At 35.0% G+C, this 72,089-nt stretch overlaps 1 long non-coding RNA gene across 1 annotated transcript; it reads right to left on the reverse strand.

The window, feature by feature from the left end:
- Window positions 1–39,016: 39,016 nt before the first annotated feature.
- Window positions 39,017–57,694, reverse strand: LOC124895844. Its single transcript, XR_007051904.1, has 4 exons — window positions 57,345–57,694; window positions 56,686–56,781; window positions 42,264–42,351; window positions 39,017–42,169 (listed from the first exon to the last, which is right to left on the reverse strand). It is a non-coding gene; the product is annotated as an uncharacterized LOC124895844 (long non-coding RNA).
- Window positions 57,695–72,089: the final 14,395 nt, after the last annotated feature.

A 72,089-nucleotide genomic window follows, 5' to 3' on the forward strand; every position in this document is an offset into this window, starting at 1 on the left:
CACAAATGTGCACAGAAAGGATCTTGAGTTTGAGATTGGTGATTATGTATATCTGAAAATCTCTCTCATTAAGGGAGTAAAGAGGTTCAGCAAGAAGGGAAAGCTCAGTCCCTGATATGTCGGTCCCTTCAAAATTCTCAGTCGCTTCTGAAAGTAGCTTATGAGATAGAGTTGCCTTTAGATCTAGCTTCAGTTCATCCAGTCTTTCATGTCTCCTTGCTTAAGAAGTGCATAGGTAACCCTGTAGATGTATTCCCTATTGAGGGCGTAGATATTCAGAACAGTCTCTCTTACGAAGAAATTCCAATCTAAATCTTTGACTATCAGACCCGCAGATTAAGGAACAAAGAAGTCTCTCTAGCCGAATTTCTTTGGCAGAATCAGTCCATTGAGGGAGCTACTTAGGAAGTAGAAGTAGACGTGCAGACAAAGTATCTTTACCTCTTCTCCGCAAACTCAAACTCAACCCAAGGTAATAGCTTTCGTTAATGTTTATTCAGTTTCATTTTCATTTTTGGGTCACAAACTTGATATTCAGTTCGACGCTCAAATTCCCATTATAAACTTGGTATCAAATACCATTGCATATTCAGTCATGTATTCATGCATCAAATATGCATGTATAAAATAATCAGCTTATTAGTAATCTCATTCATGTATTTCAGAATCAGTTACTCATACAGCAGATATGCATGTTTACTATGATACATTCAGCTTATTAGTCATGTCAGCCATGTAATCTGTTTCATTTATTCATGTTCAGTATGTACTTCAGCTTATCTTTTCTTTCATCTTAGTCAGTCTCATTTGAGGATGAATGTTCCTAAGGGGGAGATATTGTAAGACCCCAAAAAATTTCTAGCTTCATTCAGTCCTTTAAGCTTTTGATATGGTCTCAGGCTTAGAAAATTCTAGCTAAGTTTTAAGACTTAGTTTATTTTTCTCCTTTGAAAGTTGGAAATCTCATCTTACGACCTTAATGTCCTTTAATGGTCTATACTTTTTTAAATCATGATCAGGAAGGTCAATAGGTATTCCTGGCAAGTTGTAAATTTTTTAGACCGCGTTTAGACCAAGTTTGGAATCCAAAAACAGTGGACCAACGCAATCTTGGTGCACCGCATCACTTATCACATTGGTTAATATTGTTGCAGTTTGCCAGAGTGAAATTCCTGAGACACGGTGCGATAATGGTGCGATGCATCGAGTATCGCATCATACCAGCAATGCGCCGTATCGACAATCGCGCCGGTGCCTACTTTTCAGTCATTAAATAACCGTGTCCTTAAGGGTAATTAGGTCTTTTTCCCCCGACCTTCAGCCCTCAATACAAAAAATTTAGCCCCTTTTGGGCCAAATACATTCACTATTTGACAATTTCTCAAGAACAGGAAAACCCTAGGTGATTAACTTCAAATCAAGAACTCAGTCTTACCTCCATTAAGCTTCAAGAAATTTCCATCCAAGGTATGTAAAGTGTTCATCCAAGGGTCCCTTTCACCCTTAGAGTTCAAGAATCCTCCTTTAAGAAGTTGAATCATGATTTTTATGTTATGGGTTAGAATGTACCCATGTTAATGTTGTTGTGTGATTACAAGTTGAGACCTTTAATGATTGTCATGAATTTATGTGAACATGTGGGTTGAATTTCATCAAATTAAGTTGATTAATGTAGCCATGATGTAATTGTTTAATGCTAATGCCTAAGCCCAAGTATATGCATCCCATGTGTTTGATAAAATGCCCAAGTGATTAGAATTATGTTTTATAATCCTTTATTGATCTAAATGATAAACTTAAGCTATAATTATATGTTCAAAATGACTCCTATGCCTTAGATATGTCTTATAATGATTTGGTGGAATGCTCATGAGTATGGATTTGTGAAATTATGTTATGTTAGTATGTATTCCTATTCATGTGTAAGCTTATGACTTGTTAATGCTTCATGAGATCCCTCAATGATTGTATTATGAATTGTGGACTATGGTCATGTGTTCAAAGAAGTGTCATGTCTTCTCAGTTTCATGCTATCGAGTCCTGGGGGTATTTAATACCCGACAATTTAGCTATGTGCCTAGAGCCAGTATCAGTATTCAAGATACTCTCAGTCAAGACATGATTAGTAGAAATCAGTGAACTCAGTCTAGTTTAGTTCGGTTTAATCAGTTCAGTTTCTATTTAGTTGGGATTAGGATTCAGCACCGAGTGAATCCAAGGATGAGGGGACACACTGACAGCAGAGGGTGTGACCCTTAGAAGCAATCCTTGTGTTCTATAACTATGTAGCCAGCATCAGCTGAGACATCAACACTGATAGTTGAGGGTTAATGAGGTGGGTTAACATTGTCAGATAAGGGTATCACCATTCTCCTTAGGGGACACTATCAGATGAGGGTCACTCACAGCTTTTCTATACTAGTGTCGCGGTATTGACAACCTTCCAATTGGGGTAACAGATTGGACCCCAACTTAGTTATATTATCTTATTTAGGGCATGTAGATTAGACGACTACCTCCCACAGTCTCAGTCTCAGTCTTCAGAATAGAACTCAAATAGTTCTATAGATTTCAAGGCTGTCAGATACAGTTACCCTGCTCAGTACGAAACTCAGCTAGTGACATTAGAATTAGGACTGTCAGACACAGTCAACTCAGTTTTCAGTTATATCAGTAATTCATGTTATCAAAAAACTCACTATTCAGAATCCTTATGATTTTAGTTGTAGTTAAGTATTCATGCATGTATTCTCACGCAGTCATGTTCATATTACTCAGTCAGTTTTTAGTTCATTAATATGAACCCTTGCATTTAGCCTTACCTCATTTTACGTACCAGTACAGTCACACGTACTGACACATATTTTTATTTTGCTCTATGGTTTTTTATACCATAGGTTAAGATGTACAAGCTCCAGAGCATCTTAAGGAGGTCAGACGTTCAGCAGGCCAACTAACAGTAAGTCCTCATCATCCGAAGATGTTATCTTATTTCATTTATTCATCATATTCAGTATTTATTAGATGGAGTTAGTTGGGGGATTGTCCCATCAAATCCTTATTCAGACAGTTTAGAGGATTTTAGACTTGATATTGAGACTTCAGTATTTTTAGTATTTATGTTCAGTTTTGGTATTGTCATACCATATTTTTAGTAGTGAACGTTATGGCCTTTCAGTCTATGTTTTTGCTTTTATGTTAATATAATTATTCAGTGCTCAGTTCCATATATCAGTCATGGGTTAGCCTGTTGTCCTTTGGGATTTCGAGCACCGTGTAGCGTCCGAGATACTAGACTCGGGGCATTACACTTTCATTCATAACCTATAAATGATTTCACTACAATAACTATCAATCATCCGCTCCTTGGATATTTCAGACAGATTCCAAATTATCATAACGAATCACTCATTTTTACAATCTTAGACTATCATCGTAAAAGGGATACGACCTTCACTCAAAGGTTACACAACTCTAACTACTTTCTTTACTCAAAAGTTGCATTCACTCTAACTTCTAAACTTCTGACTCCATATCACTAACTTTAGGTGGAAATTTTAGATACATAAATTTTCCCTTAAGAGTGATATTTGCAACAAAGCTGTTGAAGGGACTAAATACACTTTTTCCCTCGAGCTCAAATGCATGATTTATATAGATAGGGGTATACGCTTGAACCAAAACACTTTTATGAACTAATGGACTCCTCTCAAGTGCTTATACTATTTCATAACCATTTAATGAGTCAACTGAAAGGGACCATGTCATTAGGAATCTAGGCGTTTTGCACTTATATTGCCAAGATAATAAGTCATACCCCACAATATTAGAGCAAGGAAGAAATTTGAAAACTTTCATATGGACAACACTATTAAACGATCTAGAGTGTGAAAGAATGGGAAATAACTCCTAAAATCTCGGTATCCTCCTGATTATAAGTGTGGTGCATAAATTACTGATAATCAAAACTCTACTAGACATGGCTTTGTAATCACCCTAGGACCCTAAATCGTTATGTGATACCAAGGTTGTCTCGACCCGAGCCAAGACCTTAGGAGCAACGGGCCTCTCAAACCCCGAAGGTCCGAGAAACCCCTTAGCATACTATCATAAGCATAATTTATATGAAATAAAAGTGCAAAAGATATAATGAAATATAAGGAAAACATATAATCAGACTATGTCAACAAAGTCATGACAAAACAATAACCAATTGTCTAGGCAGGGCCGAGGCCCCTGTCTAGACCGCAAATTAAAATAAATAAACATATGAATAAAATGCCTTCCAAAAGATGGATGGCTTACCAACTCTGACATATACAAATGTTCTACTGATGTGATGGACCATGAGACCAAGACTCAGAACCTACATTATGAGACAATGTAGCCGTCCGACGAATATCAATACTTGAAATGTATTATATGCAGAACAATAAAAAATAACATATATTTCATAAATAATAATCAAGGTCTTGTGAAAAAAACTTAAAATAATGGAGATCTAAACACATGGGCACAGTTAAAAAGCTTCAATCAATCTAGCAAAAACATAGACAAAACTCTTTCTTTTACTTCTGAGTTAGATGGTATCCCTACACACATTATTCCCACGGGCTATATGGGTTCTCCATTAACTCGTCGGTCAGGATCTATGACACGACCTGTCCGGGGACCTTGTCGAAATGGGCGTCCCAAATTTGACCAAGATCAGAGATCACCCCATTACTCGACCCAAGCTCCATCATCCTGCCCTAAGTTAGCTGAATTTCAAGCATATAACAAGATAGTATAACAACTCACATGAAAACTCTGGGATAGGATCACAACCGTGACCGACCAAACCAAGTCCAACCACTAAACCATCCAACTATCCAACCGTTCCAAACCAAAGGCCATAAACCAGTCCATAACCAAAGAAATATCAAGACATAGTATAATCAATCCAAAAATATAATACGATGGAATAGTGAGAAATAACGTGATGCAGTGTCATACCACCAGCTTATTCTAATTCCAAGGACAACACCAATGCCGACCCCGCCCATACCAATCCTTAGTAGTACCAAAAAGCCTCTAACCAAAAAAGTTAAAATATTTGATTGGGACATGTCCCCAATCATGGCCAAAACCAATATCCAAAGGAAAATCAAAGTATGTAGGAATATCCATATCATGAAATGGAACATTTTGGAAAGATGGAAACTCACCTCGTCAATTTAAATGTTGAGTCAACCACTAAGTAGAAGGAGTAGAATGGTTGGTTCCTATATAATGTGAGTATACAACAACCAGTAGATGGGTTACCGAGTGATTGCTATCATGAACTCATGATAAGGATAAAATAATGTCATTTATAAAACCAATGAAAACTATCCTTAATAGATAAAACCATACATACATACATACATATATATATATATATATAAAGGGAACTATGTTTAGCATGCACTTAAAACCTTTCCCTGGGTTGTGTAGTAATTTCAATCCTAAACCACCCACAAGCTATATGGGTTCAGCTCCTCCTACTGAAAGGGCCAATGCATGAAGCCTCATGACCGGAGAAAATAACCTGGGATGACTAGTACATACCCCAATATAAAGTGAGGCATTATGCATACGGTCACCAAGACCAACCTCATATCGACAAATATGAGTTTTCAGTTTTGGTCCCCCCCAGACCTCCACCTTCCACGGCTTCACAACACCTTCCTCTTTAATGCCCAATTGAAACCATTTCAAACCAACCAAACCATTATCAATTTATTAACCAAGGCCATTAATAGTGGTATCGTCATACCAATCAATAACTTGCAAGTATTGTACATAGCCAAGCATTTATGGATTAAGGGACTTTCAAGTGCCTTTCCATTTACCATATCAAACCACTTAGGGATTACCATGTACCCTACAAACATTACCATTTAGTCTTTTTCCTTTTCAAAGCATTTAAGCCATTTGAGTTCATTTACCAAGTTTAAAACAAGCAAGAGTTCCATTAAAAATACCTTAATTCAATGAAAAAAATCCTAATAAGCATTTTGTCAAACGCTTTGGGGGTATAATGTAACCAAAACCAATTCCAATTACCATTTAACTAGTCCCATGCAATCCAAGCATTCAAAACCATCATTAATGCATATAAAACGTAATTAAAAATATGAGAAACCATGACTAATCATTTATAATCAAAACCCCCAAATCATATTTGAAAACCAAAAACATACAGTAATGAAATCATGAAAACCAATAGTAAAAACCATAACATTAGTTGTAACTAACAATGAGGGAAGAGAACATGCATTAATCGACAAAGTAGGTGGAGAGTCCAAAAAGATCCCCAAATTGTTTCTCAAGATGAAACCCTCGCTTCCCTTTCCCAAAAGCTCTTGAGAGGATTATAGAGTGTTTAGGAAGAGTTTCTAAGTGTTAATGAATAGAAAATAGGGAAAATACTCTCCCAATTAGGTTAGAAGTTGTGGGATCCTATTAGGTTAAGTGGGAAATGTCTAGAACACTCCCACTTAAGTTACACAAAAATCCCATCACAGGGATACGATTGACCCATACGAGTCATACCTTTCATTACGAGTGGTACCCATCACTCATATCTAAGCCTCAGTCCTTGGACCCAACACTGTCCAATATACGAATAATACAACCCAAATCGTATCAATAGAATACGATTCTTTCCTTCAAACCATACGCCTGGCTATATAGGAAATACTAAGAGAATTAAACACTACCCACCTTACGAGTGTATGATACGACTCGTATCCTGTCTTACGGCTCCAAATGAGCCACTCGTATTCAGACCCAACTTAAGTTACCAAGTCCAAGGTTAAGTGAAGGAAAACACAAACCATACGATTTGTATTCCAACCTTACAACTTGTACAACCTAAATCATACCTATTCCAGAGACCAAATCCATCCCACCAATCAACATTGGTCAGCATATGACTGGTCCTATCATAGGTAACACCTTTAGGAATACCTTATCCCTAACCTCAAACTCCAAGTATCTATGCCTAATATCCGCATAAGACTTTTGGCGGATTTGGGCAACCTTAAGTCTATCCTCAATCACCTTTACTTTCTCCATAGCTTGGTAAACCAAATTCAGATAAAACATATTCTCCTTACCAAACTCAAACCAACCGATAGGAGATCTACACCTCCTACCATATAATGCCTTAAAAGGGGCCATACCAATACTAGAATAATAGCTGTTGTTATAAGCAAACTCGACCAAAGGTAGATTATTAACCCAATTTCCACCATAATCAGCCATGTATGCCCGAAGCATATTATCCAATGTCTGAATAGTTCTATCTACTTACCCATCCAACTACGAATGAAAAGCAGTACTCAAACTAACCTTAGTCCCCAACCCTTTCTGGAAAGAATGCCAAAAGAGAGATGTAAACTACGTACCAAGATAAAAAATAATCAAAATATGCACCACATTCAACTTTAAAATCTCCTAAAGATATAGCTTTGCACAATCCTCCATCGAAAAGGAAGTTCTCACTGGCAGAAAGTGAGCAGACTTTTTTATCCTATCCACGATGACCCAAATCAAATCAAAATGATTCTACTACCAAGGAACATAGGTAACAAAATCCATATTGGTCATCTCTTATTTCCATTCGGGCAAGTCAATTTATTAATACAACCCACCAGGACTCATCTGCTCAACTTAATCTTGCTAACACACTATATTTGGCCACGAAATCAACTGCATCCCTCTTTTTATCATTCCATCAATAGTTCTCATTGACATCATGATACATCTTAGCCGAGCTAGGATGAACAAAATAGCGTGACTCATACGCTTTAATTAAAATCATTTACTGCAAATTATCGATATCAGGAATGCATAACCTCCCTTAGTTGTAACGTACCATCACTACTAATCGCACCACCACCTTTTTACCACTAATATCACTCTTGATTTTCATCAAGATGGAATCTAGCACTTATTTCTCCTTAGTCTCAGCACCAAGAGATGACCAAACCACTTTTGCACCACCACACCACCATTTTTAGAGTTCAAGAGATGAACTCCAAGATTTTCCAAGCGATAAATATCCTACAACAACTCTTGCTTTCCTTCCTCTACATAGGCCAAACTCTCTATGGAAAACCTGCTAAGAGCATCAGTAACCATGTTAGCCTTACGTGGGTGGTAGTGAAAGACTCATATCATAGTTCTCGAGAAGCTCAAGCCATCTCCTGTGCCAGAGATTTAGCTTCTTCTTAGTGAACACATACTATAAACTCTTATGATTAGAAAAGATATCCACGTGAACACCATAAAGATAATGCCATTAAATTTTCAAAGCAAACACAACCACCAACAGCTCCAAGTCATGAATAGGATAATTCCTCTTATGCACCTTTAACTTCTTGGAAGCATAGGCAATCACCTTCCCATACTGCATCATAATAAACTACGAACTCATCATTGCCTTCTGGCAGGGTTAGAATTGTAGCTGAAGTTAACATATCCTTTAACTTCTCAAAACTCCCCTTACAAGTATCTGACTAGGAAAACTTGACCTTCTTCTGAGTCTACTTAGTCAAAGGAGCATCTATTGCCAAAAAGCTTTCCATGAACCACCTATAATACCCAGCTAAACCCAAGAAGCTCTAGATATCATATGGAGTCATGGGTCTAGGCCACCTTTTAACCACAGTAACCTTTTGAGGATCCACCATTATCTCTTTGCCAGAAATAATATGACCCAAGAAAGTTACAGCATTCAACCAAAACTCACACTTAGAGAACTTGGCATACAACTGTTGTTCCTTCAAGGTCTAGAACAACACATGGAGGTGATTAGCATGATCCACCTCGCTCTTTAAATAAACCAAAATGTCATTAATAAATATAATTACAAAGAGATCCAAATATTGCCTAAAAACTCTATTCATTAGATCCATAAATGTCATCGGGACATTAGTTAATCAAAATGACATCACCAATAATTTATAATGCCCATGCCAAGTACAAAAGTTGTATAAGGGATATCGACCTCCCTAATCTTAAGATGATGGTACCCCGACCAAAGTTCTATCTTAGAAAAGAACCTAGCACCTTAGAACTGATCAAATATATCATCTATCCGTAGAAGAGGATACTTGGTCTTGATCGTTGCCTTATTCAATTGCCTGTAGTTAATGTATATTCGAAGGGAACCATCTTTCTTGTGCACAAACAACACTGGTACACCCTATGGAGAAATACTAGGACAAATAAACCCCTTGTCCAGAAGATCCTTAAGTTGCTCCTTGAGTTTCATAAACTCAGCTGGAGCCATTCTATAAGGAGGAATAGATATTGGATGAGTGTACAGAAGCAAATCAATACCAAACTCAATTTCTATATCTAGAGAAACACCAGAAATATCATCCGAAAAGACCTCTAGAAATTTGTTAACCACTAAAATTAACTTTAAAGAAGGACGTTCTGAGCTAGAATCTTTAACTCAGACTAAGTGATAAAGACACCCTTTAGAAATTAACCTCTAAGGTCTAAGATAAGAAATAAACTTTCCCCTAGGAGCCAGAGAACCACCCTTCCATTCTATAGCCGGCTCACTAGGAAGCCTAAAGATAACCTTCTGGGCTCGACAGTCTAAGGATACATGATAGGAGTGTAACCAATTAATACCTAAAATACTATCAAAATCCACCATTCCTGATTCAAACAGATCCACCAGGGTCTATTTGTCACCAATAGATACCACACCCCCCCATAGACTCTTTTAGTACTAACTGAGTCACCTACTGGGGTATAAATAGAAAAAAGATCTGAAATAACTTCTAGATTGAAACCAAAATATAAATCCACATAAGGAGTCACATAATAGAGAGTGGACCCCAAATCAAACAAATAATATATATCATGATAAAAGAGTTGTAACGTACCAATAACGATATCAGGTAATGCCTCAAATTCCTATTGGGATGGCAAAGTATACAATCTGTTCTGACCAACACTAGAACAAGGAGCAATAACAAAAGAAGATGTAATACCACCAGGTGTAGGAGCAAAACATAAATCCATAGAACCTTGTTCATCCACATAGCGGCCTTATTAACTGAATAATCCCTGAGATAATGACCTGGTTGGCCACACTTTAAACATTTGTCCCTTCCTTTATCGCAATAACCCCGATAAGGTCAACTATAGAACTGACAAGGAGGGCATGAAGAATTTAATGACCTCTACTCGCCTGAGATTTGGAACTATGTGCCTTAAAATTATCACCACCTGAATGACGCCAGTCATCCGACTGCTTTGGGTAAGGGACACCAGCAGTAGAGAAGAAAACAAAACTCCCCCACTTTTTTTTTTCCATTTACCACCATCTCGACCACACTAATACTGAGAACCTCCCTAGTAAGAAAACCTGCTCCTCTTACCCTATCTATCTCCAAACTCCTCCTGCCTTTTCTTCCCATCCTTCACTTATTGCATATGAATAGTCAGCCTAGAAATGTCCATATCCTTAATGAGCAAAGTAGTCTTGTTCTCTAAGATCAAATCTTGATTTAACACAGAAGAAAACTTCCTCATTCTCTCTCTCATGTTATCCACCAAATTAAGAGCACACTTTGACAACTGATGGAACTTTAAGGCATATTCCTTGATAGTCACTCTCCCCTTCTTGAGATTCACAAAATCCTCTATCTTTGCCTCCCTCAACTCCTGAGGAAAGAAATGATCCAAAAAGGAATTAGAAAAGGCCTCCCACAACATTGATTCCTCCAAATTACCCCTATCCCTGTCCCACTCTTCAAACCACTGGTATGTAACATCTTTAAGTTAATAACCTGTAAAGTTTAACCCTTCTATATTAGTTGTCTGCATTACTCAAAATATCTTTTCCATTTCATCCAAGAAGCCTATGGATCCCCCTCTACCTTTACTCTAATAAAAGTAAGAGGACCGATCTTCATAATCAGCCAACCCTTACAGCCTCAACAGATAACCCACTAGATATATCCCACTTAACCTGAGTAGTAAATAACTGAGCAATAACATGAATAAATTGATAATATTCCATATTCATCATATTACCCTAAGGGGCCTGAGAAAAACTGGTAGGATTAGGAGGAACCCCAACACCATCAGGAATAGACCCCTGAGATCGAAGATGAATTTAAGATAAAGGATGTACCGCTTCAGCATTGTCCCCAAATGGGATAGAAGAATTTTCTTGTGTTCCAGATCTATAAGGCATGATCTTGAAAATGTACAAACAAGGATTAGAGAAGATTTCAGGACTTTATTCTCCAATCTTGATAATAGAATACCAAGCAAGTGAAACATTCCTAAATATGTTGTAGCCTCTCCCTTATGAGTGTCGCATGTTACACACCCCTAAAAGACACTCTACTTGACACGGCTTTGTGGACTCAAAATTAACCATAAACCTAAAAATCTGATACCAAGTTGATGCAACCCGACTGGATGCCTTGTTGTATTGGGCATCCTAAATCTGACTGGGACCAAAGAATACCCCCATTACCTGACCCAACCTCCATCCGCCTACCCTAAGCTGGCTGAATTTTAAGTATATAACAAAATAGTTTAACAGATCATATGAAGAATTTGGGATAGGATTATGACCGTGATCGACCCAACTGAGTACAACCAACCAACCATCCAATCATACCAAACTTTCTACAAACCAAGCCATAACCAAACAAATATCAAGACATAGTATATCAATCCCAAAATATAATACTATAGAACAATGAGAAATTATGTGACATGGTGTTAGCCCACTAGCTTATTCCAATTCCAAGACCCAACACCAGTACATATCCTACCCATACAAACCCATAGTAGTGCCATCAAGTATCACAACCCAAACTAGGTCCTGGCCGTAATGGACATCCCGAACCTTAAAGGCCCGAACGTCCTACTTTATCTAATATGGTAATCATACACAACATTCATATGGTAAAATAAAATGTGGAATTATGATCTAATATGGAAACATGGTCATACTATAGATTCTAATTTAACAATGTAGAATGAAAATCGAAACAACTAAACAACTTTTGGAACAGTCTGCAAAATCTCTACTATATGATCTAAAGATAAATGTCAAAAAAGCTTGGACAAGGCCCCCAATAGACCAAAACCATAACTGATAATAAATGTCTAAAAATAACTATTTTTCTGAAATATAGAAGGCTTACCGACTAGACTCTACACTTCTGTCTGAAGCAATTTATTGCTTATTAGGACCCCTAGACTGTGCCTTAGAACCTGGTAGGTAGGGGGGCAATACAGATGTACTAGTATGCAGAGTAATCCAAAATAAAGTTTTTAATATAAATAAAATAGTTGAGAGCTAGTCATAAAATATCACATACGATATAAATTCCAAAACACATGGGCACCTTTGATAATCATAAAACTTTTTTGTTAATGCAGCCTCTGATCTTTGTATTACTTCTGAGTTAGGTGGCACTTCCCTACAAGTTTGATATTCTATGTGATATATGGAATCCATCATTGACTCATCAGGGAATCCCCCAACTCAAGTGTGTCGCAAGGGTTAGAGTGTCTGAGTCTGATATGCCACAGGGCACTAGGCCAACATATATAATATACCTGGATCGGCAAATCACGATTTTGGGTAATGAGTTATCTAAACTCGTTCCTTCTTTGAGGAACCACCTAAGCTCTCTTTATGCCCAATTGTAGTTTGTTCAGAAACATACACCATTCTAGTTTAAAAATATGAAAAATCTGATTTCAAATATGCATTTTATTCTATTCTAAATTAACATGGCATTATCTGAGTAAGTGTCGTCACACCAAGACTTGCAAGTCCTATTTCTGAGCCACAATGAATCATGTATGATTTTTTCATGAAAATTCAATTCAGAATACCCAAACATGCAAATAGTATAAGAGATTTTATGTTTTGGAAGCATAAGTCAAAATAATACGAAGATTATCATTCTTTCAATAACAATGTGGTAGTTCTGAAAACTTTGTCAAACCATGCAACTCTTTTCCTTATATATACATATTCAATATTTATAAGTACAAACAACCCTCTCTTTATAATTCAAAAATTATATTCAAGTTAAATTAATAATCAAGACATTTCATACCATGCTTTTCAAGATGCATTTCAAAATAATTCATATCATATGAAAGATGAGAAAATCATAACAAGATAGAGATTCATTATAATTCATGCTCTCAATTAAATATCTATCCTTAAACACATTCATACATATATATAGAATTTTAAATCAATTTGAGGAAAGGCGTAAAGACCAAAACAATGTCATTGAGACTTCTAAAAAATAATTATGAATCATAAATCTAAAACCCGTTTTCTTACAATCATGATTTCTATGCCCATGAGATTTTTAGGAAAACCCCATGTACCTTAATTTAGGAGTTTGATGAATGATTCTTGAAGCCTAGGTTTGGGGATTCCAAATCTTCAATTTATTTTGAAAACCCATGGTTTAATCTATAGTTATTTGGGTTTTTTGTTTAAAACCCTAGAGAGTGTTCTTCAGTAATTTGGATGATTGTGAATATATTCTGGTGTCTTTGGGATTAAATTTCATGTTTAAGCTGATAAGGGGGTGGAAAATACTTAATGTACCCTTAATAAGAAGGAATAAAAATATAACTGGGAGCTCTATTTTATAGGCCACTGTGATGCACCACAATCGCGGTGGCTCACTAGATATTGACTAATGGTATTCTTAGGGTCACCACAACGTGGAGCCATCGCGTTGTCCCACTGGTTGGGACCTGGAGCTTCAGCGTGATGTGCCATAATCGTGCTAGGCAACTGGAGTTTGACAATTGTCGAATAGACCCCATCCACAATGTGCCAAGCACAAAAATGATGGTGTTTTATGATTAGGACTTAAATTAGCCATAACTTTTTGCCCGGGTATTAGATTTGGGCAAATTTTATATTGATCATGTGTGAGCAAATGTTAACACATTTGAAGCTTTTAACTCTAAATAATTGTGAGATCTTAAGCATCTTTTGTTATTTTTGATTGCTTTTAATGTGTTAATACAGATACAAGTGATCGGGGAGGATTGGTCATTATCTAGGAGACATTAACTATGAGAACAGAGGGACGTACATGGCTCTCTTTCATTAATTATTCTTCTTGTTTCTTATCAACTATTTTTGGTCTTCCACCTTGTGATTAAATTGAAGGAACTACTTGCTGTTTTTCATCCATTCGTAAGTTGATCCATATCATCATGAATTCAAATTGTTATTTTGTTCATCAAATCATGAGAGGCTGATTTCATTAGCTGGATTTATGGGATCCATGGATTAGGGTTTGATAAGATGCTAGGTGTTTAATGAATTAGAGAAGTAGAACATCTTGAAATTCTGTTGTTTTAACTGAAATCTAGTGGTTGCAAACATTAGATTATGCCTTAGGTTTTATTTTCTTCTAATCGAGGAATAGACTAGAGGTCGTGAATTATCAACAGGGACTCGGAAGCTACCAACCTTCTGTTTAATAATTGATGCTGTAACTGGATTAATTTACCTGAGATAAATCCTATTGGAAATAGATAAGTTATCTAAGTTTGAGAGAATTAGATAATAAATTGTCTGGTGAGGTCGAGAGATAAGTCAGAAAGTATCATAGTCAAGGATAGTCGGATGTTCTATGTACTTTAAGAATCCCAATTATTACCTAGTACCTATCAACTCCCAAAAGCCATGGTGAACATAACTCTGGTTTCCTCTTGATATTGATTACAACACTAAAATATTGAAAGTGATAATTGACTATCTGTGAACCTAAAACCCCCATTTTATCTTTTTATATTGATTGTTTGAATTTAACTTATAACTTTAGTTTCAAACTAGTTTCATTGCCACTCACATTGTTCCTTATGGGATTTGACCCTAACCAAGTTGGGTTTTATATTGACAACGATCGCTTATACCCATTCAAGAGTGTAATTTGAGCGTTATCAATCGATGGAAAGCTCATTCAATTTCCCACTTGATAAAAATATGAAATTTGGGAAATTATATATGGTTTAAACTTTACTCACTTTAGAAGTAAAAAATAAGACTAAGTCTCTTTGATACCATTCTAGTCATTTAACTCTAAGAGCATATTACCACGAGCTAAGGCATTCATGATGTGGGGCATTACATTATCCCTCCTTTGGATCATTTGTCCCGGAATGATGATGTGGAACACACATAAACATGATTTAAGGTATACTAAGACCGTAAAAGAATAAGGAAAGGATTGTACCTTCCATTTCGTCATTCACCAGATTAAACAGGTTTGGGTATCTTGCTCTCATATCATTTTATGATTCCCAACTTGCTTCTTCAACTTTCTATTTTTTCCACAATACCTTAACCAACACTATCTCTTTGCTCCTCAACTGCCGAACTTGGCGATCTAAGATTGCAATAGGATCCTCTTTATATGCTAATGAGTCTGTCACCTTGATCTCCAAAACTGAGAAGAGAATTGCGTACCTCGGTCAGATATGATGGATATAGGCTCTCCATGCAAGTGGAATATTTCTTCAATGTAAAGCATAGTATAATCATCTCCCGAGTAGTTGGTCCTCACAGGCAGAAAATGTACTGACTTGGTCAGCCTGTCAACAATCACCTAAATAGAATCATACTAGTTTCGGGACCTCCGAAGTCCCGTAATAAAGGCCATATTGATCATCTCCCACTTGCACAATGGAAAAGCTATCTCTTAGGACGTACCATCTGGCCTCATATGTTCTACTTTAACTTATTGGTAGTTCAAACACTTGGAAACATAATTAGCCACATCGCGCTTCATATTTTTCCACCAATATAAGGTCTTTAGATCAGGTACATCTTAGTAGAGCTCGGGTGAACAACATACCTCGATATGTGAGCTTTGTCAAGGATTCTTTTTCGTTACCCATCTACATCTGGCACACATAGTCGACCCTGATATCTTAAAATACCATCACCACCTATTTTAAAAGACATCACCTTCTACTGACCCATATCTTTCTTGATCTACATTAAGATAGGATCTTCAACCTACTTCTCTTTAACTTCTGCATAAAGGAAAGATTTAGCTACCTCATTAACAACAACTCCCCCATCTTTGGAATCCAAGAGTCATACTCCTAGATTTTCAAGTCAGTGAATATCCTTCATCATCTCCCTCTTTCCTTTTTCAATATAAGAAAGACTACCCATAGACAACTTATTGAGGGCATCGGCTACCAAATTTTCCTTGCCCAAATGGTAGTGCAGGATTATGTCATAATCCTTTAAAAGCTCCAACCAATGCCTTTTCCTAAGCTTAAAATCTTACTATGAGAAAACATATTGTAAACTCTTGTGGTTAGTACATATATCAATATGTACCCCATAGAGATAATACCGCCACATTTTAAGCGCAAACACCACACCTGCTAACTCCAAGTCATGGGTGGGGTAATTTCTCTCATGCACCTTTTATTGCTTAGATTCATAGTCCACCACCTTACCATTCTTCATAATTACACACTCGAGTCCCACACGGGACGTATCACATTACACAACAAACCCCTCCGTACTTTTAGGAAAATTCAAAATAGAATCAGTCGTCAACTTATCTTTTAACTTCTCAAAGCTATTCTCACAGGAATCAGACCACACGAACTTCACCTTTATCTAAGTCAACTTAGTAAGTGGTGCAACTATGGAAGAAAAAATCTCTACAAATCTTCTATAATACCCTACCAAACCCAAGAAGCTTCGAATATCGGTTGGAGTCGTGGGTCTGGGCCATTTTTCATTGCCTCAATCTTTTGGGAATCAACCTTAATCCTGTCAGTAGACACGATATTCCCCAAAAAATCAATAGCATTAAGACAGAAGTCGCACTTGGAAAATATTGCATACAACTTATGATCTTTGATAATATATAGGATGATTTGGAGGTGATTGGCATGGTCCTCCTCACTCTTATAATAAATCAGAATATCATCAATGAAAACTATAACAAACAGATCTAGAAACGGATGGAACACCCTGTTCATAATATCCATGAAAGCTGCAGGGGCATTAGTCAACCTAAAAGACATGATTAGGAATTTGTAATGGTTGTATCTGGTTCGGAAAGCTATTTTTGGAATGTCTAACTCTCTAACTTTTAACTGATGGTATCCCGAATGAAGGTCTATCTTTGAAAAATATTTAACACCCTAAAGTTGGTCAAAGAGATATCAATCCTAGGAAGAAGATATTTATTTTTAATAATGACCTTATTTAGCTGGTGGTAATCTACGCACATATGCAGGGAACCTTCTTTTTTTCGCATGAAAAGTATAGGTGCACCCCAGGGATAAACACTGGGACTTATAAAAACATTGTATAGAAGGTCTGCTAGCTGTTCTTTCAACTCTTTCAGTTCTACAGAAGCCATTCTATATAGCGGAATAGAAATAGGATGGGTGTCTGGCAACAAACCAATACCAAAATCTATCTCTATACCGGGTGGTATTCCAAGGAGATCATCTGGAAAGACTTCTGGAAACTCATTTACCACAGGGAATGACTAGAGAGGAAGACTTTTGGTATTAGAATCTTTAACCCAAATAAGATTAAACAAACAACTATTGGACATAAGTTTACAGGCTGTGAGATAAGATATAAAGTTCCCTCTAGGCGCTAAAAACTTCCCCTCCCATTCTATCACTGGTTTATTTGAAAAAGAAAAGGTGACCCTACGGGTTCTACAATTTAATGTGGCATAGCACAAATGAAGCCATCCCATCCCTAGGATAGCATCAAAATCAATTATATCATGGTAAAGGGTTTGTAACATACTGGTGACTACGTCTTGCAAGGCTTCCACCTCCTGGTGGTTGGATAACATATACATCCGATTACAACCACTCCCAGCAACTGAGGTAGTGCCCTTTTGAGGCGGTGGTGGTGCGGAAGAATTTGCTTGAGATTTAGCCCCACCAATAATCCTTCTAGATGAAGGACCATTTCTCTGAAAATGACCTGACTAACCACATGAATAGCATACCAGCTAACCCAGCTGACACCATCCTGGATGATGCCTACCGCAGGTCTCACACCATAGAAACATATGATGTTGCTGAGCTATTCTTCCTTGTGACTAGGTATCCTGAGCTCTGGATCCATGATTAGTTTGGAAACTCTGAGTTCATTGGTCTAATAGAGGTCTGGGCCCTGGGGCGCTGGCTGCATACTGAGCGTTACCCCAATTCTTCTTCTTCTGCCATTTATTTTCCCAATTACCACTTTGTGGCTGTCTGTGGTTCTAATTCATTATTCTGGCTCTCTTTGCTTTTCTGTCATTCTCCCTATATTCAACAATTCTCTTCTTCTGCTCCTCCACCCACTACATATACATTGACAGCCTAGAGAAGTCCATGTCCCTATTCAGCATAGTCCCCTTACATTAAGAACTAAGTCATTTGAAAGGTCCAACGTAAATTTTCTCATTCGGGCTCTCATATTAGCACCTATCTCTAGAGAATAATGAGCCATTTATTTGAACGTTAGATTTTACTCCTTGACACTCATCTTTCCTTGCTTAAGGATCATAAACTCCTCAGCTTTGGCCTCTCTCAACTCAAGGGGAAAGAATCGATCAAGGAAGGCTTCCACGAACTCGCCCCACACCGTGGGCTCAGCATTCTCATCATTAGAATCCTCCTACTCATTATACCACTAGTTCACATTTTCTTTAAGATGGTAATCTACAAATTACACCCCCTCCACCTCATCTATATGCATCACCTTGAAGATCTTCTCCATCTCATCCACAAACTCCTGTGGATCCTTTCCTACCTTGTGCCTGAATACTTGGGCAGGCTCATTATCATGAACTGACCCACCCTAGTAGCCACAAATATGACCGATGTAGACCCAAAATCTTCCAACCATTGAGTCTGTGTGGCTACCAACTGTGAAAACATGTGAATTAACTGTCTGAATTCTGCATTAGATACCTCTCTCGCGCGAGGCTGAGTGCGGCTAGTCCCCATTTGGGGAGCTCTGGGGGCCCTAGTTGGGATGGTCTAAGTAATTGGTATTCCCATAGTAGCATCAATCTTTGGTGTCGGGGCTTTATTTCGAGTCTTTATCCCATTAGGGGATGGACCTCATCTGTCTGTGCATTCTGATCGATAGTACGATAGGGAGGCATGATTGTTTTTCTAAAATGTAAGAGATCATTGATTAGGGGATAATTTAGACTCTAAAGTACGAACTAAACCACAAAGAAAAGAAATATTCCTAAACGCCTTGTAGCCTCCTGTTCATAAGTATGGTGCGGTACAAGCCCACAAATAAGATTCTGCCCGACGTGATTTCACAGATACCTTGGGACCATAAACCATGCTCTGATACTAATTTTGTCATGACCTGAACTAAGGCCGGGCCGTAACGGACATCCCAAAACCTAAAGGCCCGAACGTTCTATTCTCTCTGATCTGGTAATCATGTACAACATTCATATAGTAAAAAAAATGTAGAATTATGATCTAATACGGAAACATGGTCTTACTCTGGATTCCAGTTTAATAATATGGAATGAAATCTAAAAACAACTAAACAACTTCTAGAACAGTTTGCGAAATCTCTACTATATGATATAAAGATAATTGTCTAAAAATCTGGGACAAGGCCCCAGTAAACCAAAAACATAACTGATAATAAATGTATGAAAATTACAAGGCCTTCTAAAATATAGAAGGCTCACCGACCAGACCCTGCACTTCTATCTGAAAAAATTTACTGCTTATCAGAACCCCTAGACTGGCCTCAGAACCTAGAAGGTAAGGGGGTCAATACAGATGTACTGGTACGTAGAGAAATCCAAAATAAAGCTTTTAATATAAATAAAATAGTTGAGAGCTAGTAATAAAACATCACATACGATATAAATTCCAAAAACAGGGGCATCTTTGATAATCATAAAACTTTTCTGTCAATGTAGCCTTTGATCTTTGTATTACTTCTGAGTTAGGTGACATTCCCCTACAAGTCTGATATTCCATGGGCTATATGGAATCCGCCATTGACTAGGCAAGGAATCCCCCAACCCAAGTGTTTCGCAAGGGTTGGAGTGTCTGAGTCTGATACACCACAGGGCACTAGGCCAGCGTATATAATATACCGGGATCGACAAATCACGGTTTTAGGCAATGAGTTGTCTGAACTCGTGCCTTCTTCGGGGAACCACCTAAGCTCTCTTTATGCCCAATTTTAGTTTGTGATGAAACATCCACCATTCTAGTTTCAAAATCTGAAAAATCTGATTTCAAACATGCATTCTATTCTGTTCTGAATTAACATGGAATTATCTGAGTTGGTGTCATCACACCAAGACTTGTAAGTCCTATTTTTGAGTCATAATGCATCATGCATGATTCTTTCATCAAAACTCAATTCAGACCACCCAAAAATGTAAATAGTATAAGAGATTTTATGTTCCGAAAGAACAAGTAAAAACTATAGGAAGATTATCATTCTTTCATTAACAATGTGGTGGTTCTGAAATCTTTGTCAAACCATGCAACTCTTTCCCTTAGATATTCATATTCAATATTTATCAATACAAACAACCCTCTCTTTTGAATTCACAAATCATATTCAAGTCGTAGTAATAATGAAGACATTTCATACTATGCTTTTCAAGTGTATTTCATAACAATTCATATCATATGAAAGAATGGAAAATCATAACAGGAGAGGAATTCATTATAATTCATGCCCTCAATTGAATATTCATCCTAAAACACATGCATACATATATATAGAATTTCAAATCAATTTGGGGAAAGTCCTAAAGATAAAAACAATGTCATTGAAACATCTAAAACATGATTATAAATCATAAATCTAAAACCATTTTTCTTAAAATCATGATTTCTATGCCTATGAGATTTTTAGGAAAACCCCACATACATCAATTTAGGAGTTTGATGAATGATTCTTGAAGCCTACGGTTTGGGGATTCCAAATCTTCAATTTGTTTCGAAAACCCACGGTTGAATCTTGAGTTATTTGGGTTTTTAGTTTGAAACCCTAGATAGTGTTCTTGAGTAATTTGGATAATTCTGAATGTATTCCAGTGTCTTTAGGATTAAATCTCATGTTTAAGCTGATAAGGGGGTGGAAAATACCTAATATACCCTTAATGAGATGGAATAAAAATATAACTGGGATCCCGAATTTATGGGCCAGCATGACGCGCCACAATCGTGGTGACTAACTGGAAATTGATGAATAGGATTCTTAGGATCACCGCAACGTGGAGCCATCGCGTTTTCCCATTGGTTGGGACCTGAAGCTTCAGTGAAACATACCACAATCGTGCTAGGCTACTAGAATTTGACAATTCTTAAATAAACCCCCTCCACGACGCACCAAGCACCAAAATGACAGTGTTTTACGACTAGTACCTAAATTAGCCATAACTTCTTGCCCGGGTATTGGATTTGGGTGAATCTTATATCAACAAAAAGCTCATTTAATTTCCCACATGATAAAAATTTGAAATTTGGGAAATTATATATGGTTTAAACTTAACTCACTTTAGAATTCAAAAATGAGACTAAGTCTCTTTGACACCATTCTAGTCGTTTAACTCTAAGAGGATATTACAATGAGCTAACGCAGGCATTACACAAAGCCTCTAACCAAAAAAGTCAAAATAACCAGTTGGGACATGCACCTATCCATGGCCAAAGCTAATAAACAAAGTAAAATCAAAGTATGTAGTAATATCCATATCATGAGATGGAGCCTTCCGAAAAGATGGAAGCTCACCACTTTAATCCAAATGCTAATACCTAGTCAAACACTATGTAGGAAGAGTAGAACAGTGGGTTCCTGCATAGCATAGGTTTGCAACCACCAGTAGATAGGTTAGCAAGTTATTGCTACCATCAATTCAGGATAAGAAAATAATACCATTTATAAAACCAAGTAAAACCATCCATAATGCATACGCCCCCCATATATATATAGATATATATTCATGCCAGGAAAGGGAACCGTGTTTATCATACACGTAAAACCTTTACCTGGGTTGTGTAGCAATTGCATTTCTAAATCATCCATAGGCTATATGGGTTTAGCTCAACCTACTAAAAAGGCCCCAGTGCATGAAGCCGCATGATCAGAGAAATAAGCTAGGATGACTAGTACATCCCCCAATGTAAAGTGTGACAATATGTACACGATCACCAAGACCAATCTCATATCAGTAAATATGAGTTTACAATTTTGGTCCCCTCGAACCTCCACCTTCTACGGTTTTGCTACACCTCCCTCTTTGATGCCCAATTAAAACCATTTCAAACCAACCAAATCATTATGCATTTATTAACAAAGGCCATCAATAGTTTTACCAACCAATAACTTGCACGTATTGTCCATAGCCTACCATTTATGGATTAAGGGGAATTTTAAGTGACTTTCCATTTACCATATCAAACAACTTGGGGATCACCATGTACCCCACAAATATTACCATTTGGAATATTACCTTTTTAAAGCATTTAAGCTATTTGAGTTTCTTTACCAAGTTTAAAATAAGCAAGAGTTCCATTAAAATACCTTAATGCAATAAAAACATCCTTATAAGCATTTTTCAAACACTTTAGGGGCATGATATAACCAAAACCATTTCCAAGTACCATTTAACCATTTCCATGAAATCAATGCATACAAAACCACCATTAATGCATATAAATCATAATTAAAACAATGAGAAACCATGACCAACCATTTATAAACAAAACCCCCAAATTATATTTGAAAACCAAAAGCAAACAATAATGAAATCATGAAAACCAATAGTAAAAACTATGCCTTTAGTTGGAACTAGCAATGAGGGAAGAGAATATGCCTTAATTGACAAAGTATATGGAGAGAAATCACCAACAAAATCCCCAAATTGGTCCTTAAGATGAAACTCTAGCTTCCCTTTCGTAAAATCTCTTGAGAGGATTATAAAGTGTTTAGGAAGAGTTGCTAACTGTTAATGAATAAAATAATAGGGAAAATACTCTCCCAAATAGGATAGAAGTCATGGGGTCCTATAAGGTTAAGTGGGAAAATATCCAGAATACCCTTACTTAAGTTGTACAAAAATCCTGATGCAAGGATACGAATGACCCACACGAGTCGTACCCTCTATTATGAGTGGTACCCATCACTCACATCCTAAGCCTCAGTCCTTGGACCTAAAACTATCCAAAATATGGCTTATACAATCCAAGTTATATCCACAAAATATGATTCATACCTTTAACCCTTACCCCTGGCAACATAGAAAATACTAAGAGTATTAAACACTGTCCATTATATGAGTGCAAGTTACGACTTGTATCCTATCTTACGGCTCCAGGTGAGCCACTCGTACTTAGACGCAACTTAAGTTACCAAGTCTAAGGTTAAGTGAAGAAAAATCCAACCCATACGATCCATATTCCAACATATGACTCATACCACCTAAGTTGTACCTATTATAGTGACCAAATCAATCCCACCAACTAACACTGGTCAACATATGATAGGTCCATACCATATGTACCCCAAAATATAACTCATACCCTTAAGGCATATTGGGTTTGGAGAACAGAATTCTAGGAAATTTTCTAAGGTCCTGAAACCAAGGTGTTTTACCATAACTCGAGTTTTCTGCAAAGATTTGAGTCTCGGCATGATGGTATACAAGATCACAAAGAAGGGTACCATAATCCATAATTAGGTCAATATGAGATGATGGTACATATGATAACAAAGAAGGGTACCATAATCACTATATGAAACAACATGAAATGATAGTACAAAAGATCAAAAAGAAGGATATCATAATTCTGTGTTGGTAAAACATGGTTTTGAGAAATGAGTTATCTAAACTCATGCCTTCTTCGAGTAACCATCTAACTCTTTTTAGTCCAAATTTTAGCCTCTTAAAACCATGTTTCATGATTATAAGCATTCATTTTTCCATGTAAAGGGCATTCCATAATAGGTAGCATCATACCTACACTTGAAAGTTGTATCATATCATATCATGTCATATCCATAGCCCTTCTCATTACAAAATATGTTAATGACCATTAAAAGATTTACATATCACATGAGAGTTCTTAATTCAAAAGCACATAAAACTTATGCAAAAGTACTCTCATTTTAAGACTTTAACATAGGGTGGCCATCTCTTTTATAAATCAAATACAATTCTTCCATTTAACACAAAGATCATTTATAAATAAGAAAAACCTATTTGAACACACGTAAAATGACAATGCGTAATTGATAAAGAGACATTTACAACTCAAGTTTATTACCACTCATTAAACGACCCCCGACACAAGTCAATAAATAAATCTAAGGATTGAAAAAGGAGATTTATAGTTCATGCTCTCAAATCTACTTAAAAAATACATAATACATACACATAAATACAATTATAAAGTTTTATAGATAACCCTATAGTTAATACAAAATTTTATCATGAAAACGGGTTCTTGATGCATGCTCTTCAAACAATTTAAAAATCCATAACATATATACATATACTATTTTAAGTTTATTAAAACATCTTACTTACACCCATGAGTGTTAATACAGCTAAACATCCTTTTTGATGAACAAAATTCAAGACATCGTGAATCTAACACTTTTAAGTATGAGCCTTGGCAAGAAACTCAAACTTTTCTCTCTTGAGAGTGGAGAGGATAAAGAGCATTGAAAATTGATTAATAATAGATATACAATGCTTATTGAATAATTTAAATCGTGGGGTAGGGTTTGAGTCCAGAAAAAACCAAAATACCCCAAAAAATAACTAAAAATAATTATAGAAATTTCTTACTTGACATCTTGTCAGATTGTTGACAAATTATTCATCAATCCTAACTTGATTTGGACACTTTCTGGTTAAGGTTGACGACTTAGTTGATAGCTTGTCAACTTGTTAATGGTTTGTCAACTTAGTCATAACCTTCTCTAAATAATTTACGATGTTTTTTGGTTAAGGCAGATCACTAATTTTATAGCTCTTCACTTAGTTGACATCTTGTCAACTCAAGTCGTTACCTTCTCTTAGACAGACACCTACCTCTAGGTAAAATGAGCATAACTTTCTACTTCGATATCAGATTAAGGTTAAATTTAATGTGTTGGAAAGAAGGCTCGAAGATATTTCATTTGTTCAAAATTAGGCCACCTTATTAACTATATTATAGGAGTAATGGTTATTGGAAGTTGATCCAAGTAGGAGCATCTGCTAAAACTCTATCAGTTGAAAAGCTTAACGCCTCACATTTTTGAACTAGAAATTAAATCGTCATTCCTATGTACGTAAGCTCTAATTCTGTGGTTTATTTTTAGTTCATGTTTCATGATCTTTTTCCTAGTATATGAAGTGATTATGAGGTGAAAAATGTTCATAGAAATGGACTAAAGCAAAGTTGAGCTAAGAACCTTTCATTCATCCAAAATTTGATATTTTACTCTATAAGGGTCTAATTTGAACATGTATAACTTTTTATACACATAGAATTTTTCAGATAAAGATCCACCAAATCTTAGATAATTGAATTAGCTTTCCAATGATACCAATTTTTCCAAAATTCGACAACCGAGCAAGAAGTTATGACATTTTCCATGTGAGGCAGTAAGCCGACGTGATGTCGATGTGACGCATTGGCCAGCGCATTATGGGACTATTTCAATAATTAAATAAGTTTTCTAATGGGTTTAGTGGCATTTTGGTCGCTTCCCCTCACCCAAAATCTGTCCATAACATAAGATTTGCCCCCGAAAAACCATAATACACTCTATAATTCAATTTTCCTCTCAAATCAAAAACCTAACTCATCCCCAAAGATCAAGAACTCATCCCTAAGATCAAGAATTCCTAGAAATGGATCAAGATCCATGTTCCATCTTTATAATCTTATAATCTAAGGTACGTGAGGTTTATCCTAAAACTACATGGGCTTGATAAATCTCTTGAATATGATTTAAAGATATCAACCATGAATTTATAAAGGGGTTTTCGATCCTATATTTTAAGTTATGCATTTGAACCTTTTAATGGTAGAATTGTTTTGGCCTTGTGGTCTTTTCCCTTAAATTGATTTATACCTATATGTATATGTATGAAATTGAAGATTTGATTGAGAGCATTAATATTGAAATCCCTCTGTTTTGATGAATTAAAGTTTATGAACTTATTGGGAATGATTTGTAGTTCATGTTTTATGATTTGAAGTGATATTTTCAATATCTAAGTATTTGACATAATTTAGAGATGATCAGAGGGAGTTTTTTGGTATACCTATATGCTTGTTTAAAGAGAGAATTGTATTTTATTGAGTAAACTGACATGACCACCTTATGTTATTGAAATGTTGACAAAGAGAAATCCCTTGCATGTGTTTACATGAATTTAAAGAAAGAGTTCTTTGAACTGATTTATTGATATGGTGATCCCAAACTTATGTTTTGAAAATAGGGATTTTAATATGCTAATAATGGCTCAGAGATGTGACTTGCAAGTCAATGGTAGTACGATACCATATAAATGTATGCTATAATAGAGCTAGAGTTTTCATATTTTGACTTCAGAGAATACATGTTTTAAAGAGTTAAAAATAGGATTAAAGAGGGTTAGGTGGTTGCCCAAAGAAGGCTTGATTTCAAATAACTCATAGCCCAAAATTGTGTTTTGCCGATATGGGTTCATTATTTCTCCAAGAGTGATTATACACTGGCCTAGTGCATTAAGGAATATCAAAAAGAAAGACTCCAACCCTAGCGGCAAACTCGGGTTGGGGCCTTAGCTACCGAGCTAAGGGCAGATTCCATATAGCCTATGGAATTTCAGAGTTGTAGGGTATACTACGTAGTCCAGAAGTAAAATAAATAGTATGTCACAAAGTTCGGATAATTGTTCATTGTCTTCTAAAAATGCCCATGTGTTTTCATATCATATGTTATATTTATGAACTATTTTTAAACTTCTCTTATCTATGTTGAATAAAAATTATTATTTTTGGATTTGCTCTATGTACCAGTACAATTGTATTGACCCCCTACCTTTCAAGGTCTGAGACTCAATCTAGAGGTCCTGCTAAGTCATAGAGTTTTCAGATAGAAGTGAAGTGTACAGTGGGTAAGCCTTCTTTATTCTGGGTGGCCCATGTCTTTCAGACTTTGTTATTTATTTTGGGTTTAGGTCTGCTGGGGGCCTTGTCCCAGTTTCAAATAGTTGTTATTTTTGCATGTAGTAGAGATTTTGCAAACTAATTTATCTGTTGTCTAGATGTTGTTAGATTTCCTTCTTTATTATCAAATTAAACTCAGAGTATGACCATGATTCCATTATGAATTATTTTCTGCATCTTTTCTTTATTGCATGAATATTGTCCATCATTACAAGATAGGAAAGGGTGTTCGGTCCTTTATGATTTGGGATGCTCACCACGGCTAGGGCCTCGACTTGGGTTATGACAAACTTAGTATTAGAGCACGGTTCATAACCCAGGGTGTCTGCAAAATTATGTCTAGTAGAGTCTTTCTTTTGGGTGTGTTGTGCACCACACCTATAATCAGGATGCTACCAGACATTTAGGAGTTGTTTCTTATTCTTTCATACTCTAGTTCGTGCTATAGGGTCATCCATAAGAAAATTATCCAAGTTCCTTCCTCATTCTAATTTCATGGGCCATGCCTCACTGTTGAGGTGATAAAAGTCTAAGAGCCTAGCTCTCCTAATAATGTGGTTCTCTTTCATTGAGTTATCCATAAAGTTATGAAATAGCATAAGGACTTGAGAGGAGTCCATTAGTACATAAGGTGTATTGATTTGAGTGTATACCTTTATTCTAATAAAATCGTGCCTTTTAGCCTAAGGTACAAATTCTATTTAGTCCCTTTCTAAAATTCTAATTACAAATGTCTTCCATAAGGGTAGTGATGTGTAGCAGAATATTGGAACTGTATTTCCACCCGAGTAGTAGTGTATGTTAAAGTGTCATGACTTATTGGTACTGAGTTTGTCAGGAAGTTCATGATACAGAGTCACAAGGTTTGAAGTCAGAGTGGGGGTAACTTTTGTGTAAATAGAGAGTTTTAGTTGTAGAACTGTTAATTAAGTATGGTTTTCCATTTTATAGTAATAGATAATATGGTAGCAATAATTTTATATTGTATGGTAGTTTGTGAAGAAAGTGACTGGATATGATTATTATTTATTCAAAATAGAGAAGGAGCTCAAAGAGATAGTTATGGTTGTTGTACAAATCATTTATAAGTGGTAAGTATAAAGGGGTAGATTAGTTAATAAGTAATAAGTATAGAATCATTGTGATGTATGATTGGTTACATAAGTATGATATGAGGAATTAGAATATGTTGATAAGATTGAAATGGGTTATACTATAAGGTTAAGATCGACTAATACTATTGTGTGACTTTACCCCCTTTGATGGTATTTCCTTTAGTAGTAGTAAACTAGTATTTCATGTGAAAAGGTAAGTAGCGGATTTTGAGTTGTAATAATAAGGTTATGGTGGGGTTGTGATTGTAGATAGTAGCTAAGTGAAGTAAAGTATTTGGAATGATTTCTCAATTTGATGGACTATTATAATATGTGGCATGCTTTACCGGTGGTATATAATTGAGGATAGACAATAGGCTTAAACTTTAGATGTGGAGTTTAGATATGGAGTGTAGTGGTGAGAATAATAGCTTAAGATTAATGATGCATGTTTTGTGGAGTAATTAGCAAGTTTGATGTGATGTGTGAAATGGTGTAGGTTGATGATTTTTGAAAAGTTGATGTGGTTGTTGTGAGTTATATGTGTACATGAGAACTAGGGTTAAAAATGATGAATTATGATTGAGTCATTAAGATGATAAGAGTGACAGTCATATAAGAATAAGTTGAACCCGAGATAGCATGTTGTTAGATAAGGTTGTATGGTATAAGTGTCATGTATACCAAACTTATGTTTTGAATTTTGCAGTACGAAGAAGTCTGGGGAGTTGTTGTATAGTGTTCATTAAAGTTGAACTTGAGGAAATATAGGTAGACAATGTGCACCTTTGGTATAGTTCCACAGATTTGTTAAGTTGTAGGTTTGTGATTTGAGCTGTAATGATAGTATTCTAAGGAATTGAAGATGGAGTGTTAAGTCTTTAGAAGCGTGGGTGTCTATGCCCATGAAAATATTATTCGTAAGTTATTGACTTTGGGAGTTAGAAGATATTACGATTCGTGTCCCTGAAAGGGGATGTATTAGAAAAAATTTTAGTTCTTTTGTATTAGAGATTAATGAGAAGAGTTTGTGTTCATGTATATACTGATACCCCATTTTTTGATAAGGAGTGGGATATGTGTGCTCATGAGACTGGTAGTTGTAGAGTGATGGATATAGAGGCAATTAAGAGTTACACTTACAGAAAAGCAAGGCCTTGAAAGTATAGTTGTTCATAGAGAGTTTAGAGTTTAAGTATGTGGTAATGTCTCTTTTATGTTGAGAGTTGTGGCTATAGATTTTGATGTGGGGATATGTTTGTAAGTCTAGAGTTGTTATTTTTATCTAGGGGGAGATGGTGAATTAAGTTAGTTCCCAAATTTTTCTCAATTCGGCAAGTTGTGCGGAGGATTTATAACAAATCTATTCTTACTCAAGCATACTCCTCCTAGTTCCATTTCAGATATTATTCTGCTAATGTCCTACGTCATATGTTCAAGTCATGCCTATGCCTATGGTTTGAGTTCTCTATAGACTTATGTTTATGATTTGACCTCCAAACTAGAAGCAATTATGTCTCTCAGTAATCCAGTCTTTCATGTATTCAAGCCATATGTTATGTTGTTCGTGATCCATGAAAATCTATGTCTCTCAGCATGCTTGGTCCAAAGGAAATATGTTTCTATATGTCACCTATTCATTTTATCCAAAGTGATAGAGTTTTTGTAAACTCATGGAAAATTTTAGTTCTTTGCGAAGGAGCAATCGCTTCAAATGGAAATCTTTGTCTTAGTTGTAATGTAACACTCCGTGACTCAATACCACTCTTGGTTGCATGTATGGAGAGATGACAACCTAAAAATTTGTCTAATTGTTAAAAGACTTAGTCATATTTTTGAGCTATTAACTTCCATGATTTTCAAATTGATCTTCCCAACATCAAGACGTAGATTCTTGAGTTGATTAATGATCAGGGATGTAGAGGGGGTGTGTCAAGAAATTTTTAGATTTTTCAGATGATATTTGAGGTATGTTTGGATGATCAAAATAGTAGGCCAATGCAATGTTGATGCATCACGCCGCATCGATAAGGACTGACATGGTGCATCGCTTAATGCGTTAGGTACCCATTTCTTATGAATTTCTAGGTTTAGGAGGGTAATTCAATCTCTTTCCCTAATCTTATCTTGAAATGTGCACTAATGTTGTCTGACAGTGCTCTATCCTAAGAATTCATACATTATTGTGTTTTTTTGAAATAACTCTCTGCTTATGATCCAAATACTTAATATATGGAGCACCTTATGTCTATTTTATCGTATCTTCACTTCATGTCCCTCCTTGAGTAGTGCAACAATTATAAGTTATGGTCTGATAGTGTTACTCCCATTTATGACATTTGTGCTCGGGTCCGTTAATGACCCTCCTTATGATAGTGGATGGTGGATGTAGAAGTGTAGTGATGTGGTAGGTAGGAGTGTAGATGGTCTTGAAGGTGAAAATTTTTTTGATGTGATTTCTTGGGCTAAGGTTATAGGTGAAAGCGAAAGAAAGGAGATGAACTTTTGTTGTGTGAAATAGCTAAGAAGGGAATGGATTTTTATTATGAGAAATAGCTGGGAATGAGATATATGGTGAAAATCTTTGTGAATGTGATGAGTTTTCTTGTCTTTGTGGGGGAAATCTATGAAGTGGGTGTAGTAATGACAGGCTTGAATATTGTGATTGATGAAAACTCATACCATGTACTATGTGGTTAGTATTCCTTGAATTAAAACCCGAGAGTGTTTGACGATAGTGATAAGGTGAGGCAATATTCATAAAGGGATGTAAAGTATAGGGTCCTATAGTTTAAGTAGTGCGACTCAAACTCTTGTGTCTAGACATATGATGGGATAAATGTAAGCTGAAAAGTGTGAAGTATGCTATTGATTGTTTGGAGTGTAGACTATTAGTTCCCCTAAGTTTAAGTCTATTCGTCATACTTTGTAAGGTAGAAAATGCTTCTTGTCCTATCTTTCGCGAAATCTTATTTCATTATTAGTACCAATATAAATCAGATCTATGATCACCAAATTCACTCATGACTTATGTTGTGATGATTATGGTTCATAGAGCTCATGTGCATGATCATCCCTATGTAAAGTGTCATTGCCTCATGTTTCGTGCTTACACGTTTCGGTCGGGGATACCATGAAATTCGTTTGATGCCTTTGTATGTTTTGTTGAGGAAAATTATTCAATGCAAGATTATATTCTTTATTCTACACTTTTACGTCCTCAAAAGTCCCTACCTATTATTTGGGGACGAATGATCCCAATGGGGAGATAATGTAATGTCCTGCATTTTCAAGCTAGAAATTGAATCGTCATTCCTACATGCGTAATCTCTAATTCCATGGTTTAAGTTTAGATTCATGTGTCATGATCTTTCGCCTATGAAGTGATTATGAGGTGAAAAATATTCATTGAAATGGCCTAAAGCAAAGTTGAGCTAAGAACCTTTCATTCATAAAAAATTGGATATTCGATTCTACAAGGGTCTACTTTAAATGTGTATAACTTTTGATACACATAGAATTTTTAAGCTCAAGACCCATCAAATTGTAGATAATTGAATTATTTTTCTAACGATACCAATTTTGCAAAAATCCGACAATCGAACAAAAAGTTATGACATTTTCCATATGAGGCAGTAAGCCGACACGTTGTCGATGCGACACATTGGCCAGCACGTTACGAGAATATTTAACTCGTTAAATCAGTTTTCTAATGGGTCTAGGCGAATTTCGGTCACTTTCCCTCACCCAAAATCCATTCATAACATAAGATTTGCGCCCCAAAAACGACAATACACTCTATAATTCAATTTTCCTCTCAAATCAAAACCCTAACTCATCCCTAAAGATCAAGAACTCATCCCTAAGATCAAGAATTCCAAGAGACGGATCAAGATCTGGGTTCCATCTTTCAAATCTTACATGGGCTTGTTGAATATCTTGAATATGATTTAAAGTTATCAAGCATGAATTTATAAAGGGGTTTTGGATCCTATGTTTTAAGTTGTGAATTTGAACCTTTTAATGGTAGAATTATTTTGGCCTTGTGGTCTTTTCCCTTAAATTGATTTATACCTATATGTATATGCATGAAATTGAAGATTTGATTGAGAGCATTAATATTGAAATCCCTCTCTTTTGATGAATTAGAGTTTATGAACTTATTGGGAATGATTTGAAGTACATGTTTTATGATTTGAAAGTGGTCTTTTCAATATCCAAGTATTTGACATAATTTAGAGATAATGAGATGGAGTTTCTTGTTATACCTATATGCTTGGTTAAAAGAGAGAATTGCATGTTATTGAGTAAAGTGACATGACCACCTTATATTATTGAAATGTTGACAAAAAGAAAGTCCCTTGCATGTGTTTACATGAATTTAAAGAAAGAGTTCTTTGAACTAATTTATTGATATGGTGGTCCCAAACTTATTTTTTGAAAACAAAGATTTTAATGTGCTAATAATGGCTCAAAGATGTGACTTTCTAGACAATGGTATGACGATACCATATAAATGTATGTCATAATAGAGCTAGAGTTTTCAGAGTTTGATTTCACAGAATACATATTTTAAAGAGTTAAAAATGGGCTTAAAGAGGGTTAGGTGGTTTCCCGAAGAAGGGTTGAGTTCAAGTAACTCGTAGCCCAAAACCTTGTTTGGCACACCAATTGTTTGATGAAAAGCCTTAATAAATTAATTAGGGATTGTGATGTGGGTTATGTATTCAAGAAAGTCTTGCTTTGTCAGTTTCTTTCCATTGAGTCCTAGGGGTACTTGTATCCGACAATTTAGCTTTATGCCTAGAGCCTATGTCATGTTCTCAAGATACTCTCAGTCAAGCCTTGTTCAGTAGAATTCAGTCAGTCTCATGACTTAGGAAACCTCAGTAAATTCAGTAAATCTTAGTCAGTTATCAGACCTCAGTAATATTCCATCAGTCAATGGAACTCAGTTAACTCAGTCCAGTCAGTTCAGTTAATCATGTTCAGTATCTATACAAATGGGAGTAGAAATTAGCACCGAGTGAACCCAAGGATGGGAACTCACCTGTTATATAAGGATGTGATTCTTAGAAGCAATCCTTGCATTCCAGAACTATGTAGCCAGCATAAGTTAAGACATCATAGCCTACTATATGAGGGTAGATGAGGTGGCTTAACCTGTCATATGAGGGTTCCCACCATTTTCATTGGAATTACTTGTTATATGAGGGTCACTCATAAATTGTCCTTACCAGTGGCGTGGTATTGAAACCCTTCCAATCAGGGCATAGATTGGACCCATTCAACTATAATGTGTTATTTGGGTCTTGTCGGTTATATAACTATTTTCCACAGTTTTAGTATCAGTATCAGTAATAGAACTCAGATAGTTCTTCAGGCTCAGGACTATCAGATACAGTCAACTCAGAACAGTAGGGAGCTTATCTAGTTCCATCAGATTCAAGAATGTAAGATATTGTCTATCATGTTATCAGTTATATTAGTTATCAGAACTCAGTCATTAGTCATGTTAGTTATCAGTAAATTCATGTTATCACGATCTCAGATAAAGTTACTATGAATTCATGCATGTATTCTCACGTTCATATAGTCAGTTACCTAGTATTGTTCATGTATATGAACCTCATGCATTCAGCCTACCTCATATGCATACCAGTACATTCAAAGTACTGAAGCATTTGCGGTATGGTGTCTTATACCATAGGTTCAGAAGCATGAGCTCCAGAGTATCAGTAGTATTCCAGTCTCAGTAGTCAGAGTGAGCAGTGATTCCCCATCTTTCGATGACATGATCATTCTTTTATTATCTCATTAATTAATTTATTAGTTGGAGTTAGTTGGGGACATGTCCCATCAACTCTTTATCCAGACAGTTCAGTCAGTTAGAGGCTTTTTAGACTACCATGTTCAGTTAGTTATTTCAGTTGCTTTAGGTTTATTATACCCCATCCATATGTTATGATTTATCAAATCTTATGTTACAGTTTTGAACCTTGTCGCCTTTCAGTTCATGTTTCTGCATTATACAATATATTATATAGTATACAGGTAAAGATATCAGTCATGGGTTAGCTTGTGGTCCTTCGGGGTCATGAATATTGTGTAGCATTGCGGGTATCAGATTCGGAGCGTTATAGCTTGTTACGGCCAGAGCCCCGACTCGGGTCATGACAAAAAGTTCTCAACTCATCTTTTAGTTAAGAGATTTTTATGATCTCGGTTGATCATAAAAGATGTTCCCAAACTATAGAATTGATCATCACTCTTGGATTGACTTAGTATCATTGGGTTCTGGCCTATACACATTGGAACAACGATTTGAATTCTAGCCTGAAAATGTGGAGAGTTACAATAGTTCTTTACAAATACAAGTATATCAACAAAAATAGGATACATATACAAATAAAATGAAAGAAATTATGCAAAAATGAAAATACAATATGAAGTCAACAATTAAATACAAATACAAAACAATATTTTAAGATATAAGTGCAAATTATATGAAATATAAATGATGGTGGGAACTATATAATACAAATATAGATGCAAATTATAAAATACAATACAAATACAAGCGTGAACTATAATATATAAAATACAAATACTATTCTATCAACGAATGAAAAAATATAAATGATGGTGTGAATACAAATATAATAACTGACTATGGTATTTTTCTTATCATCTACGGCTTGTACTTGGCGTAGCCACATTTTTCAAAAATACAACAAATATAAAGTATAACAGAAAAATGAGAAAGAAAAAAAACGAAAAAAAAGGAAAAAGGGAAAAAAAGAAGAAAGAGAAATAGTAACTAGAAATAGAAGAGAGAGAAAACAAAAATAAAAAAATAAAGAAAAAAAGAAGAAGAAAATGGAAATAAAAAAAAAAGAAAAAGGAAAAGGCACAAAAAATAAAAAAATACATAAAAATGAAAAAAAATAGAAAAGACGAAAAAGAAGACAGAGAACCGAAAGCTAAAGATAAAAGAGAGAAAACAAAATGAAAAGAAAAAAAAAGAAAATGAAAATAGTAAAAAACAAAAAGTAAAAAAATGAAAAAAGAGAAAATGAAAAGAAAAAAATGATGGTTAATATAAAGACAATGAGCAGTCATGATGTTTCCATCATTATCCACGGCTTATACTAGACGTTGCCATATTTTTTCAAAAATACAAAAAAGATATAAAATATAAAATACAATCAAAAAAATAATGAAAAAGAAAAAAATAAAACATAAAAAAGAGAAGTATCGACTAGAGATAGAAGAGACAGAAAGAGAAACAAAAAATAAAAAATATGAAAAAAGAGAAATAGAGGTTAGATATAGAAAAGAGAGTAAAAAGAAACAAAACGAAAGGGAGACTATGAATTGTAATATTGAAAGTTAAGTTTGGGCACTCCTATTTTGCTGAATTATAGGCTTTTTCTATAACTGTATGCTAAGCAATACCAGAGTATATGCAGGGAAAATTAGTTTGCACAACCGTCTAGTTTTTGCTAGATAAGTTGAATTCAAGAACTCTCAGTTGCTTGTATCTAAGACGTGTATACAATAGTATTAACGTTTAGTAACCATTATAGTGGATAAATTTCTGTTAAAACTTATAGGATCAATAATTAGTATTCATACTTTCTGTTATATGAGTTAGTTAACAGTTGGTTAACATTGTTACTTAACACTGTTGCATTGTTTGTTAGTCGAGTCTGTTAAGTGTGTCAAGTAGGATAGTGAGCTGGTCACTTGATTAAGTTGTTAGGAAGCTTCTATATAATCACATTTTAGTCATATGAATCTATAAATAGGTGGCATGAACTCATATTGTACGTAACTAACATACAAGTTTCAATCTTAGCTCATTTTCTCTCTTCTTCTCCTTCTTCTCATCGAGCTCAGTAACTGCTGCAATGGTATTAGTGTTTGTGAGAGAGAGTGATTGAGATATATTTTACCATGGTATCAAATCCACGCGATCATGGAACTGGAGAAATAACAATTGAATGTCAATACATCTTTAATACAGTGAGTTCCTTCTATCTGTGATTTCTATTTGTGAGCTAGTGAGCTTAGAGGAGTTTAGATCTCTATATACAAGTGGTGTATTTTGAGATTTCTATGACATTTTTATTCCAATATAGTTGTATCCTACAAAATATACATGGCACCTAAGATTGATCCTAGTGGCCTAGGAGCATCAGATGTAGTAGGAGCTGCATTGATTCCCATTAAGTTGACTGGTTCATAGAATTATGGAATTTGGTGTAAATCTATGAAGATTGGACTATTGGGAAAGAAGAAGTATGTTTGTGTGACTGGTACTTGTAAAAAGAACACATACAGAGAGGAATTACATGATTAATGGGAGATATTCAATGCAGTATTTCTTTCATGGCTGATGAGTTCAGTAAGTGAACAGTTACTCAGTGGTATTGTGTATGGAAAAAATGCCTATGAGGTATGGGAAAATCTTTAGAAGAGGTTTGACAAAGTGAATCATATGAGATTGTACCAATTGAACAGGGAAATCAACAACCTACACCAAGGCACTGACTCGGTCTCAACCTACTTCACTAAGTTAAAGAATTTGTGGAGTGAACATAATGCGGTTATTCTAGCTCCATCATGTAATTGTTCTAAGTCTAAGGAGTATGTAGAGCACTTAGATTAGTTGAGGCTAATACAATTCCTAAGTGGACTAAATGATACATATGACCAAGTAAATAGACATATATTGATAAAGGGAACAACACCTACACTTAACCAAGAATATGCAATGATTATTAAAGATGAGATCCAGCAACTTGCTTGTGTTGTAAATATTATTCATAAAACTAAGCCTATTCCTATGCAAGTACATAGAAAATATGCAAATTCTAGATTTGGAATAGGAATCAGGCATCAACCAATTATGGAAGCCAAGATTAAAAGGTAAAAGATATGATTGTTGTAACTTCACTGGCCACACAAGAGAAAACTATTACAAATTGCATGGATATCCAAGTGATTGGAGAAACAATAAAATAAGTAACTACAACAATCCAAGGGGGTATAAAATCAAGAACTCTACAATGGTCAAGGTGGAGGTGGTGGAGGTGGTAGAGATGGACAATTAGCTATTAGTCAAAATACCAGCCAGTCATTAGCTCATAACTTTATTAGACCTCAAGTAGAGAAATCATACTTGGCTGATCAAACTGGTAACCAGGAAAGTAAAGGGAACAACAATGCTGGTCTGTTAAAGGGATAAGGTTTCTCAGAAGATGAATATAGACAGATCATAGCATTGATCAACAAAGAGACAAATGACTCAGAAAAAGCTAATATGACAAGTACTATTACTTGTTTTTTTAGTCATGTTGTTCCATATGAATGGATCATAGGCTCTAGAGCCATACATTATGTGGTAGCACACAAGGATATATTCTCACACTATCACAAAATTGACAACACAATGTGTGATTAAGTAAACCTACCTACTGGAGCCAAGGTGGATATATCACATGTAGGAGAAGCACAAGTTCTGAAAGAAGAGGTTGTAAGGGATGTGTTGTATGTTCTAGATTTTAAACTGAACTTGTTATGAGTGTCTAAAATGACTAGGAAACTCTCTTGTTTTGGTTCATTCTATCTTGACTTTTGTGTACTTTAGAACCTTTATAGTGGCAAGGTGAAGGGGATTGGTAAGGAAAAAGAAAGATTATACATCCTCAAAAATGTATGTGGAGAGAATAGAATTATCAATAATGTGGCTCATCAAGGGCAGGATACAGGAGTAGAGATGCATGAGTGCAGTCTGTGGTATATGAGGCTGGGACATCCCTCTTCCCAGGCATTAAGAACTTTCAATCTATTAAGACACAGTAGTGATGTACATATTCTAAATAAGTGTTATATTTATCCATTAGCTAAATAAACTAGACAAATCTTTCCTCTCTGTATATCTAGATCTTCAAAATGTTTTGATATTGTACAGATGGATCCTTGGGGGCCTTATAAGACACCTACTTTTGAAAAGAAGTACTAGTTTTTAACTATTGGTGATGATCATAGAAGATATACATGGTTTCATCTACTACAATTAAAGTCTGAGTGTATTGTAGCCATAAAAAACTTCTTTACTCTAATTCAGAATCAATTTAGTGCTCAAGTGAAAATATTAAGGTTAGATAATGGGAAAGAGTTCCTTAATTCTAAATGTACAGAGTTGTTTCAGACCTTGGGAATAATACATCAAAGTATCTTCCCATACACACCACAATAAAATAGTGTGGTTGAGAGACAACACAGACAGATATTGAATGTCACAAGAGCCATTAGGTTTCAATCACAGGTGCCTATGAAGCTTTAGGGATTAAATGTTAAGGCTATTGTGTATCTTATTAAAAGGTTACCATCCTCAGCTATTGAGGGTGAAAGTCCTTATGAAATATTATTCTGTAAAGACCCATCACTAACACACCTAAGAGTTATTGGATGCAAATGCTATGCTTCAGTACTACCAAAGGGTGATAAGCTCTCTAAAAGAGCTAAAGTTGCAGTATTGAAGGGTTATTCTACCACTCAGAAGGGTTATATATTGTCGGATTGGTGTACTAACAAATTGTTTGTCATAAGACATGCAGTGTTCAAACATGATTCATTCCTTTTTGTAGAGTACCCAAGCTCAGAATCAACTGTTGATTTCCTTAAGCTGAGTTTATCTTATCATACTAATGCAGTAATAGAAGTAGATACTTACACAGATCCTGATAATCAATCATATGATCCACAAGAGAAAAGTACATCACCACATAATCTTAACAGTATCCAAGATGAAGACACTCATAACTTCACCAGCAAAGATGAGCCATCCTTATCACCTGCAGAAGTTGCTCCAAGAAAATCATCTAGAGTCATCAAACAACTTGTTTGGTTGTTGGACTATGCATTACTAGGGAAAAAGAGAAACCAGATATCCTATGGAAAACTATCTATCTTATGCTAATACTAGTTCAAGATACCAAAGTTTTATGTCCAGTCTATCAACAAAAGTAGAACCACAATCTTATAATGAAGCTGGCGGAGATAAGAGGTGGATTAAAGCTATGAAATAGAAGGTTAAAGATCTTGAAGAAAATCATACTTAGGAGGTAGTTGATATTCCTCTGGACAAGAATATAATTGGATCAAAATGGGTCTACAAGATCAAGTACAATGCTAATGGAGAAGTAGAAAGGTTTAAGGAAAGGTTGGTCGCCAAGGGTTACAGCCAACAGGAGGGACTAGATTACCATGACACATTCTCTCCCATAGCAAAAATGGTTATAGTGAGAAATTTTATTACTTTAGCTGTATCAAAAGGGTGGTGTATGTACCAAATGGATGTCTATAATGCTTTTCTACAAGGTGATTTAGATGAGAAAGTGTATATGGAAATGCCAGATGGTTTCTTGGAGGGAAGTAACTCAAAGTTTGAAGATTAATCAAGTCATTGTATGGACTTAACCAAGTATCAAGGCAGTGGAATATAAAGCCTACTGCAGCATTGCTCAATACAGCATTCTCTCTGAGCAGATATGATTATTCACGCTTTACCTTAAAGAAGTCAAAAGGTATGGTGGTGGTTTTAGTTTATGTAGATGATCTTCTAATAATAGGGGATAATACAAACATGATTAATGCAACAAAAGTTACTCTCCATCAGCAATTTATACTTAAGGATCTAGGTGAGCTTAAGGACTTCTTAGGCATTAAAGTGTTGAGGTCTGCAAGTAGAGTAATATTGAACCAAAGAAAATATATATTGGAGCTTACATCTGACATAGGGCTTGTTGGTGCTAAGCCATATCTTACTCCATTAGATATTAATATCAAGCTAACCTTTGTTAAAGTGAATGAAGCAGCAGGTGTTAAAGGAGATATTATTCTAAGGGATATAACATCGTATCAAAGACTTGTTGGAAAATTGTTGTATGCAAGAATAACAAAACTTGATATCAGTTATGAAGTACAAATAGTAAGTCAGTTCATGTAACAACCTAAAAAATAAAATTTGGAGGCAGCAAACAGGGTGATAAGATATCTAAACGAAATTGTAGGACAAGGTATATGGCTCCAGGAACAACCTACTACAGAGTTTGTTTGTTGGTGTGACTCAAATTGCGCTGCATGTCCAAATACTAAGAGGTCTGTTATAGGCTATATGGTGCAGTTTGGTGGTTTATTGATATCCTAGAAGTCCAAAAAATAGAACACTATCTCCAGAAGCTCAGTTTAGGTAGAATATAGGAGCATGGCCTAAGCTTTGGTAGAAGTAACATGGTTGGATGGACTGTTTGTAGAATTAGGGATCCCTATAACTAAAATTATTATCATCTTTACTGATAGCAATTCAGCTATTCAGCTAGCTGCTAGCCCCATATTCCATGAGAGGACCAAACATATTTAGGTGGACTGCCACTTTATTAGAGATAAGATCAAGGAAGGGTTGGTTCAACCCATGTATGTGCAGATAAATCAACAGGTTGCAGATATCCTCACAAAGGGCTTGAGTCATGATCAACACTTACATCTCCTAAGAAAGCTTGGTGTGCTCAACATTTTGCACCCTGTAGCTTGAGGAGGAGTGTCAAAACTTATAGTATCAATATTCAGTATTCATACTTTCTGTTATATTAATTAGTTAACAGTTGATTAACACTGTTAGTTAACTCTATTGCATTGCTTGTTAGTCGAGTCTGTTAGGTGTGTCAAGTTGGTTAGTGAGCTGGCCACTTGATTAAGTTGTTAGGAATTTGTTACGAATCTTCTAGATAATCACATTTTAGTCATGTGAGTCTATAAATAGGTGGCATGAACTCACATTGTACATAACTAACATACAAGTTTCAATCTTAGATCATCCTCTCTCTTCTTTTCCTTCTTCTTATCGAGCTCAGTAACTGCTGGAATGGCAGTTATATGTGTGTGTGAGAGTGCTTGAGAGATATTTTAACAAGTTTAGTTACTTTAATGTGGCAAACAATAGTTGTGACTTTACTACTATCATAAGTAACGTTCAACGACCATATATAAAGAGTTAATGTTTTGGGCACTGGCAATGTAAAGAATTACAAATAGTCCACTCTTGTTGACACTTTTGTGAGGCAAAAGGAAGAGAAGATTCATCCTGAAAGGATAGTGCAACAACAACAAGATACTCTATAATCACACAAGTGGGGTATAGGAAGGATAGAGTGTACACAGACCTCAACTCTATTTCATGGAGGTAGAAAGCTTGTTTGCAAAAGACTCCCAACTCATGTAACACATATATAAGATAGGAAGAGAAAACAAAACTAGAGGAAGAATTATAACGCATTCAAGAAAAAGGATCTGTAACAACAACAAAATAATATGTCAACCAAAGGATAAGAAACAATTTGTCAGTCAAAATTCCATTTTGATCATTCATCAATTTCTATGTAAAAATAAGCATCTGCTAAAAGAAGAATCAGATGGGAAAAACAGTGCTTAATGGGAAATGAACTGAAATATCTTGAAGAAGGCATAAGTGTGTGATGATAGATCCAACACTTGAAGCCCCAACGGGTAGGAAAGAAGTTAATGTAATATACTAATAGAGATTTGCCTGGAGGTATGGACCTAAGATGAATCCATTTCTCCGCAGTGTACCTCAAACTTGTTTGGAGATATAGATCTAAGACCTAAGTATGCTCTAAATTAACAGGCAGTTAATTAAGATGATCATGATGAGTTCCCACTAACATAAAGTCTCTAGCGATTGAAACCGCGACCAGAACTTATTATGCTCTCGCCCACTGAAAGGAAGATTATATAAGTTAAAAGTAATATTAGAATATCATATTTGAAGAGGTAATTTAATGTACGAAACAAGTCAATGAATTTATATACCTGTGTAGTCTACCTCATACTTGTCTTCTCCCATCAATTATGTAACATATTCCTTAATGTTGAGGGCTGACTTTTTAACCTGGGAGCTCTTTTAATACATGCACAATACAATGTAAGTAATTCCTCAAGCTTGGTAAAGGATTCAATTGCAATAAACTACCATGCAGAAAAAGACACACCAATCAAACTTAGAGATTTGATATTCTAGAAGGTGACTTGTTCCATGTTCCATTCTCCCCCTCCTAGATGTCTGCGCTTGATAGTCATAGCCTTTGAAGGCTGGGTGGTGATGTCCCAATTCTTGGTACTGCATCGAATTTCAGATCGAACCCACCCAATTTCAGTTCTTTCAAGCTCAAAGGGAAGTGAAAATCGAACCGATGTGCATGTCTATGCCCAAAGCGGACAAAAATTACGGTAACTTGTTCAAGTTTATTAAGGACATCCAATCTTGGAAAATAATTTGCTGCTCCACTGCTGAATAATCCATGAGGAAATCAAGGGTTCAAAGATTGAAAAACCTTCTGAAAATAATCTATATGTCTACCGAATAGGAAATCTTAAGTAACTTTAATGTTCTCAGATTCTCTAACTTTGTTGGTTTGTCAATATCCAAAAAAAAAAAGACAGTACAATTACCGCTGAACACATTTCGTAGCTTTTCAAGATTTGAGATACTACGTGATAGTACTGAGATTGGTCCCAGGTTATACACCTCGATCTAGATTTTCTAAATTCTAGAGGTTTGAAAGTGAGGGAGGGAGTGCTTCTTCCTCCATCTAAATGATTAAGCACCTCAAATGAACTAGCATGCCTATTTCATTTAGCAAAGAATCCGTCAAATATGCTTTCTTCAGGTCCAACTTTTTATGAAGCCTCAAGTGTCTTAAATGACAATGGTAAGGAAGAGGTTCAAAGAAATGTTCATATTTGTTAAGACTAGTGCCTCAAAAGTAGGATATTAGTCATACTTGTTGTTGTAATTCAAAATAAAACTTCAGAGTTGGATTAAGTTAAGCTAAATAAGGCTGCAATCTTGCAGAATCTGGTTTTATTACAATTGTTGATCTGCTATAATTGTTAGAGATAACAAGCCCATGCATCGCGCGGATACATATCCCAGTTCACCAATAATGTTGTCAACTCATTCAAAAAGTTGATCAACAAAAATGTTCCTATATGTGAGAAAATTTTATGTGTTCTTTAAAGAACTAAAGGTGTGTTTGGTATAGGAATTTCAAAAGCCATGTGTCCTTACTTTTTACTCTTTCATTCCATTTTTTATGTTGTACCATTTTCTTTTTAATCCATCTAAAAAAAATATCATATTATTATATTTAAAATAATTTTATTTTAAAATATCCATTTTATCCCTAATTGAAATGATGAATAACCCAACAAATATCTAAGAATTATTTTAAACCTATCATGTCAAACGATGCCAAATAAAATGAAATAAACAGAGTATGATAATAAAGTGTTGAATTAGATTCTATAGACTTTTACTTATATTCATAATCCATACGACATTTTTAAAAATAAGCCACATTGTCCTAACTTCAATCTGATGTTGCATTAGGATCCCCTCCATGTATGAAGATCCTTTTTGTTTAATCCAGTATAGGCTTAAAATAATAATAGTCAATCAACTTTGAGTTTAAATTACACTTATCAATACTATGGTGTTTACCTTTCGTAGCTTAATTTTAAATATGTTTGTTCTTCTATTTTTTCATGCTTCTCTTTGTTTCTATTTTTTCTTTATTGTTGCTTATATTTGATTTATACATTTGCAACTATTTAGTATTATTTCATTGTGTTGTGACTTAACTCATTCTTTGTTACTTCTATCGTCTATAAAATATATAAAATTAAGATATCATACACATAAGAAAATCAAGTAGATTGAAAAATAAATAAGACGCAACAAATCGTCAAAATATAGTGCTATATTTGTCCTCTTCCCTTTCAAAACCTTCTCTTCATAATTCTTAAAATAATGACTAAAATTTCAAAAACATTATAATCTTTTAATGATATCACCACAAATTCATCCTTTTCCTTTCATATATCACTACTCCATTTTAATTAATTTTACCTGATAAAGCCTATGAATATCATTTATCAAATTAATGCTTACAAAAATGAAACTGAACAAAGACATGTAAATATTGGTTTGAATAATGAAATATTTACATGTAAACTGAGCAAAAACATGTAAACACATGTATGTGTATATTCTAATACGTGTATATTGAGGATTTTCTTCCTTGGTATTGAAATGAAGATACGAGTAAGATTCAAAAATCTATTGCAAAAAAAAATTGTTACCTAGAAGAGGTAAAGCCAGTGAATGAATTGCCGTGTAACTTCATCAGAATCGAATGCAACAATGAGGTCTTATTCAAAGATAATTGATAATCACTTTTGATCAAAATTTAAGAACATATAAATGGTTAGAAGTAATTATATGGTTAATTTTTATAGAAAGGACGATTGGATTAATTCAAAACCAAAAATAGAAGTTAAAATCTATTTTAAATTCAAAAATCTCAACTGGTTAAGATAATGTCAAATCTATAAATATGATTAGGCTTAATTAGTGGAACAGTTTCAATTTCAAAATTCCTATCTTCTTTTGGTCTTTTAATTATTCTGTAAAACTTAACATCAATAAGCAATGAAACTTAACCTAGCCTTTTTCTCTTTCTTTTCTTAGTCAACAGATTTGTATCAAGAGCATTGTCATCTTGAGGGAACTATGAGAAGACAGTGAATCAATATAACTTCTTTCTATATAACCATTCTTTAAAATGTTGTCTTAAATAGTTTATAGGAAATGAATTCTGAAACAAGCTTTGTAACTTCACTTGTCTTCAACGGTAAGAATTATCTTTTAGGTTCGATTAGCAGTTCACACACACTAAATCTATGGAGAGGATGAAGAAAACTAGAGGGAGATTTCTTTAAGAAAGAGAGAGAGAATTAATTTTGTGGTAATACTCGTGGGTAACCTCCCCAGCGGATGGGCTATTGATATTAATGAATTAGAGTATGTTCAATTACATAGAGAAATGAGAATAAAAGGTACAGCCTAAAATTTAGAAAATTAGAATATAATTTCTCAAAGGTTGAACAACATGAACATTAATATATAACATTACGTCATATATTAATCAGGCTCCACAACCTAAAAATTATCCCACTTGGGAAATTAGAATGACGGTTCACCTTGAAGCACTAGACCTCTGGGAAGTAGTAGAAGAGTACTAGGAAGTAACTCCTCTTGGATATAATCCAACAATGAATCAGATAAAACATCACAAGGAGAGAAAGACAAGGAAAGTCAAAGACAAAGCATGTTTTTTCTCCGTAGTATCTCCTTCAACTCTTACTAGAATTATGCAAATGAAATCTGCTATAGAAATTTGAGAGTATCACGAAGAGGAATACCAAAGAAGTGAAAGAGTGCAAAATATGCAAGTGATGAATCTGATTTTAAAATATGCAAGTGATAAATCTGATTCGGGAACTTGAAATAAAGAGAATGAAAGAATCAGAAACTATAAAAGATTATGCAGATCAACTACTCAACTTAGCCAATAAGGTGAGATTGTTTAGTAAGGATTTTACTGATGAACAAATTTTTCAAAACATTCTTATCACACTTTCTGAGAAATATGAAGCCAGAATCTCTTCTTTAGAGAATTCTAACGATTTATCAAGCATTACCTTTGCAGAACTTATTAAAGCTTTGCAGGCATTGGAGCAAAAGAGAATGATGAGGAAAAAAGGTTTTATTGAAGGTGATTTTCAATCTAAATCATAGAACGAGTTAGAAAATGGAACAAAAAAGAACCACAAGCAAAGGCAAGGCAATAATAATAACAATCGGGGAGTAATTAATTCACCCTGCTCTCATTGCAAAAAGAAAAATCACTCTCAACAAAAATATTTGTGGAGGCCAAATGTCCAGTGCAAAAAATGTGGTCAACTAGGCTATGTGGAGAGGGTATGCAAGTCAAAAATGCAACAAGAAAACGCCAAAGCTTCTATAAATCAATATCAAGAAGAGCAATTATTTGTTGCAACTTGTTTTGCTAACAAAAGCACTTCTGAAAATTGATTGATTGATAGCGAATGTACATATCATATAACCATTGATCAAGAGCTCTTTAAAGAGCTAGATTGATCTGTTATCTCTGAAGTCAAAATTGGAAACGAAGAATATTTTGATGGAAAAGGCAAAGGAACAGTTGCAATTCAAAGCCCTACAGGTTTGAAACTTATAACTGATGTTTTCTTTGTTTCTGATCTTGAACAAATACTCTTAAGGGTTGGCAAGCTACTTGAAAATGGTTTTAAAGTGTTGCTTAAAGAAAAAGCAAATGTCATCAAGGATTCTGATGATAAGGAGATGTTCAAGGTCAAGATGAGAGGAAGGAGTTTTTCCTTGAATCTATTGGACGAGGAGCACGCAACCGTTGTCTGATTGGAAAATGATTCATAGTTATGGCACAAAAGACTCAAACATCATCCTCATGATTCAATACTCTTCGTGAAAGAAAATCAACTTGCAAAAGGTCTCCCGAGCTTTGAGAAAAATCTTTCTGGTTGTGAAGCTTTTCAGGAAGAAAACAAGGCTTCCTTTTCAGAATTCATCATGGAGGGCAAACAATAAAATGCAACTTATTCACTCGAATTTAGGTGGACCTTAGAAAACACCATCTTTAAAGGATAGTAAGTACTATATTGCCTTTATAGATGATTATTCCAGATATTGTTGGATTTATATTTTGATTTTTAAATCTGAGGTCGCTGATGTATTCTTGAAAACTAAAGCTTTTGTGGAAAATCAGAGTGACTGCAAAATTCAGGTGATAAGAATAGATAATGGAATCGAGTATCTTTAGAAAATTTCAACAAATTTTGGAATGAAGAAAGAATCGAGCATCAACTAACAGCACGTTATACTTCCCAACAAAATAGAGTAGTGGAAAGGAAAAATAGGATACTAATAGAGATGACAAGGTGTTTGCTCCATGAGAAAGGGATGCCAGAGAAATTTTGGGCTGAAGTTGCCCACACCGCAGTATTTATGCTAAACAGATTGCCAATCTAGGCTTTACAAAAGAAGACACCATTTAAGGCTTGGCTTAGTTACAAAACCTTAATAAAAAATCTGAAAAATATTTATTTATGTTTGTTTTTCTTATGTACCTCAGATGGAAAGAGATAAACTGGATAAAAAAGCTGAACCCAGAATCTTTGTAGGATATAGTAGTCTATCAAAAGCTTACAGCATCTATCGGCCTTAAAATGTCAAACTGATTGTTAAAAAGGATGTCAGATTTGTGGAGAATAACACCTGGAGCTGGCAAGATAATGAAAAGACAAAGAATGTAGAATTTCTAAATGATGATGCTGATGATATATACATCCTTATTAGTTTTATAACATCCTTATTGTCTCTTTCTTTCAAATCAATAACTTCAATGAAAATTTTCTGCAATAAGTTTTCCCCATTAAGTTCCTGATCGACTGAGCACTGTGCACGAATGTCAAAATGACAAACAACAGACTTATCTTTATAAACTTTGTAAAACAAAGTAGTTTTTCCAAGACCTAGCATGCCGACTATGGAAATTACATCTATCTCAGCTGGCCCACTATTGAGCTTCCTAATTATCCACTTTTTCTCCTCCACAAAACCAGTAATTGTTTTACCAACTATTGAGGACTTGATTTCAATTGGCTTGTTGTGAGTGTTTGTAGAAATGATACTTGTATTCTTGGAGATCTGCTTTTGTACCTCTTTTTGATAATCTTGATTTTTTCCACAATATCAGGAAGTAAGAAGATAAGTTGTAATAGAGAAGGATCTCTGGCAAGAATTGAGTTAATCCGAGTTTTCGACTCATATGCCACATCGAGAATATGAGTCCAAAGATCTCTATACAATTCTTGCTTAACTTTACCAAAGAACAATTTAATGATTTCCATGTCTTCTTTCACCTACCTAATTCGTTATTTTATTAGAGCAACTAAATAAGCATTGGAATTGAGCAAGTTAGTTAAGTTTCTGAGAAGAAGAGTCATGAAGAGTGGTCCATCACTCAGCGGGAGGCTGAGCTGGTATGAGTCTGTGCGGGCTTTCATGAAAACATTCTTGAGATCTTCCTTCAGGAGTTCAATTTTTTCTGGTAAGTTTAAACTTGCACCACCTATTTCATTCATATTCTCTTCATTTCTTGAGTTCACTCCTAAGTTGCGAACAAGAACAAATACCTCCTTGGTAAGTGCTTCAACACATGCCAAGAAAAAAAACTACTTGTAATGATGAATGATGTCCTCGGGCACATCTGAAAGAATAATCGAAAGTAACTCTATCATGATATGAATGTTTCCCACTGAGGTACTAGGAGTAATATCATTAACCATATGTTTGTACAGATAAATTAGAGAGTCTCTAACAATTTCCAGAGAGGCTTCTCGAGTGTTCCTAATGAAGCAACCAACTTCTGCCGATTTTGAAGCTTTCAAATTTGTTTAATAGATGTGCATAACCTCTAGTTCAATGGGTATAATATCCACAAGCAGATTGGCCAGCTTGAAATTAAATTGGGATACATATGATTCATCTGTTTCCTCTGATCCATTGAATTCATCAAGATGATAATCCAAAAGAGTAAAGCAGAAGCTTACTACTCTCTGAGCCATAAATTGAAGATGAGGTAACACATATTCAATTGTCTCATACTAATACGACCTTTTACTTTCAACCGATGAAATCTCTTAAAATGTTAAATAATTTTTGAAAAACTAATATTGAATCAACTCAGACTAACACTTGAGTAGATATTGCAGATACATGAGGATAGCATCAAAAAGCTCAACCAAATGATCCTCGATCATGGGCACATGACATGATTCAACATAGTTATGTGAGCTAACATAATTTTTGATATTTTCCTGGAGGTAAGGAACATCATGATCCATAAATTTAACCAGCACGCCTTCTCCACACTAATGAAAAAGTGACTGAACCAGATCATGAATCTCATTTGATATGCAAGACAAGATTTTGTCAATACAACCTTCTGAAAGGAAATAGCAATATTGATGAAAATGCGGAAACAAATGTCATCTCTTCAATTCAATCCATTTTAAGAATTGAAATTTTCATACGATCGTTATTTAATTTTTCTATGAAATCAAGAATATTGATAATGCCCTCACGAAATACAATGGATGACACCTACTAAAGAGACCAAATATTGTCTCAAATTGTCCATGAACTGAATTACAACATGTAGCTAATAGAAATGCAGAAGATGTTATGATTGAAAAGCATATACCCCAAAAAAAAAAAAAAAAACAAGATGAACACACAGATTTACGTGAAAGTCCTTGACAGGAAAAGCCACAGGTAGAGGCAGAGGAATTTCACTATAACGGATGGAGAATACAATGAGGAGAATGACGTATTTTCTAAACTTCCAAAACTGTCCCACTAATTGCACTTATATAATGTGTGTGTACAAATAAATCCTAAGCCCAAAAACAAACTGGTCCATATCGACCCGATCCCTATGCTACCACAACTGACATCACAAAAAATCACAAAGATGGGTTGCACTGCAAAATATTTAGGGCCGGATCAACAGAATTCAGGTCACAAACTCTAATAATATCCACCTTGACACAAATTCAAATTCAGAACTCAAATCCATCTCAAGAAAACTCTCCACGTTTTCTACAAAAGCCCCTAAGGGCGCATCTTAACTGTTGACACCAATCAAGTCCAAGCAATGCACAAACTTGGCACTTGGTAGTGTCTTGGTCATCATATCAATAGGTTTATCATGGTTACTAATCTTGCATACCATAATATCACCAGGAGCAATAATTTCACGCATAAAATGATACCAAACATCGATGTGCTTTATCCTTTCGCGAAACATATGATCTTTTGTAAGGAAGATAGCACTCTGACTATCTCAAAATATTGTCGTAATCTACATGTCTTTGCTAAGTTCACCAAACAAACCCTTCATCCAAATAGCTTCCTTGCAAGCCTCTATAATAGCCATGTACTCTGCCTCAGTAGTTGACAAAACAACTGCAGTCTGTAAAATAGTTTTCCAACTGATAGCACAACTACTAATGGTTAAAACATAGTCCTCTTTTTATCAAGGTCTCCTACAAAACCAGAATCAACATAACCGATCACTCTATTTCTATTTTTCTCAAACTACAAACAAACATCAACAGATCCATGCAAGTATCTGAAAATCCACTAAACTGCTTACCAATGTTATTTACTAGGATTTGTCATGTATCTGCTAACTGCACTGACTGCATATGATAAATCTGGTTGGGAACACACCATCGCATACATAAGAGACCCAACAACACTAGAGTATGGAACTCGAGACATATCATCACGATCATCATCTGCATTTGGAGATAACATGGCTAAGAGTTTAAAATGAGCTGCCAATGGAGTACTAAAATTTTTGGTGTTTTTCATATCGAACCTATGAAGCACTTTCTCAATATACCTTTTCGGACTCAAGTATAACTTACACTTCTCTTTATGCCTCAGAATTTCCATGCCAAGGATCTTCTTTGCTACCCCTAAATCCTTTATCTTAAAATCCTCACTCAGCTGGGATTTTACTCTTCCTATCTCTCTTATATACTTTACTGCAATCAATATGTCATTAATATACAAGGGAAGATACACGAACGAACCATCACTTACCTTCTTGAAATAGACGCAACTATCATAACAACTCCTTTTAAACTTATGAGAAGTCACAAAGGAGTCAAACCTCTTATACCACTATCTGGGCAACTGTTTTAAGCCGTAAAGGGACTTTTTCAGTAAGCATACATAGTCCTCCTTTCCTGAGACTACAAAAGCCTTTGGTTGTTGTATATAGATGTCCTACTCAAGTTCTCCATATAAGAATGCAGTCTTGACATCTAACTTCTCAAGTTTAAGATCATTCATGGCCACAATAATAAGTAAGGATCGAATCAAACTATGCTTTACAACTGGAGAAAACGCATCTGTGAAGTTAACACCTAGAACCTGACTATAACCTTTAGCAACTAGTCTTGCTTTGTACCTAGCATCTTCAACTCCTGATGTTCCTTTTTTCTTTTTAAATACCTACTTGCAACGGTCATCTTTCTTATCTTTAGGCAATCTCACCAAATCTCATGTTCTATTCTTATGAAGTGATTCTATCTCCTCCTGCATAGTAATCATCCATCATCAAGAATTATCACAACTAACTATCTCTGAGTAAAAAGAAGGTTCTTCACCGAAATTAATACCTTTTGCTAAATTTAATGCATAAGCAACCAAATTAGCTTCAACATACTTTTGAGGAGGTCTAATATCTCTGTTAGTCCTGTCTTTAGCAATAGAATATTATGGCATCACTGGTAGTGTAGAAGAAATAGTATCACTCTATATCTCCAGGGTAAACTGAGAAGTAGACACTGGTGTGGACTCTTCTCTAATCTACAATTCAACGTGGGTGCTTGAATTTTTTTGATTCATGACACTAAACTCATTTGGGGGCGAAGCACTAGATTTGGAGGAAGCACGAAACATGGAAGTTTCATCAAACACAACATCCCTGCTAATTATAACCTTTTTGCTTTTTGGACACCAAAACTTATATCCTTTAACAACAGACTTATAAGCCATAAATAAACATTTGACAGATCTAGGTTCCAACTTTCCATTATCAACATGAACATAAGCAACACATCCAAATATCCTCATAACAGAGTAACTGGGAGGAGTACCGGACTATACCTCTTATGGGGTCTTTTTGTCAATCGCAATTAAAAGAGGGTAGTTAATAAGAAAACAAATTGTGAAAGCAGCTTCGGCCCAAAAAAAATTGGGTAAACCAATATTAGAGAGCATAAAATGCACCTTCTCCATTATAGTCCTATTCATTTGTTCAGCCATACCATTCTGTTGCCGAGTACGACGAACTATTAAGTGCCTTACATATAGCACCCCGTAGCCTTCTCAACTTGATACCACCCCTAGTGCTAACTTAAGACACTTAGAACCTTAAAAATAAAACTAAGTGTTGGATAATTAGCCTCATTTTGACCTCTCAAACTTTGATGATTTTATTTTCAACTTTTTCAAAAGTGTATTGTTGATTTTAACGTTGAATCATGATTGGAGTGGTAAGAAGTATATCTCGGGTGAGTTTCAAAATTTTTTGATAAGCGTAAGGGGAAGTTTGGATAACCAAAATAGTAGCATCCCTCAATATGCCCACATCGTGCACTCCAAAATAGTGCTATAGATCCCACATCGTGCACTCATTCCTGTGCTATGAAGCCCATTCCAAGCCCTCCATCGTGCACTCTAAAAATTTCTAGCTTATAATTATGCATAATTAAGCGCAATAAGGTCATTTACCTCACTCAAAACCGTCCAAAACATATGATTTGAATCCCTAAAGATCATTGTACATCTTTATTCTCTTTTATTAATTTCAAGAAAACCCTAGAGACCCAAAGATTAAGAATCAAGCTCTTAGGTCAAGATTTCCAAGAAACAAATTAAGAATTTAGTTCTATCCTTTGAATTAGGTCATCTAAGGCACATGGAGTTTTCCTAAACTACATGGGAATGGTGAAATCATTTTAATAATGTTTGAATGTTAAGAAATTTTGTATTTACAAAGGTTCTTGAATTTGCATTGACAATGACGTATTGTGAATCCTTCGATGATAATGTTTTGGTCTTAAGGCCTTCCCTTAAATCTTAATTTTTCTTGTGTATATGTATATATGTAATTTTTAGTTTTGAAATATGAGTTGAGAGCAAGAATAATGAATTTTTCCTCTCTTATTGATTTACTCCTTGAATTACAAATTATGGGTTACTAAAAGTGCCTGTTTAAGTATAAGTCAAGAGCTTTACTATCTTATTTGAACTTTGTATTGATTGAGAATTGAAGAGAGGGATAACTTCTTATTTTTAAATGTTAAATGTGAAAATCAAGGAATTGCATGGTTGTTTTGAGAAATTGACCACCTCTTGCCGAAATATTGAAAAGAGAGAATCTTTGCATGGTTTGACACATGTTTTGAAATATGAATCCTCTTTTATCATTTGAATTGGTGGTCTGAGCATTGTTTTGAATAAAAGAGATGTACATGATATTTTATGGCTTAGAAGATATGAATTGCAAGTCTTGGTATGACGATATCAAAGCAGATGAATGTCATAACAAAGTAAGATTTTTAGATTTTTGATTTCAAAGAATGTATGCCTTAAAAGTTAAAACGGGCTTAAAGAGAGTTAGGTGGTTACTCGAAGAAGACTTGAATTTAGATAACTCGTAGCCCAAAATCGTGTTTTAACGATACGGGTTTATTATGTCCCCAAGAGGGACCATACACTGGCCTAGTTCCCTTTGGTGTATTGAAGATAAAGATTCTAGCCCTTGTGGCAAACATGGGTTGGGGGCTTGGCCGCTGAGTTAAGGGCGGATTCCATATAGCCCATGGGATTATAGAGTTGTAGGGTTTACCACCTAGCTCAGAAGTAAAATAAAATAATGAGTCGTGGATTTCAAATAAATGTTCTAAGTCTTGTAAATATGCCCATGTGTTTTCCACATAACTTATGTAAAGAGTTTATAAAATGCTCTTGCTTATGTTGTATAATAGTCATTATTTTGGATTGCTCTGTCTACCAGTACAAATGTATTGACCCCTTATATTTCAAGATATGAGGCACAGTCCTAGGTCCCATTTAGCAGTAGACTTATGTGTCAGAACTTTCAGTTGGTGAGCCTTCTCTATTTCGGAAGGCCTAGTTATTAGATTTCATTATCTCTTTATGTTTTATGATCTAACTGGGGGCCTTATCCCAGTTCTAGATAAGATGTTGGCTTTGTTGTATTAGAGATTTTGTAGACTGAGGTTAATTCTATTAGAGATGTATGGATTTTATTCCAAATTTGTTCAACTGAATTATAATATTGACCATGATTTTGTGTTGTTGTGTACTTCCATATTTTTTTTGTTTTGTATATGAATGTGTGCATATTTCCAAATAGTGAAGGGCACTCGAGCCTTCATGGTTTGGGATACTCGTCGCAGCCAAGGCCTCGGCTCGGGTCATGACATCATAATTCCTTCTGACATGCATGGAACATTAAATTTATTAGAATATGACTCTAAACCATTATCAGTCTATAGGCAATTTACCTGCTTTCCTATTTACTTTTCAATCATAGTCTTCCACTCCTTGAAAGTAGGCAACATATAATTCTCTTGCTTTAGGAAGAACACCCAAACTTTTCTGGAATAGTCAACATGTAATTCGCACCTCCTATGGAAGGTACTCTAGAAGGACCCCAGAGATCATAATGAATATAATCAAGTGTGCCTTTAGTTGAGTGGATGCCTTAAGTGAATTTGACTCTCTTCTGCTTCCCAAAAACACAGTGCTCAAAGAACTCCAATTTTGTAATACTCTGGCCATCAAGAAGTCCTCCCCTACTTAGTTCAGTCATCCCGTATTCACTTATATGTCCCAAGCGTATATGTCAAAGTTTAGCAACATCACTATATGTTAGAGAGGAGGTAGAAAAAGTTGCATCACCTGCAACCGTAGAGCCTTGCAAGACATACAAATTTGCAGTCTTTCTCTATCCCTCCATCATAATAAGGGCACCTTTACTAACCTTCTAGTGTACTTATATCTGTTTGAATCGAGGGTACTCAAGGAAATAAGACTTCTCTTCAAGTCAGGGATATATCGTACATCACCAAGTGTCCTCACAACCCCATCAAATATCTTAATCCAGATTGTTCCAATACCAGCTATCTTGAAGGGTGTGTTATTTCCCATCAACACAACACCTTTAGAGACCATTTCATATGTTGTAAACCAATCCTTATTGCGACACATATTAAATGTGCAAGCTGAATCAAAAATCCAATCCTCACAGGGCTTGGAGTTACTATCAGAAACTACCAAGAGTTCTCCATCACTACCGCCATCTTTAACAAAATTGGCTTCACCGGACTTCTCTAGTTGTCTTACTTTCTGGTTTTCAACTTCCTGTTTATTTCTATTCTGTAACTTATAACACTCAGATTTGATATGGCCTTTCTTCTAAACGTAATTATAGTTTTTTTTGTTTTTGGATTTTGACCTATTTCTATCATCACCTCTGGAGCTCCTCTCATGAGTCCTTCCTCGAACAATAAGACCATCTCGTTGAGTCACTGACCAATTCACAAGATGTTTCATCTTCTCCTTAGAAAAAAATGCATCATAGACTTCATCTAGGTTCAGGGTATTACGACTTTATAAAATCGTATCCCTAAAGTTTGAGTATGATGTAGGCAGAGAACACAACAAAATCAACCCTAGATCTTCCTTATTGTACTTAACCTCCAGAAATGATTTCCTTAAATACAGATAGGTGATCCTCTAAAGACATACCCTCAGATAGAAAATGGGAATAAAGTCATTATTTGAGATGCAACTTACTAGTTTGGCTCTTTGTTATACATAACGATTCTAGTTTCAACCACAACATAGTGGTTGTGGTCTCCTTCAAAACATCCTGTAGAATTTGATTGGATAAATGAAGATAGGTCTGAGATAAAGCGTTTCGATGCTTGTGCCATTTATCCTCCTATGTGCATGATGAGGGCATCTTATCAAACCCTATTAGAGCATCATCCAAATACCTCTGCATGAGCACAGTACGCATCTTAACTTGCCATAACAAAAATTTGGTATTGCGGTCCAACAACGGAATATCATACTTCATGGTTTCCATCCCAAAGAAAATAATTGATTACTCTAATACCAGTTTGATATGATCAAATAAAATAAGCAATACCACAAGAAAAAGAAAAAAAAAGAGGAACACACAGATTTACGTGAAAATTCTTGACGGAAAAAACCACGGGCAGAGGCAGAGGAATTTCACTATAATGGATGGAGAATACAATGAGAAGAAGTATATTAATTAGAACAGATGCCTTTGTACAAAATCAAAGAAAGATGAATATATACTGGAGATAGTCATTTGATTTTCAACACTGTTTTGAGTCCCTTACTGTCTACAGAATGGTCTGGTGGTTTTCTTGAGCACTATTTTGGGTTTGAATTATAGGCCCAAGCTCCAAATCGTTATAAGCACTATTTTGCACATTAAATCCAACCATAAAATGACACGTTACCCAATCTGAATCAATGCCCTTAAACCAACTTAGCCCGGTGTAAAATTCAGCTTCTTATATAGAAACTACATAAAAATGAACATACTTACAAGACTAACTTAATTATGTGAAATGAAAAAAAAAAAAAAAAAGAAGTATAAACAAATGTTGCATAACATACCGATGATATGTTTGCTTCCACTTCCCCTTTTTCTCCTCCATTTCCTCTTTCCATGTCTGTAGCTTTTACTAGTCAAGCCGGACTAGTTCTTAAGATCTGATAATGTATTGAAAGTAAAATAAAGAACACAAAAACTTAATAAATCATAGAAGGAAACAATTTACTGCAGATATGGTCAGACATCTACGACAACAACATACCTAGTGTAATCCAATAGGTGGGGTCTGAAGAAGGTAGAACGTACACGAACCTTATCCCTATGTGTGGTATTCGACAGACTATTTACGAAAGTAGTTCAGACCAGATTTAAAAGGACAAAACAAAAGAAATGAAGACACCGCAAAAGATAGGGGAAGCATTCTGAAGCATACAAAGAAAAGGAACGTATCCAGACGACTCATAATAAATAAATAACAAAAGTATTGTTTTTCGTGTTGGAATCAATTTTTTGCATGTTCTCTATAACACAATTTTTCTATAGCAGCAAAAATATTCAGACAAATAATGTCGTTATAAACAGATTTGATGGTACTATTTTATTTAGGGATCTATTTAGAGACTAATAATTAAAATTTAAGAGAGAAAAATTGAATCATATGTTCAACATCGTGCAAGAGTTAATTTTAAAATAAGAGTGGTTCAAGAATATATAATCATACCTTTAAATTTCAACAAACCTGCCAAGACGAAGCTGTGTGAAATAGTACACGAGGTGATTCAGAGAGAAGCTAAAGTAAATGGCTAAACAGGAATTTCAACAGTAAAAAAAAAATCAAACACTCCATCATAATAAAGTTGTTGAGATTATTCCACTAAGGGATTTATTACTTTAGGTTTCTTTTTGATTATTAAACTAACTCAAGCGTACCGACCTGTTTTGTTTCCTTTTTTTTCCGCTGGGTTTCAGGCTCGACTAATTCAGACTTGTTCATGCACAATAAACCGGAAGCATCTTATTTTCCATTTTCAAGACTAAAACCTTATATCTATGGTTAAAGGTGAAGGCATCATATCTATCTTACCGTAACTCGAATGATACCTCTTGATTTCTTTCTTTTTTTGGGATATTTGTCCGGTGTTTAGTTCCGCTTTCGAGTTTCATTAATCTGGACTTCCTCTGCCATAAAGCCATTAAAAAGGTGAAGGATGAAATTATTTTTCTTACTCAAAAAGGTTATGAAAAAAAAATTGACTCAGACACCAACTTTTATAATACATAGTTGGATTAAAGAGAATGTAATGTCCCACATAGTGCAGGACTGGGGACTACTTTAATCTCCATACGATTTGATGTTTAAAATGATAAATCACATTAGAAAAAGTAGTGTGAGTACGTTATTAATTATTTATAAATCAAATTTCACTAATTATGTCCATTGATTAAAGGAAAAAGACATAAGTTACCCCTATGTAATTGCACGTAAAAGTCATTTACCCCTTTGTATTTTTCTACTTTTGTGGACACCGTTGCAGATCAGACCAAATAGGAACCTTACCTAATGAGACTGCACAAAAAGTGAAAATTAAAGCATGATTAAGTGGAATTCTTATTTGGTCACATGGGCTCGTTTGATACGTCAAATAAGAATAAGAATTTTGGAAATAAAAATTGAGATTAAATTTTAGTCATATTTGGTTCGAGGTATTAGCTAATTCCCAGATTATCTTATTTCACTATGTATACTAAAATGACACTATCCCATCTACAAGGTGAGATAAAATAATGTCAGGAGATATCCTTACTCCATTTAGCATACAAAACAACCCTTAAAATTGATTTAAAAAACTTTGGAATCTAGAGAAGGGTATAAGGATGGGGACTAAGTGGGTGAAGTGTGGTGAGGGTAGATATAGTAGAGTGAAAAAGCTTATTCAAGATTTGGAGGTCGCGGAGGCGCATGAACGGATATCTGAACCAGTGTTCCTAAGGGTTCCGAGCAAAATGTATGACCGTTTACAACATATATAAACAACACATGCTGATCCTCAAGCATGAAGTTGTAATTGAAACTTTGTGATAATTGAAATCCATGTTCAGTTATATATGATCCCTCTTCCTTCATCCCTATGTTGTTATTTTCAAAATGCCCCTTCTACTTGCTTTTACTGACTATCATTATTATAAGCATAATACGTAGATAGACAACTTCACTTGATCCTTAACTGACAACTAAATACTACAACTTTTGTATGTACATCTAGTCACCTCTACTCAACCACAACATTTCTTATAGACACTCGACATTGACGCAGCACATAAATTTTGGAAGATTTTAGATGATCATATTGTAAGGTAGAACTCTTATTTGGCAGTTCAGACCAAGTTAAGGTGACTGTCTATGCCTGCCAATTCCAAGTTAGGCATTGGAACTTGCTAGTTTCATGCTTTGCTGTAACAGAAGATTATAGCTGCAACACTTTAGAAAAATCTAATAATACATCAGATCTCATGGTAATGAAAACGGGCATACGTATGATATCAAGAAAATACTAATATTATACAGGATGAAGTTCCCGTAGAACTTGATATTTGCACCTTACATCAAGCTATTGTCTTCTTCCGTAATTTCTTTAATGTATTTCTTAATCTTTAATGCCGGCTCTTCAAGAAGAGTGTTTTCACTCAATTATATAAACTTGATAACGCTAAAATTACACGTCAATTTAGTGCAAGGCGATCGTCGTCAATATATTTACCCAACTTTGGAGTTGGGGTCGAATCCACGAGGAACAATGTGAGTGGCGATTAAACTAATTTGAAACTATTAGCTACAAGTTGAATTTAAAAAAATGTTGCAAAAAAATAAAATGGGGGGTTTTATCAATCAAACAATAATTAAATTTTCGACTTGCTTTAGAGCTGAAAACTAAAATTCCATTGGTTCAAATCAGTGATAGAGAGGAACAAGGGTTGTGATCACTATAATTATTAATCTCCATTTTATAATAATTATAGTATTGGGTTCTCATGACTTATGGGAAACACCAAATTATCAGTTTCGACAGTCTATCTAAATGTTTCTCAACTTGCCTAGATGTTGAACTTCCTAATTCTCTCCAACTTAGCAAATCATTCTATTCATACTAATGTTATCTCAAGTTGATCAAACTTGTTACAGCATTAATCATTAGATGGGAGCTTAACCTTCCCAAATCCTTGTTGATAATTTGCTACCTTTTGTTTATTTCTCAATTCGAGCAAATTAACATAAGGCGGGATTTATTTTTTGCAACCAATAAATAACAATCATAACAAAGGAATTATCAAGATGTCCCCACAATCACTCAAACTCTAACCAACTATTAAATCCATGGGGAAATAATCATAGATCCCACAACCCTAGTCGTGGGTTTTAGTTCCACATGAGAAAAAGAGAGAGCAATAATTATAATCATCATTAAAAGTAATTAAACTTACAAAAGGTGAAGTCTGAAGTTGATTCTCTTCTAAGTTCAAGAGAAAATTTCCACAACCAAATCAAAGAGTTTAAAATTAAATTGTAAGTTAAGAGCCCCCAATGAGAAGTGAACTCCTTTGGAATAAGTTCCATCTGTTTCAAGATGATCAAGATGATGAATGAAAACCAAAATCACAAATCACAGCTTTTTTCTCAGACTGGCGTCGTGGGTGACGGCTTATCAGGAGTCCGACGACTTATCAGGAATGTCGCCATCTCCTCCTCACTTTTGAAAATCTCTACCTTAGGTTGACGATGAGGCATGATGGCTTATCAGACCTTTGATGACTTATCACAGATGTTATAACATCTTCACTTCAATTTCTCAAGCACTACCCAAGCCTGACAACAAACCTGATGGCTTATCACAACTCTGATGGCCTATCACAGATATCATCACGTATTCCAGTTAAAGTCCATTCTCTGTACTTCTGATATCTTATCATAAGGCTGGCGACTTATTAGACAAGTCGTCCGCCATACTTCCATCTCTACTTACTCAGAAATCAACTCTTTTATCTCCGTTGTTGCTGGTTCTCTTGCATCTTGACTGTTACTGCAATATCAAAGAGAAAACAATCAAAAACGACAAAAGTTGCTTAAGACATTACAATTATTCTCAGTTAAAAGCCTCAAATATGTTAGCATCTGCTCAAACATCGATACCCTCAACTTAAAATAATTATTTGTCCTCAACCAACTAAAACACAACCAAGAGGATACAAAGTACATTTGGCAGTCAACCATTCATATTATCTCAAAACATCTTTACCATCTCCAAGGTCAATTAATTTTTAAAAAAAAAGTATGTATATTATTGAAGAAAAACAATCCGACACACAGGAACCAAGACATGACATCAATTCAGCAATAACAACCATGCATGTACCAATATTACACTATCCAAATAAGTTAGCAACTAGCAACATAACCAGTGTGCCCTTACAACAAAGAGGTACCTCCTCACTCATATGTGAACTCAAGCATGTCAATGCGGGGACGTTCAAGATACACTCACTCTCAGAAAGAAGTTCCAGTCAATGTCTACCAAATACCATAAGTTTTCCCTTATTTTCATTACTAAGGTTTTCAAACAAATAAGCTAGGATCACTATAGGTCTTTTTCTTTGGCTTGTAATGTAGGCTAAGGGACGGTATGATACTCGATGATATTTAAGGTGACTAAGACTCCTTTGCGCTACACTAAATTTTGGGGTCTCACTTATTTACCTTTACCTAATTCTCTCCTTTTTTGATTACACATACTCCGGATGGGTGCAGTCTTTTTGACAATCATTTCTTTTTTTTCACAACTTTTGTTTTTCTTATTGTTTTTCCAACGTACCCAGCTTCTTATTCTTTTCTTTTATTCTACCTTTCTTCATACTCATTTTACATCACGCACCCCTATGGTTCCCACTCTCAACTTAGGCTATTTTCTTAAGTCAAAGTGCATAATGTCCAAGGAGGACCAGGGCCAAAATAGGTTCATTGTGATACAAATGGGAAGGTGATAGCTATAATAAAAAAAATAGGCATTCAGGCTCAAAATCTGGATCAAGGGATATTATTTACACATGGAAGGTCATTTAGGTTAAAAGTGGACTAATATCAATAATGACCTATGATCTTTTCCTAACCGATATCCTACAACCAAGGCAAGACCAACCGAGCAAGTTTTGGATTTAACAAATAACTGGAACTAGGTAGTATCTCACCCACATATGGCACAAAGGTACATCACAAGCTACTACCCATTTGGTTCATGCAATTTTTTAGCAATGGTTATTATGTCACTAGTACTAATGCCATTACAAGATGCATATTGGTCACACATAAATGCATATCACACAGTTGTAAAACAAACCATTGGAGAGGTGTTCAAAAATCAACAAAAACATGTTAACTACCTAAGGTACTTGTATTTCTCCTAGTCAACTGCAAAATTTTACAAAAAATCACAATATGCCTATATATGCCAGCTCTACTAGGAACAAGACTCCAGGAAAAAGAGGTACAACAACAAAAACTCCAAGAGGACATCAACACCCACAAGTAGCCCCACCCTCAACTTAAAATCATGCAATATCCCCAATGTGTCAAACAAAAATAAGAGAGTTAGAAACATACCTATGGCACCATGGGTGTGAAGATCTGATGTCAATCACATAATATAAATACAAACAACAAAATACCTTGGGTTGCCTCCCAAGCAATGCATGATTTAATGTCGTGGCACAACCCAACTCAGGTTTTCCCACCACCTTGAGGATATGAATTTCACCTCCAACTTAGAGTCTATCTTCTTTCCTCGTTCGTAGGGGGTGGTACAAAAATTAAGAAGTCGAGTAATAGATTTGGCATGGTAAACCACTAGACCTCCAACTTGTTCCTCATCTTCACACTCTTATACTATTTTAAATGATTCCACAGACAAGATATAATCTAAACATAATGTAGAAAAGTGCTTTGAATGAGTCCCAATCAATCCTACTTCAAAATTTACACTATCTACTACACACTCACTTTTATTCACCTTCTCGACCTTTTCACTTCGAATTGGCTAGAGTTTTTATTAGAGATTTTCTTTGTTTCTTTTTTTGCCTCTAGCACCATGTCCTTAATCTTGGCATCATCTCTCATGGTTTGTTCGGTTGGTTGGGAAATCACCGAGGGTTCCTCATTATCAAGCTCAACATCAATATAGGGTTCTTGCTCCTCATCTTCACACTCTTCACTTATTTTAAATGATTCCACAGACAAGATATCATCTAAACATAATATAGAACAATTCTTTAAATGATTGACCTCTATATCTATCTCCTCATGAATGATTGGTCTCATGTCTTGACGTATATGACATATGATATCATACGTTTCTTTCTGCATATCCAACATTCGTTGAAACATAGCTTCAATGCCACTCTTACCAGTGCTTTGTTATTTCTTTTCTTGACCATAAGACCTATCAAACTTATAAAAAGAACTAGAATTTGGGTTAGCGCAATAGGGGGAAGGGTCATTTGGGCAATCACTCCAATGTCCATATTGACCACCACATAAAGAACAATTATACTCCCGGTAGGATGGATATGGTGCACACATCTCTCTTCAGGGAGCATATCTACAATCTTACCAAAAGTAAAGTCCATCACAATATGGACATGGATCATCAAGATAAGATTTCCAACCACCAAGCTCATGTTCATTCCACGATGCCATAGTAATAAGTAAACTAAAATAAAAATCTACCTAATACAAGAAATAAAAGAAAACTAAAAACAAATATTTACAAGTTTGAATTCAAGAAAATAGGCTAAAATTCCAAACCAACTCTATACGCCAAATTATTCCCCGACAACGGCACTATTTTTTATAACACTCAACTTACAAGTCAATTTAGTGCAAGGCGGTCGTCGTCAATATATTTACCTAATTTGAAATTATAGCTACAAGTTGAATTTAAACAATGTTGCGAAAAGATAAAATGAGGGGTTTTATCAATCAAACAATAATTAAAGTTTCGACTTGCTTTAGAGCTCAAAACTAAAATTTCAATGGTTCAAATCAGTGATAGAGAGAAACTAGGGTTGTGATCACTAACATTATTAATCTCCATTTTATAATAACTATAGTATTGGGTTCTCATGAATTATGGGAAACACCAAATTATCAGTTTCGACAGTCCATCTAAGTGTTTCTCAACTTGCCTAGATGTTGAACTTCCTAATTCTCTCCAACTTAGGAAATCATTCTATTCATACTGATTTTATCTCAATTTGATCAATATTATGAAAACATTAATCATTAGATGGGAGATTAACCTTCCCAAATCCTTATTGATAATTCGCTACCTTTAGTTTATTTCTTAGTTCGAGCAAATCAACATAAGGCGGGATTTATTGTTTGCAACTAATAAATAACAATCATAACAAAGGAATTATCAAGATGTCCCCACAATCACTCAAACCCTAACAAACTATTAAATCCATAAGGGAATAATCATAGATCCCACAACACTAGTTTTGGGTTTTAGTTCCACGTGAGAAAGAAAGAGATAGCAACAATTACAATCATCATTCAAAGTAATACAACTTACAAAAGATGAAGTCTGAAGTTTATTCTCTTTTAAGTTCAATAGAAAATTCCTACAACCAAATCAAAGAGATGAAAATTGAATTCTAAGTTAAGAGTTTTCAAAGAGAGGTGATCTCTTTTGGAATAAGTTCCAGCCGTTTCAAGATAATCAAGATGATTAATGAAAACCCTAGAACTTGTCCTTAAATACTTCATCCTAATTATTGAAATAAAATCACAGATCACAGTTTTTTTCTCGGACAGATGACGTCGTGGGTGATGGCTTATCAGGAGTCTGATGACTTATATGGAATTTCGTCAGATCCTCTTCACTTTTGACAATCTCTTTCTTAGGTTGACGATAAGGAATGATGGCTTGTCATACCTTTGATTACTTATCATGGATGTCGTCATTTCTTCACTTTAACTTCTCATGCACTGCCCAAGCCTGACAACAAACCTGATGGCTTATCGCAACTCTGACGGCCTATCACAGATGTCGTCATGTATTCCAGTTGAAGTCAATTCTCTGTCTAAGGATAACGGTACTTCTGATAACTTATCACAAAGATGATGACTTTACAGAGAAGTCGTCATCCATACTTCCATCTCTACTTACTCAAAAATCAACTCTTTTGCCTCTGTTGTTGCTGGTTCTCTTGCATCTTGACTGTTACTGCAATATCAAAGATAAAACAATCAAAAACAACAATAGTATCTAAATACTTTACAATTGTTCTCAGTTAAAAGCCTCAAATGTGTTAGCATCTACTCACACATCAAAACTCTACTGAAGCTATCTCTTCAAAATTCTCTGAGCTTTCCATATACTTATAATACAATTCTAATTTTAATTCCTCTAACACGGGAAAGAATTCATATGCAATAATCTTGAATTCATAAAAAGACACACCAATCAATTTTAAAGATTTAAAGATGCTTCTATTTTTTAAACTCGGGTCTTGAAGGTTGGGTAGTGATCTACAAATTCTTGATAGTGCATCGAATGTCAGATAGAACTCAACCAATTCCACTTCTTTCAAGCTCAAGGTTAAGTGAAAATCAAACTAATATTGCCCACTACACTCAAATTTTGCAACAACTTGTTAAATTTAATTGGGCTTCGATAAGGATACCAGAAACCTTGGTTAGTTTTAGCTTTTCTTTTTAACAGAATGGTTGCAAGTATAAAACTCTCAAAAAATGTGAATTATTCATTTTTTATTTTATAAAGCTCACATAACATTCGATTTATCTATTTTATTTTATAAAGCTCACATAATATGAGAGTTATCTATCTTTATTTTATAAAGCTCAGAAATTATGTGAGTTATCCATTTTTATTCTATAAAGCTCACAAAGTATGTGAGTTATTCAAATGTAAGATGAATAACTCACAATTTAAGAGAGTTATCTATTTTAGCCATGCCACATCATGTTCTCGTAGTCTTAGTAGTGATGTGAAATACAAATATAGTGCCAAAAATGTATGAGGTATGTTTAAATTTTTTTTCCACCAGATCTTAAAAAGGTCCTTTTTAAAGAGATGTATACATTCATTATATCATCAGTCTTTCCTCTATTCAATTCTTCTTTTCAAACTTGGTTAAACTCAATTCTTCTTCTCCAACCTTGTTCAAATTCAATTCATCTTTTCAAAACATGATAAAATCTTAGAAAATTGATACTGAATGTGTTAAAATTGCTCTTAAGATGGTAATACAATGTACTATAAAACCTCCTCCAAGCCTAATGCCAAGTATCTCATTTCAATTGATTACAAAGAATTTATAGATACAATTCTTAGAAGAATGGAAATGAAAAGTGAAGATTTTGTGCTAGAGTACATGTCCCATTGATTACTTATTTTAGCCTAACAGTTGCCTAAATGGAATACATTGACTAACATGTTCCTATCTAGCTAAAATAATAAGTAATTTGCACAGTGATATTTACATGGAAAACACCCGACTCAAAGAGGTTTAATAAACCACAACCTATACCTCTTCAGGATTTAACACTAACTCCACTAAAACAATTGAGCCTCAACAATCAACAAATTACAAAACTCTTGTAATCTAGAAATAAAACTCTAACATCTATTTCTACAAAACACAAACCTTCCAAAGGTGAGTGTTCCTAATACTTGGAGTTTCCAACTTGAAGACAATGCTCCTAACTTAGTTTATTCTTCACTGAGACTAGAAAAAAATATAACTCAAGAACCAACCTAATACATAAAGTCAAAGACTCCTTAACTCTAAGTAATAGGAACAAGTTCTACTATAACTGCTTCAAGCTTTGGAACTTCTCAGAAAATTTGTCAATATGATGCTATCTTTATAAGCGCGTAAGTAAATAAATGAGCTACTCCCTCAATATATAACAAATCTCCAAAGAGTCTTTCAAATTCATCAGTCTTCTACTTTTCTTTAGACTCGTTAACTCAACAGAGTTTGTTGTTAAGTCAAATTCATTCTTCAAGTAAATCTCCTTCTTCAATTTAATCTCCTTATTTGAGTGGAACTCTTTCTCTTCATCTTATCTCAAAATATGTTGCTTAATCACTACTTCCTACTCAAATCCCTACTTCTTCTTTCACACTTGATCAATCAAGAGGGCTTATCCATTTCTGTCTTCAACCGAACTTGTCTGCTTCCCTAAGTAAGGTCTGACTTATGTCTCCATATGATTAAACTAGCTTAAGTGACATATTTCATTTATATGTCAATCATCAAAACTTAGTTGATCTAACCAATTCCCCCTTTTTAATGATGACAAACTTACTTCCTTGATGTAGCCACTATATTTCCTAAAACACTTATTCAAGAAAAAGCACTAAAAATGAAACAGATTAGTCATTAGGTTATCAACATTACACAACTCATTTCCCCCTTTTGGCATCATCGAAAAGATAGTTCAAGATATGCCTAGACCAAAAAATAGATGTTTAATAACTCATGGATGCTGGGGCTATCACTAAAACAAGAAGAACCAGAAAGAAAAGACAAATCATGCATAAAAATGAACAAGAAATAAGTTTAATAGGCAAAAGAAGCCATATTATTAAAATTACCAACACATGATAACATATAATCATTCTAAAAACAACCAGATGAAACAAAAAAAATCCTAGGGTTTTAAGAGTTGGTGAATATAGAAGAAACAAAAAGAACCAACTAGGTTGGACGGTGGTCTTTGGTAGCATGTTCCAAAGAAAGATCATACTGCACGGAGTTGATTTTGGGAAGAAGAATTATTCTCTCAGCCTCAAGATTATCCACTGTATCACTCTTCTTATCCAGAAAAATTTAGAGAGCATCAATTCTAATTTTTTAGTATTATGAACAATTTGAGCCAAGAGTATTTCGGTTTTAGTAACTTCCCAGGACGTAGGCTAAGTATTCTTATATATTTGGCGTTCTAATTTCTCTTCCAGTTCTAATTCAATAAGTATATGTCTTAACTTTAGCATTGGATTAGTGTCCCAGGAATGTCTTGAATCATAAAGTTTGTATCTTGATTAATGATGGCATTTTGAGTATCTTCAGAGTGGGAGGAGTCATAAAGAATAAGTTGTACAGCCCGTTTCTTAACAGGAAAAAAGATTTTGACTGAATGGATTGTGAAGAAGATTTAAAAGTAGAATGATCAAATGATTTTCCCACTGTCATAGAACAATGCAACACATCTGGAGAAAAAGGAGTATGGGTAGTAACAAAGATTGCAACACACCTCTTTTTGCTGATGTGAAGAAGATTTTGAGGAATGCGGCTGATGATGTTTGGAAAAGCAAGGGGCATTAATTTTGTGAGGTGAGAATCGGTTGGTGGTTTGTATTTGGGTGCATCAAAAGAGGATGAAGAGAGAGGCATGGAGAAGGAGGGTGAAATAGGTTTTTGATGAAAAAAGAGAGATCAGTGTGAGAGTTGAGAGAATGTGTGGCATATAAGGTGTGATAATGAAGAAATTATAGTGGGAGCAGATGTATAACATGAGTGAGTTTTTATTGTTTTTAAAAAAAATGGACTCTTGGGACTTAGATGGTATAGACTTGAAATGTTTTGGGACCAAATAAGCTTTCATCAAGCTAAATCTAGAAAGGATTAATGAAGATCATACCTTGTAGATTTTAAAACACAACTAAAATTACTTGTATGAACTAATATTTCTTCACAATTTTGTCTGGTCATCAAAATTCTGGAATTACGACACACAAATTAATGTGCAAGACTGAATCACACAATAGTTTAGTCAGGATACAAAAAAAATTAACATTTCTAGTCAATCATGGAGGGGATTTTATGCAATCTTAATCATCCATAACTAATCTGATATTTTCAAAGTTCTCTCTACTCAATGCCTTAGTGAAAATATCCACTATTTAGTCCTCAGTAGAGAAGAACATGATTGATATAAGACCTTTTTCAGTGTTATCTCTAAAAAAATAGTGTCTGATATTAATATGTTTAGTTCTCTTATATTACACGAAATTCTTAGCAATATTAATGGCACTTGTATTATTACAAAATATAGGAACATAGCCTAAATCCATACAAAATTCATGAGTTGTTACTTGATCCACAATTATTGGGTACAACAAGAACCAGCAACAACATACTCAGCCTCAGCAGTAGACAAGGCTACTAAGTTTTGTTTCTTAGTGGACCGGGTAATTAGACATGATCCAAGGAAGTATCCCATATATGTAGTGTTTTTCCTGTCCATTAAATACCTTACATAGTCAGTATTAGAGTAACATACCAACTTAAAATTACTCCCTTTAGGGTACCACAATCCAAGATCAGTGGTTCCCTTGAGATATCCAAAAATACTCTTCAAAGCTCTTAGATGAGACTCCTTGGGATTTGCTTGAAACCTTACGCATAGTCTCACATTGAACATAATATCAGGTATGCTTGTTGTGACATATAGTAGTGACCTAATCATTCCTCTATACAACTTATGATCCACATATAGACCTTTTTCATCCATATCCAGCTTAGTAGTAGTGGCAATTGGTGTGATGATTTCCTTGGCTTCCTCCATGGAGAATTTTTTAAGAAGTTCTATCATATATTTTTATTGAAGAATTAGGTTTCCAGAAGGTGATAGTTAAATTTGCATGAGTTTTGCAAAGTCATGAGTCATGTTGATATTTGTTGAGACGAATATGATGTCATCAACATACACCTGTACTATTAACAAATTTTCCCATTTGTCTTTAAAAATAAAGTGTTATCAATTTTACCTCTAGTATGTCTATGCTCCAAAGAAATTTTGAAAAACACTCATACCAAGGTTTTGGAGCTTGTTTCAGTCCATACAATGCCTTATCAAGCTTGTACATATAGTCAGGGAATTCCTGTCCATACAATGCCTTATCAAACTTGTACACATAGTCAGGAAATTCCTTACTTTGAAATTCAGGAGGTTGTTTCACATACACTTCCTCCTTAATAATATGATTCAAGAATGTACTCTTGACATCCATTTGGTATAATGTGAATTCCTTGTAATGAGCAAAGGCCACAAGAACCTGATAGCCTCAAGTTTTGTCACAGGTGCACAAGTCTCATCAAAATCTATGCGTTCTTCCTGATTGTATCCTTGGACCACCAATATGGCCTTGTTCCTTGTAATTGCTACATGTTTATCAACTTTATTTCTATAACACCCACTTAGTCCCAATCATAGGTCTATCTTTTGGAGGTGGAAATAAGTATCAGACCTTACTTCTTTCAAACTGATTGAGATCTTCTTGTATGAATATGGTCCAATCAGCATCAATGAGTTCTTCATTACCTTCTTTGATTCAATCATAGACAAGAATGTTATGAAGGCACACAAACTTCTCAGTCCTAATCTTGTGGTGATTCCTAAAGTGAGATCAGTAAGAATATTTTCTATAGGATGAGATCTTTATACTTGTATCCTTTTGGAATGCATTTTTTAAGAGATGCTAGGATCACCATGACTAGTTTAAGAAGGAGTATATGGTGATTCAGTTCCCCTTTTCTGAATTCCTCCAGATCTATTTCCCCCTGTCGAGGTGCCTCCAAATTTAGTTTTTTCGGTCGATGGACCATATTTTGCAACTTGTTCCGTTGACTATTCTTCATAGTCAATTTCTTCCTGCATATTAGTCTTAGCATAAGATACATCAAATACTACGTACATACTTTCCTAAAGTAAGAAATGCTAGGCTTTCTTTCTTTTAGTAATTCATCGGGAGTGTCTGTAGAATAGGTTGGATCATGCATCTATTTATGATATATGCAGCAGTACTGGTTGTTTCAACCCATTAATACTTTGTACAATCTCTGACTTGATGATCATTTTTATCAAACTTATAACACCCAGTGGGATTGTCATTGGAATGCCTTTTGCTACCTGTTCCATTCTTCATTTTAAAGAGTTTGCTGAAATTTTTTGTTATAAAAGCCACTTGTTCTTCAGTTAGTTCCACTTTCCATCACTGACTGAAGCCTTTAGGGACAAGTTTTTCTCAATAGCTTCCTTTTTTCTTCTTAGCTTCATCAATTTGCATCTCATAAGTCATCAGGTTACCTACTAATTCATCCAAAGTCATACTAGCTAGATCATTTGTCTCCCTAATTGTAATAACCTTGACGTCCCATTTTGACTTAGGTAAGACCCTCAACACTTTCTCAACTTTTTCCTGAGTAGTAACGACTTTTCCCAAGGAAGACAATTCATTTGATAAAGGAGTGAGTCTTGACATCATCTAATGTAGAGATTCATTCTCCTTCATCTTAAAAGCCTCATATTCAGTAAAAAGAAGGGCAATTCTGAATATTCTTACTGGAGTGGTGCCTTCATGTGCATTAACCAGGGCATCCCAAATTTTCTTAGAAGTGGTGTAACTAGATATTCTGTTCTACTTATCAGGACCTAGTCCACACACTAATATATTATTTGTCCTTGCATTTTTTCTTAGTGCAACCAAATCTTCAGCAGTGAATTCACTTCTTACTTTCTTGACATGTTCTCTATCTTCTAGCTTCATTTGGATAGTTGGTCCATCCGTGATACTATACCACAACTCATAGTGTTCTCCTCAAATGAACATTTCCATCCTAGCTTTCTACCAAATAAAATGAGATTCATCAAAGAGTGGTGGCCTAGTGGTAGATTGACCTTTACTGTGACTACTAGGTGGTGCGTAATTCATAAAAATGATTTACTCATAGAATTTAACCTTATTTAAGAGACCTCTCTCTGATACCACTTGTTAGAGTACGTGCCTTACTCATCACTTATTTAGCCTAACAGTTGGCTAAATGGAACAGGTTGACTAACCTATTCCTATCTAGCTAAAACACTAAGTAATTTGCATAGTGATATTTACGTGAAAAATACCCAGCTCAAAGAGGTGTAAAAAACCAAGACCTTTACCTCTATAGGATTTAACCCCAACTCAACTAAAACTACTAGGCCTCAACAATAACAAATGACAAGACTCTTGTACTCTTCGAATTAAACTTTAACTCCTATTTCTACAAAACACAAACCTTCCAAAGGTAAGTGTTCCCAAGTCTTTAAGTTACCCAACTTGGATACAATGCTCCTAACACAGTTTATACTTCACTGAGACTAGAAAATAATACAACTAAAGAACCAACCTAATATATAAAGTTAAGACTCCTTAACTTTAAGTAATAGGAACAGGTTCTTCTATGGCTGCTTCAAGCTTTGGAACTTCGCAGATAATTTGTCAATATGTTTCTATCTTTATAAGCATGTAATTAAATATACTCCCTCGATATATAACAACTCTCCAAAGAGTGCTTCAATGTCATCAGTCTTCTACTTATCTTTGGACTCTTTAACTCAATAGAGTTTGTT

The sequence above is a fragment of the Capsicum annuum genome, unplaced genomic scaffold, assembly GCF_002878395.1.
Source record: "Capsicum annuum cultivar UCD-10X-F1 unplaced genomic scaffold, UCD10Xv1.1 ctg999, whole genome shotgun sequence".
In the NCBI taxonomy this organism is placed as follows: domain Eukaryota; kingdom Viridiplantae; phylum Streptophyta; class Magnoliopsida; order Solanales; family Solanaceae; genus Capsicum; species Capsicum annuum.